The 60948-nt window shown below is 33.0% G+C and overlaps 3 protein-coding genes, 1 long non-coding RNA gene and 1 pseudogene across 13 annotated transcripts in view; 3 read left to right on the plus strand and 2 right to left on the minus strand.

Moving 5' to 3' along the window:
- RFC1 (replication factor C1) overlaps positions 1-10111 on the minus strand; it is a 15523-nt gene extending 5412 nt beyond the window's left edge. Inside the window, exons 1-17 of one of the 3 annotated variants that reach the window (XM_018129730.2) lie at positions 10062-10111; positions 9597-9653; positions 9156-9248; positions 7914-8381; positions 7763-7830; positions 7459-7534; positions 7318-7379; positions 7078-7226; positions 5488-5642; positions 5016-5204; positions 4790-4911; positions 4477-4684; positions 2959-3012; positions 2382-2551; positions 1587-1677; positions 611-792; positions 471-510 (exon numbers count right to left, since the gene is read on the minus strand). In XM_018129730.2, the coding sequence (XP_017985219.2) occupies positions 471-510; positions 611-792; positions 1587-1677; positions 2382-2551; positions 2959-3012; positions 4477-4684; positions 4790-4911; positions 5016-5204; positions 5488-5642; positions 7078-7226; positions 7318-7379; positions 7459-7534; positions 7763-7830; positions 7914-8381; positions 9156-9248; positions 9597-9599 (2130 nt within the window). In that variant the 5' untranslated portion in view covers positions 9600-9653; positions 10062-10111. Of the gene's footprint in view, positions 1-470; positions 511-610; positions 793-1586; positions 1678-2381; positions 2552-2958; positions 3013-4476; positions 4685-4789; positions 4912-5015; positions 5205-5487; positions 5643-7077; positions 7227-7317; positions 7380-7458; positions 7535-7762; positions 7831-7913; positions 8382-9155; positions 9249-9596; positions 9654-9776; positions 9953-10061 lie in introns of those variants that run through there. The other 2 variants (XM_018129729.2, XM_018129728.2) reach the window with 2 other exon arrangements.
- Positions 10112-32040: 21929 nt separating this feature from the next.
- Positions 32041-35677, plus strand: LOC148760425 (putative disease resistance RPP13-like protein 1; annotated as a pseudogene).
- Positions 35678-37023: 1346 nt separating this feature from the next.
- LOC108663850 (uncharacterized) lies at positions 37024-39937 on the plus strand. Of its 6 annotated transcripts, none has more exons than XR_016023156.1 (6): positions 37024-37111; positions 37329-37441; positions 37571-37958; positions 38088-38167; positions 38985-39364; positions 39622-39937. It is a non-coding gene; the product is annotated as an uncharacterized LOC108663850 (long non-coding RNA). The 6 variants fall into 6 exon arrangements; XR_016023154.1 differs by having other exon boundaries at positions 37571-37612; positions 37882-37958; positions 38088-39364; XR_016023155.1 differs by having other exon boundaries at positions 37571-38167.
- Positions 39938-41870: 1933 nt separating this feature from the next.
- LOC18586895 (ubiquitin domain-containing protein 7SL RNA2-like) lies at positions 41871-42962 on the minus strand. 3 transcript variants are annotated; one of them, XM_088802653.1, is made up of 3 exons: positions 42735-42962; positions 42687-42695; positions 41871-42437 (listed from the first exon to the last, which is right to left on the minus strand). In XM_088802653.1, the coding sequence occupies exons 1-3, from the start codon at positions 42960-42962 to the stop codon at positions 41871-41873; spliced, it is 804 nt and encodes a 267-aa protein (XP_088658779.1). The 3 variants fall into 3 exon arrangements, with proteins under 3 accessions (XP_088658779.1, XP_017985216.1, XP_088658777.1); XM_018129727.2 differs by lacking the exon at positions 42687-42695; XM_088802651.1 differs by lacking the exon at positions 42687-42695 and having other exon boundaries at positions 41871-42444; positions 42703-42962.
- Positions 42963-43729: 767 nt separating this feature from the next.
- LOC18586896 (Transducin/WD40 repeat-like superfamily protein) lies at positions 43730-48592 on the plus strand. Its single transcript, XM_007010477.3, has 5 exons — positions 43730-44036; positions 44145-44243; positions 45037-46121; positions 46195-46453; positions 48263-48592. Exons 1-5 carry the CDS (start codon positions 44018-44020, stop codon positions 48457-48459), a joined length of 1659 nt encoding a protein of 552 aa, XP_007010539.3. The 5' UTR covers positions 43730-44017; the 3' UTR covers positions 48460-48592.
- The last annotated feature ends 12356 nt before the right edge of the window (positions 48593-60948 follow it).

Here is a 60948-nt window from a genome sequence, read left to right on the forward strand (position 1 = left end):
TTATACGGAGTCCAGACTGACAAGTTGATGACCGACATCCATTGTTGTTGTGACTAAATAATTGTAAAATTGTAGTAAAAATAGTCATAGTTTAATTAAATATTCTGACAAGATAGGAAAGTTTATTTGACATTTTAGCAAGGCAGTATCAAGCTAGTGAGTTGAACTACGAGAACAAGATAAAGCCTGATAACCATATCAATCACCAAAGCATAAAGAATGAGCTAGCCATGAGCAGGCTTCTAGAAAGGACATAGAATGCTTCAATATTTTGCATGAAAAAATGATGTACGCATAGAATATAAAGGTCAAGAACAGCTTCCATATGGTACTTGCAAACCTTGAAGAAGCATACAGTAAGAAATTGATTTTTAAAAAACAAAAAGACTAATGTCAAGACACAAACAATTACGGAAATGCATGAAGAAGTCATAATAGTATCAAGAAACCTAACTCATAACACTCATTACCTGTTCAAGTGTCTCCCTTTGTCCATGTAACAATGCAGCACTGATTAAACAAAACAATATTGGAAAATATCACTCAGAGAAAAATAAAAATATTTTGACGAGCTCTTGATAGTTTAAGGCCTAAAAAATACAATACATACGGAATGATGCATGATGAGAGGGAACCAGCTTGCGAAAGCTGCCACTGTCGATATCTTCGAATCTGCACATTGATTATATCACCATCACCAATAGACTCAGCAGCTTGGGCAATTAAGTTCATACGTTTCATCCCACTGTCATCTTTACCAATTGAACTCGGCCTATAATTGATATAATTTTCCTGCCATATAATAAAAAACTAGTCACACCTAGAACAATAATTGGCAATTAGTTGTGACATGTGCAATGGATAACTTTGTGCCACCAAATATGCAAGTATCCAACAATAGGAGATGATTCCGGCAAAACAAAGACATAAAAACAATTAATCAAAAAATTGCAGGGCAAAAGAATGCAATTGCACTTGCAAAAAGTACAGTCACAGTAACATAGACAAAGAAAGAGTAAAGTATGCAACTTCCGAGATAAGGACTTCAAATTCAGCTGTTTGGATGCCTTAGCAACATGGTCCATATGATGAAAAGGAATTCTTACAAACCCAATATCATGCATAAGTTGGAAAGCACTTTTGGAAGGTCACCACCTAAAATGTACATAATATCCTCCAGTTGGTAAACAAGGACCTAGGTACTGCCGATGTGAGGGCTATTTTGGTTTTGGGGTGGTGTCTATGGTTGGAGCAAAGCCCACCAAAAAATGAAAAAAAAAAGGAACATTTCTAGAGAAGCTATTGTACCTTTAATTGATTTACTACATCTTCCAATTATTATTTAATAGTCTTCAAAGTTCTAAGAATTACTTCAGCATTACAAATAATCAAATCGTTCGAGCTACATTACATGGAAATGGAGCCAGTTTCCAACTCAGGCACCAAGGTTTTCTAAGTTTTTTCATAGATTTAGAGTCCCAAAATCATTCACATAATGGGTTTGAGGTTTCTAAGAAGATCTAAAAATCTTTCACAATTCAATAATTGCAACCAAACATGGTGAGACAAGCAAGAAAAAGCACAACCTGAATAAGAAGTGGAACTAGATCAGGATCACTCATGCTCAGGTCAATTCGCTGGTCCATTCTCAACTTTCCCCCATAAATGCCAAAAAGCCTACAGTGACAACAAATTCAAATGGGGGCACGGGGAGGGAGAAACAGGTTAATAACAGACAACATATTGTTTACCATGAGCTTCAAGTGAGGTAAAATTCAAATAATCATTAAGTATGCAAGCATAATTGAATATTTACAAATGCCTCATAATTAAGAACTTCCCAATTGACAGGGAAAAAGCTTATTTCAATTCAATCAGAATTTTTTCAGTGATTGACCATAAAAAAACATAAAAAAATTCTGAAACTCCAGAACAAATAATGCTTGAGCCAATAATATCAAACCTAATGGAGGCATAGTCATAAGGCACCCAAACTCTGTACTTTACAATTTACATCACCAAAGCAATAAACCAGACAAAGATGGATTATTTTTTTAAAAGAATTTTTAGACTCATAAAAGCAGAATTTGCACTTGTCAAAACCATTTAGTAACTGGAAATGAGAAGGGTGTGAAAGACTAAGAGAAATATTATCCGAGAAATAGAATAGGTTAATCGATGATTTAGTAACATAGGAACAAAGATAACATGCCGTTCCTCTTCATGATCAAACAAAGAGAGAGAGAGAGAGAGCATAAAGTTCATTTAATAAAAAAAAATGACATGAAGAGAAGCATTTGCAAGAAACATAAATCAAACAGCAACACTCAGCAAAACTTATAATCACTGTATGACTAAACTTATAATCACTGAAGTCATACTTATCAACAGCTGTGAAAGGTGAAATGTCTTCATCCTTGGAACCGCTAAGAAGGCGCTGCCTTATATCATCATACTTAATGACTGACATAGACAGACTCATGTACTGCAGCTGATTAAGGGCCATGCGCATATCTCCATTCACTCTTTCTGCAAGTTCCTGAAGAGCAATCTGGAAAAACAAAAAAGTTTAGTTTTTTTGTGTGTGGGTGTGTGTAGCGGGAAGGGAGGGGGGGAGTCAGGAGAGAATGGAGGGAAAAGATCTTAGTTGACGTTAACAAACGGTATAATTATAAGAACAAAATCAGCAGCTCATAACTAAAAGTGACTGCCGAAGGTTACAAAAAGGGAAAAAAAACATGTCCAGCTTCCAAAAGTAAATTTATCCAACTTAAAAAGTAGTAAAAAACTCCAATTCAATTAGATTACACTTTCTCCAAAAATTAAATGGATGACAAACCAGAAAAAGGAGGGAGAGAGAGAGAGAACTAAAAAGTTCAATGAGCAAGAATTGAATAAGTCCATTCTGAAATCATGATTGCATCATAGTTTAAACCATACACTCCATGTGACTTTTACCTCGTTAACTTGAAGACCTTCTGCATTTGCAACTTGCATCAACCTCTTGGCCATCTGCCATGCACAAAATTCAGGGTTAGAAACTGGCATAATGATGAGAAACTTACATACTGACAGCAGTTTAATTAATTTCCATTTTTGGGAGGGGGGGAGAGGGAGGGATGGAGATACAATATACACAATAGCACTACAAATATTAGTATTTTTTTTTTCACAAACCCATGCCCATAACCATATTGGTATATAAAGGCACATACATTTATGTAACAGAGACTTATGTTTTCTCTTCATTTAACAGATCACAGAACCAACAAAATATAATTGGACTAACAATAGTTGATAAACTGAGATTGTTTAAGTCAATTGACATAAACAGGATACTTAGACTAAATTGCATTTCCTACGCAGTATATGTGAACTCTTTCATATTTCAAAATAGATACCACAATCTGAAGCTTCTGTGAAAATCAAATAACCCATACAGCATCAAGGCCAAATCATGGCCTCAGCATCTTCATTAAAACAGAACATACACCAACATAAAGATGCCAGAGATTAAAATTCATTGAATAAACATCAGCCCAATCTATCTCTCTATCTCTTTCGAGTGAAGCAAGGGTCTCTTTTCCTATTTTAATTAGAGAAAAGAGGATAATTGGAGTCATGGCTACTCTAAACTTGGGATGCTGGTAAATCTCTAGAGTAAGGCTTCACATAATACATTCCTCTTCCTCCAATGCTCATCAAATAAGAAATCTGGGCACTTCAAGATCCCAGACAAAAAATGAAAAAAAAAAAAACAAAAAGAACAGAGCACTCACTCTTGAGCTTCTACAGTTGCATGTTTTCAACTCTGATAATTCACAGCTGTGACTCTTAAAATGACGAGTTTATTTGGATCTAGTGTTGAATCTTCAGGATTATGATGAGATTTTTTTTTTTTTTTTGATATTGGCAGGGGAAAAAGTTTTCAGCTATTGTGGCCAAAACATGCCAGTACGGCTGAACTCTGAGTGTACTGGCCTGATGCTGTGAACAATATAAAAAATAGGCTTAAGTGTACTGGTTTTAGTAAACAAAAAGGCCACATACTGGCCCTAAAATGTGGTACTGAATCAGCTCATTACATCAGGGGAAAAACTCTGAAAGGGCAAGCAAGAAACCATCTCAAACTTTTAAAAGTTTTACTTAAGTATCTTGATCTGTAAAAAAGGCTTGTGATTAATCCCATGCAGTAGATAAAGGTTTTCTTGTTGCTGCTTGTTGTTGTTGTTGTATCATGATTTGTTCGAGGATCAGCAGCAAAAATACAGATATGAAAGCCCTTCATATAATTTGTCTACATCTTACTGCATAAGATAAAAGCCAAGACAATAGCAGGTACAAAAAATTGGATGATGGAAGCCACATGATAGTAAGCACATAGATCTGAGTAACTGCAAGATAGGCAGAAATTTAATAAAAAAAAATCTATAAAAAATATCCAAAAGGAAAAAATAAAAGTTTAATAAACTGTACCTGTTGTTTTGTGGGTTTACGGAAACTGAGAAGCAAGCAATAGTTCACAAGACTCTTCAGTTTCTGACTGTATCGGTCATTACAGATGCAAATGATTGGGATTTTGGAAATTTTTATGCTGGCAATAAGATCAGCTATTCCACCTCTATCACCAGCAGACATGCCATCCACCTCATCCATGATCAGGACAGTCTTTACATGTTTTGAACTGCAATTTCCATTAAAAAATTAACTTGTCTGAGAAAATATTTGAAAAAGGTTTATAAATTTCCTATGTAATGACACAAAGATTCCATAAGAACAGAAAACAAACCGATCCATGTTAACACTCAAGGCTTCATTGCTAACAAGTTCCTTTATTGAATTTGCATTGCTTCCACCAATTCCTTTAGAAATTTTGGCATCAGCCTTCCCACGACTATCACTAGCATTTACCTATATGACACATACAGGATACACATCAGCAGACTTTAGTTTTGGGCAATGTAATCTGAACTTAAACTAATAATCAAGATTGATTTTGGTAAAATAAACTCCACCTCAATGGTCTGGAAACCTAGCATCTGACTAACCAACTTTGCTGATGTAGTTTTCCCAATGCCAGGTGTTCCACTCAATAGGACAGCTTTTTTGGCACCAGGATCATTTTGCTTTTTGCCCTTTCCCTTACTTCCAGTTCCAAGAAATTGCTCATTCCAATGTGCCAACCAATTGTGAAGTTGGTTAACCTGCAGCCATGACAAAAAGAGATTATAATGAGTATGCTTCCAGCATATGTTGCTCAGACTCGGGACTTTTGGACATGGTTTTGATTCCAACATGGATGCATACAATTTTTTCTCCAAATTTTTCCTCATATTTGGAGGTCAATAACCCATATCAATGGCCAATTTGAGGTGCCACATCAGTGGTTTTTTATGAAAAGTGAGCAAGATGACCACTAGCCTTCTGAAAACAGAAATTAATGTTAAAACATATCCTGATAAAGGATGACAGAGTAGAAACTAATACCAATGATTGATTCCCAGTCATTTCATTTGGAACTTTTGGCCTATATTTTTCAGTCCATGTCAGAGATGAATGCTGGATTGGTTGCCCTCTCTGCTTCGTGGATGAGACACTTGTAGTCAAACTTTTACCAGATATCTTTGCTGATGAAGAGTTGCCTATGCAAGAAGCAGCATTAGTTAAAGACAATGGTTTAAACTAAAAATAATGGCAATCAAAGTTCATTAAAAAATGAAACTACATGCACAATTCACAGAAAGTTACATAAGATGACAATCTTCAGCAATATATTAGTAGCATGGAATAATGGAATATAAATCTAGCTATATACAGAAGTGGCCAAAGATTCATATCCAGTTTGAGAGACAAAAAAGATACAAGAGGTGGAAAACAATAGATAGATCAGCCATCAAGTTTGGACACCAGGAGAGTAGAAAGTGATGGCATGACCATAGTAGAGAAAAGGCTACCATTTAAGAACGGGCAAGCAAAGGAAAAGGAGAAGAATTATTGATACAAGTAAAAGAACTCACTAAATGCATTGGATATTCAAGGACTACAATTATAAAGATTCCTTTCTATCCAAAGCTATGAACTGCAGATTTATTATGCTAAAAGTAGCAACAGCAAATAACAGTGTGCTCCATGTGCATGATAATAATAATAATAATAGAGGTAAAATTACACAAGCAGTTCAAAGCATTGTTGGTCAGAACATGAACATTTTTCAAAAAGATGTGAAAAAAGGAAACTGCATATCAACAGAAAAGGGCTTTTATTATTAGTATGAATAGTAACTCTAAATAGTTAAACTAGAAATCGCAATGATATCAGGAACATAACAAACATGGGTATCAGTGGGTTCTTCATCATTGAAAACAAGGAGAACTGACCTCTCAGAGAGCTCCACAATCACAATAAAATAGAAAAAACTAGCTTACAAACTTATAGTTTCATATAGTCATATACTTCTATTCTAGTTGGAAAGCTGGATCTACAAAATTTTTGGCATGTTTCAGTTTTCCTGTGTCAACCATGAAAGAACTTATTCAGCTAAGAACTATGAGATAGTAAGTATGAAAAGCAATAAGGCCTACATTCCAGAATCCATTATACAGCAAAAGTACAGACATATAAAAGAGTACCAAAATAAATGAGAATATCATCTAAACAAGATTAAGTTTAAGGATAAGAGCTGAAACAAAAAGATAGGATTCTTTGGTATCATGGCTGAGCCCCATCAGCAAACAAATGGATGGACACAAAAAAGGAAAACCTATAATAATAACACCAAACTCCAGGTTTGGCACCACCATAAACCCAGTCATAACCTCTAGAATGTATTATACACATTGTAAAATAGTAGTTAACAGTGGCATTTCATCAACCTTCATTGAAAGTTTACACAAACAAGAATGGCAAGAACAAAATCCAGTGGCAAGAATAAAATCCTTTGGCAAGTAAGTAGTCAAAATTTCACCATCTTGCTACTTGTAAGTAAAGGTCATGTCATAACAACTATATATACTATTATGTGGTCAACCACTAAAAAAATGCAGCAGAAGCTAAAGTGCATCATTATTTGGGCCATACTCTTCACTTCCATTTTCTGGGGGCTCTTCTTAGGTAGAGATGCAGCAAAGCTTTCTGCAGATTTTTTTGACTCTTCTTTTGAATGAGCTTTTCCGCAATTTGAAGCACGGATCATGTCAAACAATCCATCCTCAGTGAGAAAAGGAATGCTACAATAAGAAATAAAAACCAAGATTAAACAAAAGAAACAGGGCAATAAGGAATTCAAACTAAAATTTTCCAATAAGAGGGACAACAAACCCAAGCTCTTTGGCTTTAGAGGACTTTCGACCCTCAATATCTTCATCACATAAAAGATAATTCTGCAGATGGACAATGTTAATCACTTGTCAAAATTGGGACCGGAAGTGAAGAGATCTTCAGGTATAAGAATAGAATAACCGTTTTTTTGCTGACGGCTGTAGTAATACGACCACCATGGCGTTTGATCAAGTCCTCTGCTTCCTCTCTTTCTAAACTGTAAGGGAAAAGTTCAATGATTATGATGCCATGAAGGCCCGATCCATCAAGGAAAATCATCCATAAATAAAGATTTAAAAAAAATGTAATTGTAAGTAAAACCCTTTGTAGAAAAATATGGTCTATTGCTCCATGTTGCTGAGAAGAAATGCATCAAGAATAGTTTTACACATGAGAGCAAGAGGAATAAGTACTTGAATGTCAATATCAGTAACAAATAAAATACCTGTCAAGCGTTCCACTAATTACAAAAGTTAGACCAGCTAAGCAATCAGGAGCACCTTCAGGGACTTCCTGACATAACAGAAATTCATTGTTAACCAATATTCATGCTGATCCAATTATGATTAAATCAGACATTTCTAATATAGCTCCACCTTCTCTCCTTTATGAGGAGGATCTTTCCTTTCTCCAAAATTCATAAATCCACCTCGTCCACGGCCTCTGCCCCTTCCACTAGCTGGTGCCACTGATGCACCCGTGCCACCACGACCCCCCCTTCCACCAGACTTTACAGGAGACTCCAAGTCCTTAGCATCATCTTCATCACTTTCATCATTATCTTCAGCTTTTTGTGCAACACCCCTTCCTGAACCACTCTTCCGTTTCTTACTGGGAGTGACATCAACAGTATTCCTTGATTTGGGCAAAACAAAGTCATCATCAATACCAACTTTGCTTGGTTTCTTCGAAGGTGGGGGTTTTTCAACACTTTCATTTTCATTTTGAACTTTTCTCTTGGCTGGAAGTTCCTCCGTTCCTTGTTCACCCTTTGGCTGTTGTTTTCCTGCAGGAAAATACTTGCTAGTTTTCCTTCTGCCAGAATTTTCTCGGCCTCCAGGTACCTTGATAAATTTCAAATGACAAAAATCAGATAGAGAAAGAAACATTTAAGCATAAGTTAGACCAACATTTTAAGAATAATTTTGGCCAAGAACGAGGAAAGAGGGAGATTCATATCTGCCCATTCATGCTTTCTTCATTGTCATTTTCCTCTAGGTACTAAAATTAACATATGCTTCCAGCCAATTATGTATAGATTGAGCCACACATTAGCATTTGGCCCTATAGGGGCCTTCAATTACTCATGCAAACCCCTCCCTTCACTTACTCCTTGATTCAAAGCTTTTCAAGTGACATATAGCATCCCCATGTTGGTGACAAAAATGCTTATTTTCATTTTAAAACAGTAAAACAAAATCTCAGTTACTTTATTGTTGGTTGGTTGCTAAAAAAGCCAGGGAAAACATAAAAGGCTATCATTTTAAACTCTTTTTTATTTGTCTTGCTTTTCTTTAAACTCGGTATATTAAAATTGGTTGTAAAGTTTTTCTCATTCAGGAAAGAAACTAAAGAAACTAAGTACACAACTGGACCTTATAAAACAAAAATACAGTCATATGATATTCCTTTTCCTTTCAGTGTACTCTCAGCAACCAAACAACAAGTCACAGCAATTCTTCACAGAATCATGAAACAACCTAAATAGAATCTTCAGATGGCAATACATGGATATCATTCAATTTTCAATATTATTGCCAAAAACCTAAGCAAAAGAACCGTGCTGAAATCTTACACAGGAAGAAATATACATATGAAATGGCAAAAGATATACTCACAGAATCTGTATTGGTTGGTGCCGGGTTTGCCGGCTTTGAGGCATTGCCTTTGCCTTTATCATGCGCTTTCATAAACCATTTCCTAATATCCGACTGCAATCAACACCAAACCAAGGCCCATTGTATCCAAAATAAAATAAACAGAAAAGCATGCACATAATTAAAGATCACATTTCATATATGAACCGTAATTCCCTACTTAATTGTTGCAGAAGATCAAAAAAATGAAAAAAAAAAAAACTCCCAGTTTTCTAGTGAAAATGTAGGTTTAAAAAGGCTCCTTTCCCCCTTTTATCAAAAAAGAAAAAAAAGAAGTTTTTATTTTCTAAATAACAAAGCAGATTAAAAAAAAAACCCTTATACCCTAATTATCCATAGTTCATGTTTAAGAATTTGAAGGAGAAAAAAAAAACTCTTGGGAGTTCAAAAGCCGAAACTCACCATATCCGATGCTTAAGGAGACTCAATTTCTTCGGGATTTAACCTTCTCAACACAATCTCCACAAGAAATTTCACCAACCGTAAGTGTAACTAAACAATGTACACGCAATTTTGTCAAAGGAAACACTTTAAAATCCAGATTAGTGAAAAGGTACAAGAAAAAAGTAAGGCAGAATTTACGTATAGTGTTTTGTTTCTTTTTGAAACATTTTAATTTTCCCAGCTGTGTTTTCGAAAAGAGGGACAATGAAAGAAAAGGGGGGGGCAAGACTCACGCCATGGCTAGAAGAGCTTGAAACAGAAAAGGGCTCTTTAATTTTTTTTACATTTTCTTTTTCAAATAAAAAGATAAAAAATAATAATTTTAGAAACCCTAAATCTCTATTAAAACCTTTCTAAATAATATTAGTAATAATTAATAAAGAATATTCTGACTTTCTCACTCAAGAATCTTCCATAACTTACCTAAGAGAGGTTCCCTCATTTTGCCATGTCACGTGCAGGCTAAAAGGCTGGCCATGGGAGCTTTCAATTGTCAATAAAAAGAAAAAAGAAAAAAAAAAAAAAAAGAAATCATCATCATTACCGTGGCAGTTACCTCAAAAAATTCATCTAATAATATTAATTTTTTTCAAATTATACAGTTCACTATTGATAGATTAACCATATTATTTATTTTTAAAAAATTTCAAAATATAAAAGTCTTTTGCATTGACTCGAGTCCGTAGCAATATTCCATCATCTACATGTAGTAGTTCTGAACCCACTTAGTCAGGATAAAAAAATTACCTGTCCCTCAATGAGCTATTATAGATAACAGTTTCTTATTATTGTCATCTATTTAATTAATTAATCAAATTGTTATTTTTTATTTTTATTTACTTTCACTTTTATTTCATTTTATTTTTATTTATTTTTTATGAATATGAAGCCCAGATTCGAAAGGGGTTTAAATGGTTTTTGGGTCTTGTTAGGGTTTTCGTTTCAAGAGTCTGGTGAGTTTAGAATTCAAGCCCAAGACTTAGCCATGTTGATTAAACAGATTTCTTGCAATTAATTAAGACAAAAATTAGAGGAAAGTAAAGGTCGGTTAAGTATGGTTTTGGTTCGATTTTTCTTAAAATTGACAAAAAAAAATAACCTTTTCCAACCAATCAAATAGAGTCATGTTAGAGGTCAGTGTTAACTGATTTTGGTTCAATCGATTTCAAGTCGATTTTTATAGTGGGTTGACTTGGGCTATTTGAGATTAAGTTGGGCTTGTTTTTGTTCAAAATGATTCCTTTTTTGTTTGACTTGGGCTTTTTTATGTAACTTCTTATAAATTATTATTTTGGATCTATTTATTTATATATAATTTTTTCATCTATTTATTTATTTTTTAAATAATTAATAATATTAATCTTCATACAATAAATAAATATTAATCTTTATATAATAAATAAACATTAGTTTCAAAAGTTCTATAATTAAATATATGGTCATAAAAGAAATTAACATTAATCTTCATATAATAAATAAATAAATAAGGGTTCAACAACTCAAAGTTTCATAATATAAATTACTAAATTTCAAAAAATGGATCTCCAAGGCTTCAACTTCAATTCAACAATTTTGCAAAGCATACTCCTAAAAAGGTTAAAAGAAAATATATAATTAGTGTAAATTTTTGTGGTAAGATAACCTAAATAAATTATAAATGTAATATAAATATTGCATAATACTTAATGATAACATTACCTGAAAAGTGCTAATGGCCAATAGAAATAACATGTTAGTCCAACTCAGGCTCAGATTCAGCTATTATCTCCAACACAATATTAGTCAAATCTAAAATCAGGCTCAGATTCAGCTATTATCTCCAACACAATATTAGTCAAATCTAAAAAATAAAATAACAAATATGGTAAATTGATCTTTAACAAATCTAATAAATTAAATTATAAATAAAATTACAAAATAATTATCAAAATCAAGCTTATCGAGCTCGTCCAAATCATCTTCAATCAAATCCGAATTACCACGTGCCAATCCATGTAACTAATCTTGAGCACAAATACGTGCTTATATGACCTTATGAGTCAAAGAACTCATACATACATCAAGCACACATCCACCGGTACTAAAAGTGGATTCCAAAGCAACTGTTGATACGAAAACAGCCAAAACATCACGATTAGCGACAAATAAAAGAAATCTAAATTGATTAAGTTTTCTACCACATAAGAACATCAAACTCATCATTATAGAAACCTCTATCATTTACAAGTTCAGATAAATATTTCTCCAATTCCGTTTTCACCTCTTTTGACCCAATGTTTAACCGATGCTTCTTGAACCTATCCAATCTTTTTTTAGTACGTTTTGTGTCCTTACCAATCAAAGTCAAAGCAACACTATCACTACAACCACCACTAGTGCCTTAACCCATGGAAGTTGGACACTCTTGACCACTTTCACTAACATCACGAGCAGTAAGTTGTAACATATTTCTATAACAACGAAACAACTCATCCATTGTTTGTGTCACCAAAGAAAACATCATTGAAGCTTGAGTAAGAGGATACATGTCTAGCAAAGTGAATTCAACATAAGAAAGCTTAGTATAATAGCAATGAATAACACCAAATTCATTTTGTCCACATTCCCCCAATACTTGTCAATTTCTCTTTCATCTTAATTGCCATAGATTGTAAATCAACACTATCATCATCATTTTGCCATTCAATCAAAGTGGTATACACATCAGAAATGGAATCCAAAAAAGAATTAGAAGTTATGTAAGATGTGCTTGAAACACTAAACGTCAAATCATAAAATCCTCTTAAGAAACGAAAAATCCTCCTCACATTTGCCTAATCTCTGTCATCAGGCACCCCATCTCCCAACCTTTTTAGCTCAAGTATGTAGCTATTATCACATAATTCAAATGATGCAAAAGCCTTCTAAAATTTCAAAGCTGTATCCAACATAAAAAAAGTAGAATTTTATCTAGTGCTCACATCCAAACACAATAAACACTTGCTCTCAACTCCTACACTAGCAGCACACTCCTTAAACTTAGCTAATCTAGTATGGGATTGTCTAACATATCTCATTGCCCCTCTAACACAAATAATTGAAGTATTGATTTCCTTCAATCCATCAGAAACCACAAGATTAACAATATGAGCAATGCATCTCACACGAAAAAATCTGCCTCCTAAAATACTAGTTCTAACAACATTAAATTTTTTCTTCAAATGTTCTATTGGAACATCATTTAAACTAGCATTATTAACAGTGATAGAAAAAATCTTTTAGATCCCCCAATCAAAGAAACATTTACTAATTGCCTTACCAATGGCCTCACCTTTGTGACTAGTGATTGAACAAAAATTCAAATTTCTTTTTTGCAACTTCCAATCATTATCAATAAAATGGACAGTTAGACAAATATAATTAATTATTTGTATCAAAGTCCATGTGTCAGTGGTGGGACACATTCTACCAGAACATGATTTTAACAATCTTTTCATTCGAGTTTGTTTATCAGTATAAACCTTATAACAATCCTTAGCAACAGTTCATCGTAACGGTACACAAAATCTAAGACATACTTTGTTTATGTGTTTCCTATATCCTGGATTTTCCATAAACTTCAAAGGCAATTCATCTAAAATGATCATTTCAGCTAGTCTCTTCCTAATTGCCTATTGATCAAACTTTCAACTACCCAACCCATCCTTTCTTGAAGCAAAAACTAATTCCATTTGTTTGTTCTCCTCATTATCACACACCAGTTTCAACTTAGGACAAACTTTAATATGATTGTTCAAAGAAGAAGTTCCATTCTTTTTTGTACTAACACACAATTCTTTACCACAATAAGCACATTTAGCCTTCTTATTACCCCGCTTATCAACAAATTTGGTGAAGTGATCTCCCATAATCGATGTAGATTGAGATGGCTCCCTTTGCTTCCGCACTTTGCTTACAATTGTTTTGTTGACTTTGGTAGAACTACCAATAACATGAGGTGTAGATGTTGATGGTGTTGGTGTTGGTGTCTCATTAGTTGTGAAATTTGTTTCCTCATTAGTTGACATCTACAAAATAAAAGGTAATACCCAAATATTAATTCCAATGTTTAATTTTAGCATATTGCCAAATTAAAAGTTCAAATAATAATTTTAAACATTAATTCCCAAACATAATTTTTAATGTTTAATTCTAGCATTGTCAATAATTTTAATTGAAAATCCAAACAATAATTTTAAGCATTAATTCCCAAACATAATTTTTACTATTTAATTCTAGCATATTGCCAATCATTTTAATTAAAAATCCAAACAATAATTCTAAACATTAATTCCCAAACGTAATTCTTAATGTTTAATTCTAACATCCAAACAATAATTCTAAACATTAATTCCCAAACTAATTCTTGATGTTTAATTCTAACATCCAAACAATAATTCTAAATATTAATTCCCAAACATAATTTTTAATATTTAATTCGAGCATATTACCAATCATTTTAATTAATTATCCAAACGGTAATTCTAAACATTAATTCCCAAACATAATTCTTAATGTTTAATTCTAGCATATTACCAATCATTTTAATTAAAAACCCAAACAATAATTCTAAACATTAATTCTCAAACATAATTCTTACTGTTTAATTCTAGCATCAAATCATTTTAAGTAATTATCCAAACAATAATTCTAAACATAAAACTCTTTGAAATGTTTAATGTCAACTAAGGTTGAAATAATCTATAGTTGAGAAAAAAATTTAATTCCCAAAAATTAAAAAATCAAACCTATCATTTTTCTAATCCCTTGGAATTGTTTTTATTTGCACTAATTTATTTTTTTAAGCAAAAAACAACATATCATATTCATAATCTCTAACATATTTTCTCTCTAGCATGAATTTTAACCAAAAAAAAATATTTATAATCTCTCAAGCTTTCTTTCTCTTGCTATTTTCACAAAATCAATAACAAAAAAAAATTTATGGTTTACCTTGCTAAAATAGGTGGTTGGCAGCAATTTGGAATGATAATGAAGCATCGTTGGAGAATAGAAGAGAGCCAAGTGACTTGGCTACTGGTTTAGGGTTTAGAATGAAAGGGAGAGGTAGAGAACAAAGTGAAAATTAGAAGGGGTCATGAGGGAAAGAATAGTAGATGTGTTGAGGGGGTTTAATGAAGGGTAAGGGTGTCTTTTCCCCTTTAAAAAAAAAAGAAAGAATCCTCGATTAATTGGTTGATTCAGAGGGGAGGGAGTCCCCCCCGACAATCGAGCAAATTAACATAACCGACGGTTACAACAACAACCAACGGTTATGGTCAATTGCCTAGTTGTAACTGACCATTGCACACTCCTAGCAAAAATAGATCAAAAATCAAATACAAATATGATTAAAAGGGAACTCAAAAAATAAGAAAAAGAACCGAAAAGGTAGCTAGCTATACAAACGGAATAAAAAATTGTATATGAAGGACCAATAAGAAAAAGAGAGTGATGAAAACCCTAAACAATAGATATCGTGTTTATTTAGTTCTCGAGTAAGAAACCTTAGCCGACGATTTAGGCTCGAGAGTGGGAAGAGGTAAAAGAATGAGATAAAGGTAGAATGGTTGTTTAGGAGTTCAAAGTGTTTAAGAGTTGATTTTTGCATAGACTGAGAGGGTTTAGGATCGATCTAAGGTGCAATGGTTGCGGCGACGATGAACTGTAAGTAAAGGTGAAAGAGTGAGTGATACACAGTAAAGATACGGAGGCTCTGTAGTGGTTTGAACGATGGTGAGGTTCTGCTATGAAAAGTGACGGTCTGTAGTTGAGAAAAGAAAGAAAAATGAGGCAAGGTGTCACGAACTATGCTCCTTCGATTAAGTATGTGATAGTTCTGCGACGCTTAAGTGGACGCTTCCACACGAGTCAACCAATAACTCGTCTAGATCTGAACAAACATCAACAATAGCCATAAATTAGATTAGAGCAATGTACATCAAAATAATAGGGCATATCGAATGCCACACATGCAACCACTAGAGCCATATAAAGAAAAATGTTTTACTAATATGAGAATGAGTATAAAAGGACCAAGACACACCATTGTCGAGACACCCTAGATGGTTCACTACATACATACCTTTACTAGTAAGGCAGTCTAACAATCAGTCGACTGCTCACCCCTTGTGAAGAATTTATAAGATTTAAAAGTGTTCTACCAATAGCCATTACAATGCTTAAAATAAGAACATTCCATTCCTAAAGGGTTTTTCCTTCTAAAGACTTAACAAGTATTTTTAGAGATGTCACCATGAGCCATTACAATGTTTGAAAGGGTGACATTTTCCTTACAAGTACAAAAGACTCAATCTCTTAAACAACCCTACCCTGTCATAGTCCGATACAAGGTTAGCTCATGACATCCTCCCCCACTCAATTTGTTGTTATCCTCGTTGACTGGTTGGCTTAGAATTCTTCAATCTTCTATTGAAAGGCACGAAGATTGTTTTTCTTCTCTCTAGTGATCTAATCGGTCGTCAGTTGATTATCATCATCCTTCTTGCTAAAATCTCCTCCACTCGACGTTGTGATCGTGGCATAATGCTGATGGCAACTCTTGTGGGTCGACTCTTGCTTGCATCTACTAGATTTGCATGGAATAGTTTCAGGTTGTTGACATGAAACACGAGGCATACCTTTATCCACTTTAGTAGATCAATCCTATATGAAGTCTTTCCTATCTTGGTTATAACTGATATTGGACCTTTATACTTTCATACTAGTCTTCGATCCCTCTTTCTTAGGAATCAAAGTTGTTCGGGGTACCAATTTCACCAACATTAAGTCTCTCACCTTAATGTGTTGCTTCCTTCAACCTTTATCTTCCCATTTCTTCATGTGACTTAAGGTTTTCTCTAAATAGGCTCTAACGATTTCGATGTTTCATCTCCACTCTTTAGTAAAGTTGAATGCTTGGGGACTCTTCCCGTTATATGATTCCACTGAGGTATGGGGAAGTCTAGGTTGTTGCTTGGTGACAACCTTGAAAGGGGTTCTATTAGTGGCTGAGCTCTTCTGTGAATTGAAACATAGTTGAGCCACATCTAATAAGTTGGGCCAATTCTTCTGATTTGCCTATACAAAGTGTCACAAGTATTCTTCTAATAACCCATTAAAGTATTCTATCTGACCATTTATTTTCGGGAGATAATTGGAAGGTATGTTCAGTTCTGACCCCAATAGCTTGAAAAGCTCTTTCCAAAAAAAGCTTGTAAACCTCGGATTTCTGTCGTTGATAATGCTCTTAGGAACACCTTAATATTTTACCACATGTTTAAAAATCGTATGAGCCGTTTCTTCCGCTGAGCCAAACTTATACACAAGAATAAACGTTACGTACTTAGAGAAATAGTCCACCACTACCAAGAGCACTATCATATCTTTAGGAAGTCTTACAATAAAGTCTAAAGAAATACTTTCTCACAATTTGGTCAACACTAATAGAGGTTCGAGCATTCCCATCGATTTTTGTCTGTCTACTTTGTCTTGTTGGCAAATGAGACACGTCTTCATATAATCCATCACATCTTGCCATATAAAAAGCCAATAGTAACCTTGTTTCAGTAATGTAATGGTCTACTGCCAACTTGGATGTTGTAGTCAATGAGTATCATGACATTTCTGCATAAGCTCTCCTGCTCTTGGAACAAATATGTGTGGTCCTTTTATTAGTATGAGTCCATTTTTCACTCAAAAGTATGTCAATTTTCCACTCTCCAGCAACTTCATAATGACCATTGCTTGGGGATCTCGATGCAAGTTTTCCTCAATAAGATTACGAATATCTATAGTCACTTTGTTGGCTATCATTGGTGCGATCACTCTTGGAGCTGTGAATTCAACTTTTCTACTGAGGGCGTCTACCACACTGTTCACCTTTCTAGCTTTATGCTCGAAAGAGAAATCAAACTCGGTTAGGAACTTTTCCCATCTCGTTTGCTTCGCTGTAAGTTTTGGCTGTGTGAGAAAGTGACTTACGACTGTGTTGTTAGTCTTAACCATGAATTGTGATCCTAGTAAGTAGTGTCGCCAAGCTTGTAAATAATGAATCACTGTTAGTAGTTCTTTTTTTGTACTATGTATCTTCTCTCAACTTCATTTAACTTTTGACTTTTGAACCCAATCAGATGTCCTTCTTGTAACAACACTCCTTCAAAGGTAAAGTCTTATGCATTCATCTGTAAATCGAAAGGTCTTGCAATATCAAAGAGTGATAAAATGGGATCCGTCATCATCACGATTTTCAAGCCTTCGAAGTCAACTTTGCACTGTGGTGTCTAACTCCACTTTTGTTCATTTTTCAACAATTTTGTCAGTGCTACTATCCTTCTTGAATATCCTTCCATAAATCTCCGATAATAATTTGCTAGCCCTAAGAACGAATGAAGCTTAGTTGTATCCTTAGAGGTTGCCCATTCTTTGATAGCTTTCACCTTCTACACATCCATCTAAATGTGCCTTTGTTTAATTATGTGGCAAAGGAACTAAATTCAGGTTTGCACAAATGCACATTTCTCCCTTTTCACATAGAACTGGTTGTTGCGTAGCCTTTGAAAGACTTACCGTAAGTGCCGTTGATGTTCCTCTAAGGTTGAATTGTACACCACGATATATTCCAAGTAGATTACCACAAACTTGTCCAGATAATCATGGAACTCTTGATTAATCAATATGCAAAAGGTAGCAAGAGCATTGGTTGTCCAAAAGGCATAACAAGAAATTCAAATGCGCCATACCACGTTACGTAGGTGGTTTTTGATTCATCTCCCTCAGCCACTCTTACTTGATGGTATCTCGATCTCAAATCTGATTTGGAGAAGTACTTTGCACAACTTAACTAATCGAAGAGATTTGCTATAAGAGGGATAGGATATTTATTCTTAACTATGACTTTGTTCAAGGCCTAGTAATCCATGCACAATCGTAAACTTTCATCCTGCTTCTTTGGAAAGAGTACTAGGGCCCGAAAAGGTGCTTTAGATGGTCAGATAAATCTAGCTTGAATTAGCTCGTGTAATTATTTTCTTAGCTCTGCTTAGAGGTGAGCAAAACTGAACCGAATCGAATAATCGAACTGAATTAAACTAAGTTCAGTTAGTTTAGTTCGGTTAGTTCAGAGTTCGATTAGTTCGGTTCGGTTAATTCGGTTAATGAAATTATTTTGGTTCGATTTCGGTTAGAGAAATTGCTAACCGAACTAACCGAACCTAAAAAGGGTAGTTTGGAAATTTTCCCTTAAAAATTACTAAACCTAAATACCTAATTCTTTTGGCCCTTAGTTTCTGCCTACTGTTACTGCCCGTCACTACTGCCATCCCTTGCCTTCCATCTCCATTCTCACCGTTTCACCCTTTTTGATTTTTGCTTTTGCCGAATACCTATTGATCATTGCCCTTCCAAGCACTTTTAGTCTTCCATCTCCACTTTCATCGTCTCACGGTCTCACCCTTTTTGATTTTTGCTTCTGCCGACTGTCGATCGATCACTGCCTTTCCAAGCACTTTTAGTCTTCCATCTCCACTCTCATCGTCTCACGGTCTCACCCTTTCTACTTTCAACTTCTATCGATTGCCAGTCACTGCCATCTCCACTATCACGATCTCACTGTTTCTGGTTTCTACTTCTGCCGCTGCCGATCACTGCCATTCTTGCTTCAGCTTATCGGGCCTTCCCACATCAAGTTATTGGTAAGTTTTTTTTGGGTTTATACAAATATTATTCATTGAATTTAAGCTAGCTATTGTATTAGAAAATGTTTAGTTACCTGCTTATCCAAAAAAAAAATATTTAAATGTTTTATGAAATTTCCTACATGAGTAACCAACCACCATAACATTTAAAATCTTAAACTTAAGTTGGCATAAAACGTCTGATTTGTGCAAAAAGTAGAGTAAATACAATTGCAGTAGGAAACTACTTAACTAAGTTTAGTGGCAATTTCCTTCCCTAATATGAGCTTAACAGACAAAAGAAAGCTCTCTAGCCTTTCCCTAAAGGCCTGTGCTGTACAAAGGAAAACAGAGACTCAAGATTTCATCAAGCACATCTTTTTCTAACCCAAAATGCTTTCCCTAATTTTGCATGGTTGTCTTTAAAAACAAAAGAAACAGCCCCATTCTTAACCAAAGAAGCCCCCAACACAACCAACACTAAAACACAACCAATGTAAATATTTAAATATTTAAACACAGCTAATGGTAACTAAACATTTAAATAGTTTTATTGGTTCATTGCCTGATATACATGAGCTTTTGACAGAATCTTCTTTACTCTTTTGTGTGGAACCATATGACTTTTCCAATTAAAATTAAACGAGATGAAATTGATTTTTCCTTTTATAGTTTTATACTACTGCATGAAATTTGAGAGCAATCATTGGTAATTTAATCTCACTCATACAATTTTAGGAAATGTTGTGAAACCAGAACAGCCTCTCAAGCTTGATTTGTCGACTCGGTAAGTACAAAAATTTATTATTTATAAATGTGACTTGAAATTATGGAATATGAATAATCCAAAGATAATTAAGATCAATCTTTTGAGTGAGCTAGCTTTTGTAGATAATATAATGAGACAGATCAAGCTGGCTTGTTGAGCATGTTTAGGATATGAAATTGATTCCTCTTGCCAACTTTCTAAATTGATACTATCTAATTCTATTAACCAAAAGAGTGGAACATATATTAAATGATTATATTTGCTCATGTATTTTTAATATGTGCTATTAGTGATAGATTCTTTAATAGATTTTTCATTCTTGAATAACATATTTGCTAATTAATTAATTCTTTTTGAGTGATAGGTTGAAGATTTAAATGGCAAGTGAAAGTGATAATCCAACTCCTACTCCTAGTGATGCTACTACACAATCTGCTCCTCCTATTGGCATGTCGTAATCCTTACCAACACCAACTACACAACAAACTATAATCACCACTAATGAGAGTAATGTTGTCAATTCTAAGAAACGGAAAGCACTTCCACCAAGGTCAGAAGTTTGGAAACACTTCACCAGATTTTTCAATGATCAAGGTGAACAAAAAGCTAGATGTAATTATTGTGATAGGGTACTTTCTGCTAATACTAAATATAATGGCACAACTTCATTGAAGAAGCACATGAATTCTTGCAAAAAGTTTCCTAGTTCTACTAATGATTCTGCTCAAACTAAGTTAGCTTTTCATTCGGGGGATGGGTCAGTAGGAACTTGGAAATTTAGTCAAGAAGCCATTAGAAAGTCTCTAGCTAAGATGATCATTCGAGATGAGTTACCTTTCATATTTGTAGAAGGGGAAGGATTTAAAGAATTTGTAGCAACTTCATGTCCTAGGTTTATTGTGCCATCACGATGGACTGTTGCTAAAAATTGCTTTAACCTTTTTGTTAATGGAAAGAACCATTTCAAGCATATATTAAGAACATCTTCTTGTAGAGTTTCTCTGACCACAAACACATGGACATCAATTCAAAGAGAGAATTATTTGTGTCTTACGGCTCACTTTATAGACAATGATTGGAAATTACACAAAAGAATTTTAAACTTTTGTCCCATTTATAGTCACAAAGGTGAGGCCATTGGGAAAATAATTGATAAATGTTTGCGTGATTGGGGGATTGGTAAGGTTTTCACTATTACTGTTGATAATGCTAGTTCCAATGATGTTGCAATAGCATATTTGAAGAAAAAATTTAACTTAACAGGAAATGGCTTGTTAGAAAACAAATTTCTACATATGAGATGCATTGCACATATCATTAACCTCATTGTCACTGATGGATTGGAGGAAATGAATCATTCAATTGCTTGTATTAAAGGGGCAGTTAGATATGTGAGACAGTCACCTGCTAGGTTAGCAAAGTTCAAAGAATGTGTTGAGTCTGCAAATATTTAATCAAAAAATTTGTTGTCTTTAGATGATAGTACTCGATGGAACTCCACTTACTTGATGTTAGAAATAGCTCAAAAGTTTGAAGAAGCCTTTACTTTATTTGAGGAAGCTGATTCTCAGTATAGAACTGATTTGTTGATGGGAGATGGGATACCAAAACATGAAGATTGGGAAAATGTGAGGAGGTTGAATATTTTTTTAAAATATTTTTACACACTCACAGTAAAAGTTTCAAGTACTTCTTATACCACTATTAATACTTTTCTTAATGATATTTGTGGTGTTTATTGCATTTTGAGAGATAGACAAAGACATGTTGATGTTGAGTTGCAAACAATGGCAAAGAAAATGCAAGAGAAATTTGATAAGTATTGGGGAAATATAGAGAAAATGAATAAGCTACTTTACATTGCCTCTATTCTTGATCTAAGGAAGAAACTTGTGTTTGTGGAGTTTTGTTTGAGGAAAATGTTTTCGAATGAGCAGGCTTCATCAATTTGTGTGAGTTTGAAAAAAACAACGGAAGAGTTGCTTGTTGAATACCAAAAAAATGTACAACGTCCTCTTGAGAAAGTTGGTGATAGTAGCCAATCCCAAGTGAGCCAAAATTCTGAAGTGGATAATGATATTGACTCTAGTGCTAGTGTTGCTCTTCTGAATGAATTTAAAAGATATAAGATTGCAATTGGTAGGGAAGAGGATAATGGAGAAGTATTTGAGTTTAAATAAGCTTGATGCAACTGATAGTGATGACTTTGATGTTCTCATTTGGTGGAAACTCAATAGTCATAGGTATCCTACTCTTGCCCTACTAGCTCGTGATGTATTAGCGATTCTTCCATCCACAGTTGCTTCGGAATCAGGTTTTAGCACCGATGGTCATGTGCTTGATGCATATAGGAGTTCTTTAATACCTAAGATGGTGCAAGCCCTTATTTGTGCTCAAGATTGGCTACGTGGACCTTCTTATTATCTTTATGACACTAAGAATGATTTGGCAGAGCTTGAGAAAGTTGATGAAGGTGAGTATTTTATTTATATCATCCTTTCATTTTTGTTGTTTTAATTGTTAATATGTAATTGCTTTATTTCTTACTTTCTTGTTTGTGTATTGTAGAGTTGTCAAAGATTGCAGTGGACAATGTACTAGATAATCTTCAAAGTAATCAAATAATGTTTAATACTTGATAAATATACTCTTTAATATATATCAAATTAACAATTTTATATTATCTGATTCTTGAAAAAGTTTAGTCTTTATTGATGATAATTTGTTTAGTTTTCATATTTCCTTTTGCAGTGCATTAAATAACTTGGTCTAACTCATACTTCCTATTTAATGCATGAAATTACTACAAAATTCCTCCCCTAGGAAGCTATTAGAAATATATAGGAGTATAAGGAAATTCTGCATGTATACAGTTACTTCTGCAATACTATTTTACATGGCAGCAAGCAAAAGCAACCGCTTATTAATTGACACAAACTATTTATTCAAGAAAACCGTCTTTGAGAGTAGATTAAGGTTTGAGTAATGAAGCCACATTTTATAACTTAAGAAGCATCAATAGCAATCTTCAAGCCCCTATCACAATGACCTGGGATGCTGCAAATGAAATAGTTTCGTCCCTTTGATAGTTTGATTGCATCATTTCCAATGCTGTAAACCTTAAAGGTTGGAGAAGCAAAGCAGCTCTTGTAGCCTTGGATGTCAACTACTGCCGCATTGTGCATCGATGGATCATAATTGAAAACTGCATAAAAATAAGCCCAAGTCAGTTACGTAAAATGAACTGAAAAAATTTACAGTGCATTAATAATTAGTACGTACTATAGATAATAATAATTAATCACTTAAGCTCTATCACTTAGATTTCTTTTTTTCGTATACTTTTGTTAATTGGACAAGATTGTGACATTCATTTATTTAAATTTTTTTTAACATTCAGAAGAAAAGATGGGGGTGCTGCTGCAGCATATATTGGTTCTTACTTCTGAAATGAGTGCTTCTGGTGGCTAATGCTAATGTTAGTAATGTCTATTTTTGCTAGTATGTCTTTTTGTTAGTAATGTCTTGTGTCATCTCAATGGTTAAAGTTGATAGACAATTTCTTTTTGGAATGCTATTATTAATTTAATCTAGGCTACTTCATTTTATGCCTAGTTTGCTGACCCCTTTACATTACTTATTCTGTTGCAGGCATATGTGGAAAAGTTTCAGAAGAACTAAAAGAAACATGGGAACCTTTTCATTTCTGTATCCAGTTTCCTGTAGCTTCTAGGAATGCTTACCTTTTCATTTCTGTTTGTGTTTTATTCCTTGGAAGTTAATATATAAATATTTTGTTATCTCTATATTAGAAGTTTATATACGATGCTGGCACTTGCTTGTCATATGTGGGTGTTTTGTGCCAGTTGTGTTGTGATATTTTTAAATCTAGTGTTTGACAGTGATTGTTGCTCTCTAGGCATCTTGTTTTTATCTATGGTTTTAAGTCAAAGTTACTTCCCTCTGCAAAATGTGCCTAAAAATTCAAAAGGCAAACAAGAATTAGAAAAAAAATGATTAAGTTCGGTTTTCAGTAACCGAATCGAACTAATCGAGTTAGTTCGATTTCGATTAGTTCGGTTAGCTTTTTACTCCGATTAGTTTCATAGATGAGTTCGATTAGTTCGGTTACTGGATATCCAGTAACCGAACTAACCGAACTACCCGTTTGCACAGCCTTAGCTCTACTAATTTTGGGAGAGCTATCCTATATGGCCTTTTTGCAAGCGTTTTGACTTTTGGGAGTAATTCTATCTCGTGATCGACAGCTCGTCTAGGTGGTAGGACCTTAGGTAGTTTTTCTGGCATCATTTCTTGAAATTATTCCAAAAATAGTTTCACTTCTTCAGGTATTGGATTCATGTTATCTTCGTCTTTGTAGATCGGTATGGCCATGTAAGAGTGCTCACATTTCTTAATCCCCTTCTTAAACTACATAACTGATATAATCATCTTCCCACTTTTGGGTAAAATTATAGTTGGTACCACACATAGTTGTTCTAAAAAAAAACAATTGGACAACTTGCAGTAGGGAAAGGAATGGCTAATTTATTCTTGATTGAGATGAGTCTCTAGTAGATGGTCTCTTATAGCCTTCCCCACTCGAGGGTCTACTAACTTTCTAAAATTTTGCCCCACTGTTTGAGTTAGAGCTACTTGTCTTGGATGGAGGGTTTTTCTTTTTATTGAAGTTTTCACTATAATTAGTAAGGCGCTTAGTAGCCGCCATTGTCGAAGTCACATCCTATACCTTTTATCATTTTAACTCCATCCTCACCCATGGTTTTAGACCCTCGAGGAAATAGAACAATCTATCTTTTTCAGTTATATCCCCAATATCTAGCATTAAAGTAAAGAAGTTCCTCACGAACTTTCGCATCGATCCCGTTTATGACAACTCCCATAACTTTTGTCACGTCATATGCTCAACATTCTCAAGGAAAAACTACTTCTTTAGTTCTTACTTGAAATCTTCCCGAGTGTTGATATGGTATTCACCATCAATGAATTTCGAACACCACCATAACTTCATGTCCCCAACAAGATACATTAAAGCCATTACCTCTTTGTCCTCCTCCGACTCTGTGTGCACAACTCAAAAATACATCTCCATATCAAAGAAGAAGTTCGCTAACTCCTTAGCATATTTGGCCTCTTCATATAGCTTGGGCTTTGGCACTTTGGACCTTTTACTTCGATTTCTTGAGTTTGCACTAACATTACCAGTAGCAATAACCAAAATGTTTACTTGAGCTTTCAATTCTCCAATCTTATCCTGGAGAATGCTTAATACATCCCTGGTCTGATCACTCAAGGTATTAATCATCTCGGACAGTTCTCGCTGGACTGTCTCAATTTCATCTATTCACTCACACAGGACCATATGAGCTTTTACTCCAGCCATCGCAGCCTTTAGCTTATCAATCCTTCGATGGTCCTCTACTAAACTCCGCGTGGTCACCATGTTTACTTTTTAGCTCAACACGTCTCACCCATGCTCTAATACCAACTGTCATGGACTATACTTCTTCGCTTAAGTATACGATAATCCTGTGGTGCTTAAGTGGATGCTTCCACATGAGTCAGCCAATAACTTGTCTAGATCTTAACAAACATCAACAATAGCCGTAAATTAGATTAAACCAATGTACATCGAAATAATAAGGCATACCAAATGCCATACATGCAACCATTGGAACAAATAAAGAAAAATATTTTATTAATATGAAAATGAGTATAAAGAGACCAAGACACGCCATTGTCAAGACATAAAGGCAACCCTAAATGGTTTGCTCAATACATACCTTTACTAGTGAGGCAGTCCAACAATCCACCAATTGCTCACACCTTATAAAGAGTTTACGAGATTTTACAAATATTCTACCAATAGCCATTGCAATGCTTGAAATGAGGACATTCCTTCCCTAAAAGGTTTTTCCCCTAAGAACTTAATAAGTATTCTAAAGATGTCACCACGAGCCATTACAATATCTGAAAGGAGGACATTTCCCTTACAAGTACAAAAGACTCAATCTCCTAGACAAGTCTACCCGATCATAGTCTGATACAAGGTTGGCTCATGATATAGGGGAAAGAAAATGATGTTTTTGCCGACTCGGTTTAAAAGGGGAAGAACGAAACAACATTGTTTTGAAAGATTAGTTCTTCGACTCATTATTGTCTTCAAGCTAGGCCTATTAAAAAGCTGCCATGAAAGCCCGCTTACACTATTTTAGGCTTTGACCAGGCATTGGCTTCTCATCTTGGGTTAGTTAGGAACAAATTATATGTTACTTAGGCCTTTCGTTTTACATTTTTGTCCTATTGGGTTATAGGATGTTGATTGGCATGTTTTTTGGAATTATTTTTATTTTTATTTTGTTAGTCATTTTAACTATTAAATAATATGATAATAAATTCTAAAAATTATAAATTTAATATATATGTATGAATAATACAGTGGATAGATATATAAAAAATATATATGAAATATATGTAGGTTGGAAGGATGTTAAAAATATATATGTAATAGAAAAATATGATGATAAGAGTAAAATATATAAATCACTAGGGTTTAAAATATATCAGTAGAATTTATTTATTTATTTTAAATTTAAGTTAATCTGTACGAAATTAAATGTAATAATTTTAAGATTAGATAACAATAATAATAATATAAAATGAAGGTATAATGATAATGAAAAATATAGTATATAAACATTCTAACCATTTTTTTATCATAGGTACATACACATAAATATTCATGTCATACATTTTTGGTAAATATTATTGCATAACAAACGACTACTTTGATGATGAGACTCTCTCAAGAGGCTTGTAAGGATAAATCACCCAGAAAACTCTCTAGGTAGGAGAACGTTCTTGGATTTAACTAAAAAGATAAAAGAATATAGGTTACGCTTTCAATAAAAAGTCGTCATTCATATTAAATAAACTAAATTTTGCATTATGATGTATATATTTTAAAACAAACGATGTCTCCAATGTTGATACCTTCCCAAGGAGTTTGTAAGGATAAACTTTCCTGAAAAATTCTCTAAGTGAAGATTTGTTCTCAAATTTTACAATAAAGATGGAAGGATCTGAGAAATGCTCTCAGTAAAAGGCTTTGATTCATATTAAGGGTCTATTTGGAAAGCATGAAAATATTTTCTAAAAAATATTTTCAGTAATTTAAGTGTTTGGTTGAGTGCAAAAGTATTCAAACAGTAAAACCTTTTACAAAGTCAACGAAAAATAAGCCATTGACCCCATAAAGGCGTAACACAATTTCCAAAACACAAGCTCTTTCTCTGTCCCAGTCTTCTTCTTGCTCTTCCCACTCTGTCCCAACCCATTTTCTCTCTCACTTGATCTACTACTTTTCCTTCCTCCTTCCACTATTGTTGGCAACATCGCAAGTCTTCTTGACCAGTAACCTTTCCTTTGTTTCCTCCCTTTCTTTTTTTCTTTCTCTTCTTTTGCTATCAAAATTGTGTTTCTCTTTTTCCTATTGCAATGGCCTACACCTCCCACTCTCCTTGTTTTCCTCTTTTTCTTTTCTTTTTTCAAAAGAAAACTCCTTTTTCTTTCAATAACCTTCCTCTTTCAAGATCTATTGTCGATTTGAAGAGCTTGGTACAAAAACTCAAAGTCAACCATGGATACTTCAATAAACAATACTATCTACCAAAAGAGAAGATCTCTAAATTTTAGATTTCAAGATTCATCATATCAGTTTGAAGCTTATTACAGACCATGAAAGAATTGGGACATAACTTGCCTTTTAAGGATTGGATACATGTATCTATTTATTTTAAAGGTTGTTTTTTTGTTTGTCTTATCTACAATGATTTGTTGCTTTCCTAGATGTGTATTATGTAGCTTGTAGGCTTGTTATATAGGTATTCAATGCAAGTTTGTAAAATGGGGGATTTTATGCAAACTTAGGATTTCTTAGGTGAATGGTTGAGCTAGTTTTGTTCCTTTTGGGCGAATGGGTTTTTGTTTCTAGATTTGTACTTCAATCTCAAATGTTTGATTGAAATATGGATGTTGTGTCAACTCTAAAGTCTATTGTTTGAGAAAAAAAATAAAAGATAGAATGAACTCTAACCAACCACTTTATCTTCAAAATATCTTTCAAAAGTCTTTATTGAAGCTAATGAAGAATGAGGTAAAACTGATTTTCTTAAAATTAGTTAACTATAGTTAATCCCTTAAAAATAAGTTTTCTTCAACATGTATGTAATTTGAGTAATCTTTTCTCTCTTTTCTATTGTTTTTGGATAATATTTGTTGAGTTTAACTAAATTGGTACGATATTACTTTTTTAGATTATAATGTTACTAAATGTGGTTTTGAAGAAAACTTTTGAAGATAATTTTTTTTTAAAAAATGAATACTAAAAAATATTTTTCATAAGATAATCCAAATAATAAAAAAATTTTTCGACAATTTATCTAAATAACAAAAAATATTAGATTTTCTAGTAATATATTTTACACGAAAAAAAATTAAAAGTTATTTTATGGTTACCAAACAAACCTTAAATAAATTGTAATTTGCATCTTATCATGCGACACTTCTTCTAGGCATAATTGTCAACTTCAATAATGGGATTTACTCAAAGCGCTTGAAATGATTAGTTTCCTCGAGGAATTATCTAAGTAAGAGGATATTTACAGATTTTACTATAGTGATGAAAGGGTTTAGGAAATCTTTTCTATAAAAGGTTGTTGATAGTAATAAATAATTGAAAGTTTACAATTTATTGGCACACACACCTATATCTAATGTACAAACAATGATCCCGATAATGAGATTTCCTTGTGAAACTCGAAAAGATAAGTGTCTTAAGAAATTCTCTAGGTGAAAGAACATTCTTGGATTTTACCAAAAAGATGAGAAAATGTAGGAAATGCCTTTAATAAATAATCTTACTTCGCATTTAATAAATTGAAATTCATAAACATTTACCCTGCCTTTATTACATATTCATTGCATGCATATTTAAAATTTGAAATGAAGCTCGACCGATAATCCTAATGATGAGATTTCTCCAGAAGCTTGTAAGGATAAGCTTTCTGAAAGATTATCTATGTGAGAAGACATTTTCAAATTTTACCAAAAGATAGGACGACTTGAGAAATGTCTTCAATTAAAAAATAATCATTCATAATCAAATAAAGTTAAATATTAAATATTAAGGTTAAAATAGGATAACAAGTGATTATTTGGTATCATTCATTGAACGAGCGTGACGAAGGTGTAATTCTTCCCCGTGTGTAACCATATTCTCGAATCTAATTAAAAAAAATATACACTAAGTTTTGTGTAGGTGTGCACATGAAAATGGCTTAAATTGATAAAGAAGAGTGCATAAAAGGTCTATGTTTCTCCTGCATATCTTCTAGTATTTTGACCATAACTCTCATTCTAAAATTTCAACTAACATGATTCTTGAGGCAATGGAAATCTATGAGACAAGGCTACAATTTTCATGTTTACCACTTTGTCCAGTTCAACCTGAAAGAAGGAGAAAATTATGTCACAAGTTGAAGGAGTGCAACAAAGCAAAGAAGAGAAGATAGAACCTTGGGAGTTGTGGCCTTGGATGATTGGGCAATTAAGTCAATTAAGTAAACATGAGAAATTTAACATAAAAAGTCAATTAAGTCAAATAAGCATAATTTTTTGAAAAATTAAACATTTAATTTTATATACTCGAGTTTAAACCTGTAAGAATTAACATTAAAACTTATAAAGGAGAAGTAAGCAACGTTCAGATATTGACGTAAATGTATGAGATTTAATGTAATAAATCAATTAAGTCAAATAAACATAATTTTTTTGAAAATTAAACATTGAAATTTATATTCTCAAGTTTGAAGTGCTTAACTATTTACAAATTTTAATTTGTAAACCAATGATAGTAAGGATAAATATAATTATAGAAAAAATTAGTAGTTGAAAAACTTTCACTACTTGTAAGAATTAACGTAAAAACTTATAAATGTGGAATAAGTAATGTCAAAATATTAACGTAAATATGTGAGATTTAAGATAACAAGTTAATTAAGTTAAATAAACATAATTTTTTAAAAAATTAAACATTTGAATTTATATTCTTGAGTTTAAAGTGTACAACGGTTTACAAATTTTAATTTATAAATGAATAATAGAATTATAAAAATAATTATAGTGAAAATTAATAATTTTTTTTTATAATTTGGGGAGGGGGGATTTGAACCCTACTCTTTAGACAAGGAGATTATGCAGCAACTAATGAGCTAAATACTCAAGTGCTAATGAAAATTAGTAGGTGAAAAACCTTGACATAAACTTGTAAGAATTAAAGTAAAAACTTATAAAGATAGAACAAGCAATGTTAAAATATTACAGAAACATGTGAGATTTAACCTAACAAATCAATTAAGTCAAATAAACATAATTTTTTTGAAAATTAAATATTTAAATTTATATTCTTGAATTTAAACTATTTAACGGTTTACAAATTTTAATTTATAAATGAATAATAGTAAAGATAAAGATAATTATAGTGAAAATTAGTAGTAGTTGAAAAACTTTGACGTAAACATATAAGAATTAACGTAAAATCTTATAAAGGTAGAATAAGTAATATCAAAATATTGACCAAAACTTGTGAGATTTAACGTAACAAGTCAACAAAGATATGTTTTTAGGAAATTAAATGTTTAAATTTATATTCTTGAGTTTAAAGTGTTTTATGGTTTACAAATTTTTAATTTTTAAACGAATAATAGTAAATATAAAAAGAATTATAGCGAAAATTAGTAGTTGAAAAATCTTAACATAAACTTGTAAAATTTAACGTAAAAACTTATAAAGGTGGAACAAGTAACGTCAAAATATTGACGTAGACTTGTGAGATTTAACATAACAAGTTAATTAAGTCAAATAAACATAATTTTTAGACAAATTAAACATTTAAATTATATTCTCATGTTTAAAATGTTTAACGGTTTACAAATTTTTAACTTATAAACGAATAGTTGTAAAGACAAAAATAATTATAGTGAAAATTAGTAGTTGAAAAACTTTGACTTAAACATGTAAAAATTAATATAAAAACTTATAAAAGTAGAATAATCAATATCAAAATATTGATGTAGACCTACGGAATTTAATGTAACAAGCTAATTAAGTCAAATAAACATAGTTTTTTGAGAAATTAAATATTTACATTTATATTCTCGAATTTAAAATATTTAATGATTTACAAATTTTAATTTATAAACGAATAATAGTAAGTATAAAAATAATTATAGTGAAAATAGGTAATTGAAAAACCTTGATTTAAACCTATAAGAATTAATGTGAAAAGTTATAAAGGTGAAACAAGCAATATCAAAATATTGATGTAACCCCGTGAGATTCAATGTAACAAGTTATGATAATAAATTTAATTGAATTAAATTAGTTAGATTCAACCTACGGCATTGCAGGAGATTCATGCAGTGCTTGATGATGCTGAGGAAAGGCAGCTGAAAGATCAGTCTATGAAAATCTAGTTGTCCAACCTCCAAAACTTGGCCTACGATGTGGATGCATTTTGGATGAGTTTGAAACTGAAACTTTGAGACGCACTTTGATGGTGAAACGTCGAGGTAGCTCAAGTAAGAAGCCCAAGCTCATGATTTCTGATTCATACAATGCTGTTTTGTTTAACAGGGACATGGCGTCCAAGATAAATGATGTCACTGCCAGATTGAAAGATTTAGAACCACAAAAAGATCAGTTATAGTTGAGAATGATTGACTGCCATAAATCCAAAAGGATAGAAGAACGGCAGCAGCCCATTTCTGTGGAGATTGAAACTCATGTGTCTGGTCGAGACAAAGACAAAGAGGTTTTACTTGAATTGCTCCTCAAGAGTGATGATGAAGGAAATTTTGTGATTCCCATCATTGGTATGGCAGGGATTGGTAAGACAACCTTGGCCCAACTAGTTTACAATGATACTTGTGTTCAACATCATTTTGACCTTAAAGCATGGGTTTGTGTTTCTGATGATTTTGATATCACAAGAATAACGAAAGCAATTTTACAATCAGTCAGTTTTGAGCCAAGTAATGAAAATAACATGACTTCACTTGAAGAAAAATTAAAGAAAAATTTATCTGAGAAAAAATTTCTGACTGTTTTGGATGATGTTTGGAATGAGAATTATCATAATTGGACCATTCTACAATCTCCTTTTCTAACAAGGATTCCAGGAAGCAAAGTTGTTGTGACAACACGAAATCTTGATGTTTCAGCTACAATGGGTGCTTCTCATGCTCATTCTTTAAAAGTTTTATCAGAGGATGATTGTTTATCTGTATTTGCTCAACATGCATTAGGATCAACAAATTTTGGAGGACATCCCAACCAAGAAAAAGTTGCTAAGAAAATAGTGAGAAAGTGCAACGGTTTGCCTTTGGCTGCTAAAACCCTTAAAGGCTTGTTACGTACTAATGTTGACCACGATGCTTGGAAAGAGATATTAGAGAGTGAGATATGGCAACTATCAGAACATCGCTGTGGTATAATTCCGGCTTTACAATTAAGTTACCATCATCTTCCTCTACATTTTAAGCGATGCTTCACCTACTGCTCCATCCTTCCTAAGGATTATGAATTTAAAGAATATATAAGAGATAATCCTGTTATGGAGCGCAGAAGGCTTTCTACAGGAAGCACGAGATAAACAACACATTAAAGATTTGGGTCACAAGTACTTTAGAGATCTACTATCAAGGTCTCTTTCGCAAATATCCAACAAAGATAATTCTCGGTTTGTTATGCATGACCTCATTAATGATCTGGCTCAATCAGTTGCTGGAGAAATATGTTTTAGAATAGAAGGTGATAAGAAAATTTCGAAGCAAGCTCGCCACTTATCTTACATAGGTAGCAAGTATGATGCCATCAAAAAATTTAAGGGGATTTGTGAAGCCAAGCATTGTCGAACCTTTTTGCCTTTGAGGTTGTCAAATAATAGATGTTGCTATGTAACCAACAATGTTCTAACATATTTGTTGCCAGATTTAAGGTGCTTGAGGGTCCTTTCTTTGAGAGGGTATCAGATCACAATGTTGCCAGATTTTATCAAAGATTTAAAACACTTATGGTATTTAGATTTTTCTGAAACTTTTATTAAAAGCTTGCCCGAGTCCGTAAGTACCTTCTATAATTTAGAAACCCTTTTATTAATGAGGTGTGAGAAGCTTGAGAAGCTACCTACAGAGATGGAACACCTGGTCAACTTATGTCATCTTAATATCATCTGTGCGCATAGATTAGAAGGCGTGCCAAGTAATTTTGGTACGTTAACTGATCTTCAAACACTATCCAATTTTGTTGTGGGTAAAGGTGAGGGATATCAAATAAGGGAGCTAAAGAAATCATCCAATCTCAAAGGTCAACTTTGTATTTCTGGGTTAAAGAATGTTACTGAAACTCAAGATGCATGGAAGGTTAAGTTACAAGATAAGGCAGGACTGGATGAGTTAGAATTGGAGTGGAGTGGAGACTTTGATAATAGAACGGAAGAAGTTGAGAAAAAGGTGTTGGATTTGCTGCAACCTTCTAAAAAGCTTAAGAAGCTTGCCATAAAAAACTATTGTGGTGCAACATTGGCAAAATGGGTTGGAGATTCATCATTCAATAACTTACTTTCATTTTGCCTCAAGGATTGTCCAAATTGCATGTCACTGCCATCAATTGGGAAACTGCCATTGTTGAAAGAGGTACGTATCAAAGGATTGGATAGTGTAAGTGATGTGGGAGTTGAGTTTTTCGGAGAAAACAAGCCAAATGCATTTCCATCATTGGAGATTTTACAATTTGAAGACATGCCTAAATGGGAGAAGTGGAGTTTTTGTGAAGTTGATGAGGAAGCTAGGAGATTTCCAAGACTTCGTGAGCTCCGTATCACGAATTGTCCTCAACTGTTGGGGACTATGCCGAAATGTCTTCCTTCGTTGGAGATGCTTGTGATTCATGTTTGTGAGAAACTAGTAATTTCAGTTTCAAGCCTTCCAATGCTTTCAGTTTTAGAAATTGAAGGGTGTGACAAGGTATTGTACAAAGGGTTCGCAGATCAAACTTCATTGAAAAGAGTTTCTTTTTCAAAACTTTCCAAATTTATTTGTGTAGCAGAATGGTTGGTGTTAGGGTCAGTAAGAGTGAAATCCCTTGAGTTGTGCTCTTTGCGAGAGAATAATTGGGGATTGCTAACCCAATCAATGTCCTTGTGTAATATGACAATTCAAAACTGGCCCCAACTTTTCTCCATAGGGGCAGATGAGGAAAGAGAACAGCTGATGCAATTGAAGATCCCTTGCAGAGTTGAACAAATGAAAATATGGAAATGTGAAGGGTTAAAAAAGCTATCAGCAACCTTTCAATCCATCACATCGCTTAGGGTGCTAGAGCTTTGGTCTTACCCGAAACTGATTCTCTTTCAAAGAGCAGTTTGCCTTTGAATCTGAAAACGTTGGTGATTGGTAAATGAAAAAACTTGCGATGCTTGTTGGAGGAGGGGGAAGAGTATCAACATCAGTAGTGCATGGCCTCTTGAGTACTTGCCTATTGTAAATTGTCCATCTCTTGTATCTTTATCATCCAGAGGTGAGTTACCCATGGGGCTTAAAGAATTGAGCATCTATAATTGTCCGATGCTAGAATCAATGGCTCAAGAAATTCAACATGATGCTCCTCTTGAATATATTAGTATCTTTGGGTGTGATAATATTAATTATTTAGCTCAAGCATTAAGCAAGCTCACCTATCTCCGGAATATTTACTTAACCAATGTTTCAAATTTGGTTTCCTTTCTTGAAACTGGTTTGCCCACCGCAAACCTCAGAGTGCTCCGTTTCTATAATTGTACAAATCTCCAAGCTCTGCCCGATGATAAGCACAACCTCAACTATCTAGAAGACTTAAGAATAATGAATTGTTCAAGTGTGACATCCATCTCGGAGCAGGGCATCCCTACGACTCTCAGAAAACTTGACATCGAAGGACCCAATATTTGTAAGCCACTGATTGAGTGGGGATTGCATAAACTCACTTCTCTCGGATCTCCCTCCATAACAAATGGGTGTCCAGATGCAGTGTTGTTTCCACAATAGGAGTTAGGAATTATGCTGCCAGGCTCTCTCACCTCTCTTGACATCTTTGATTTTCCAAAGCTAGAGATCCTGCCCTCCAATGGCTTTCAGAACCTTACTTCCCTGGAAACGTTGTGTGTCGGGTCCTGCCCAAACCTCAGATCTCTACCGGAAAAGGACATGCTTTCTTCGCTTTTGCGGTTAGAAATTTGGGGATGTGAAGTGCTAAAGGAACAGTGTAAAAAGGACAAAGGACCAGAGTGGTCCAATATGGAACACATACCTTATGTGCAAATTCATGGCAGTATATCTATGATTTTAGATGGTCCTGATTCAGGGGATGGTTCTGGCTCAGATGATTATGATTCAAAGGAAAAGGATCAAAGTTTCAGGTATTACAATTTGGAATGGGGTATTTTTAAAAATAACCCTTAAAGATAATATGTTTTCAAAAATAACTTTTTTTATAATTTTAATTATTTTTAATTAAATTAAATAAAATTACTCTTAATGAAATTACACGTTATGATGTTACACGCCATATACAAAAATATGTTACACGTCATGATTAGATTGTTACATGCCATGTGTAAAAACATATGACACGTCATGGTTAGATTGTTACACACCATGTACAGAAACATGTGACACTCCATGTATAGAAACATGTGACACGCTATGTACAAAAACATGTGACACGTTATGGTTAAATTGTTACACGTCATGTTAAAAAAATACTGTTGTTACACGCCATATGCAAAAACATATTACACGCCATGATTAAAAAAGGTTGTTACACACCATGTTGAAAAAAAAATACTGTATTACATGTCATATTGAAAAAATATTATTGTTACACATTATATTCAGAAACATTTTGTTACATTTTAATGTCTAAAATATTGTTGTTACTTACGAACCAAAACTTCAAATCTCCTCAACTCTCTTCATTTTTTTTTTGACAATTTGGCACCGATTAAAGTGTTTATAATATATTTTCATAAATCAAAACATAAATTTCCTTATCTAAAACACCTATTTCAACTAAAAAAAATTCTTTTGAAAACCTAAGTTTATAAATTTCAATTTTTTGAGTTTATTGGTGTCTAGATCCCGAATTGATTCAATTAAAAGTTATTTCAATCATCTGTGATCATTTCTACCGTTTTAATTTTACCCAAAATACCTAAAAATTAAATTTCTCAAATAGCCACCTACCCAAATCCATCAAAACCATTGCTTGGTGTCTTGAAAGCGTAAGAAAAAGAAATCTGAAAATACGGAAGAGAAAAATCGAAAGCATAGCAGACGAATGCCAAAAAGAAAAATCGATAAAATTTGAGAGACTAGGATGATGAGAGAGAGAAATCAGAAATACAAATGGAGAGAAATTGTGATGAATGATTTAATTTATTTGAAATAGTTTTAAGGATATTTTTGTCAAGTTATGACTAAATATAGCTAAAAACCGTTAAACTTATTTTGATGATTATTTTTAAAATGTCCTTATCAAAAAAGACTATTTCTCATAATTTCCTCATTTGGAATTGATTATAACCAATACAATATTTTTATTATAATTGTAGTGTTGAGTACATCTTCAAATGTATAAACTAAAGAGAAAGGAAAAACACTTTCGATTTATATCATCTTTTACCTTTTTGATCTTCGGACCATTAATTTTGCAAGGATTGTGGTTGTCTTGCTTTTGGCATTAATTGAAAAAGGTTAGATTTTTCTCTGTTATTTGCAGGATATGATGATAACCATGGTCTTATGAACAAAATGCTCATTATATGCTTAGCGTAATGCTTGAAGTAGCAAAAAGGGAGTTGACATTGGCCTTCTCGGTGCCAGTTGCTTGTGTTTGTGAGTTTTCATTTTATGGTTCGATCGATTGATTAAGATCCATCAAAATTTGATACAACGAGAGAGAAGTTAAATGTTGGTTGAGATATGCATATTAGAGTATTTAATTCTTGCCTTATGTGTGTCTGTTGTCTAAAACTTTTTGTCATATCTATCTATCTGTTTTCAGTTATTTGCTTGTAGCATGAATACTGAGATTTATATATTCATTATTTAGGTACAGATATTTCAACTCCTAGCAAACCTTCAATACTCTGGCTTAACATTGATACTATTGATGCAAAAGCTTGCTAAGCAATTGGATCAATGTTTCCTCATCTAATAGCACAAGTATGGCTCTTTCATTGTTCATTATAAACATTATATTTGGGTAGAATGAGTTAATAATATCAAATGTTTATGATGTTATCTTTTATATACATGGATATTAATTTGATTAGTAATTAATGTTGGTTGCAGTTCTAAGTTGCAGAAGCTTTTGTCTAAAAGAGTTATGTAAAGGTCAGTTCTTGCTTCATGACCTTTTGATCATCTACACTATTGCTTGAATGGCCTTACACGGCCATATAGGAACCGAGATAAGACTCATGACCCAAAATGGCTAACTCAAAAGTTAACAGACCCACCTGATTGCGACCTATAATCTTTATAATCATACGTATGAAATCCAATGTTAGAAAAGAAAAAGACATTACCGATCACCAAGGTTGAGTCTATTTAGTTGTAAAATTCAAAAACTGAAATTGATGGTGTACTCATCTATGATCCAGAGAGCTGTTTGATCTCTGAAAATTAAAGGGAAGATAGAGGGATTAGAAATTTATATCATCCTCTGCTCATACTCAAGGTTAGGTATTTCAATTTGGAAAAGCATTTCCATTTTTCTTCTTAACAGATTTTGAATTTCAAAAGGCAATGCTGTTCATCTTACTTTCACATTGAAACTTATATGATATTTTCATTATACATTTTTCAGGCTTACCAGGATTATCTGTCATGTGGAAATTTGTGTGGTTGCTGTCTTTCCTGCCAATTTGATTTTATCTTTTTTAGATGGTAAGAGGGTAGTTTAATTTAGTGTTAAGGTGTTTTTGCCTCTCTTTCATTCTTCAGTTTGGGTACAGTTGGATCTTAAGGAAGTTCTAAATGCCAGTTCAATACTGAAACTGGGTGTGAAATTTTAAAGATTTGCTAATTAGGAAAACTTTGATAAGGACTTATTTGCTAGTTAGGAAAACTTTAATGGATAGATATTCAATATTTTTTCTTGGTTTTCTTATCGTTTCATTATGTATCAAAGAAAGAGCATTTGTTCTTTGGTGGTTGCATATTGTTGAACCTATAGATTGCAATTTCTATGGAAATTGACATGAACCTTTAATTTTTCAATTTTATATTCCTCAGTATTATCATAAAACTTGAACGAGGGAATTTAAAAAATAAAAAATAAAAAATGGTAAGTGGCACTGTAGCGTAGATTTTGTTTTTTACCATAACAATTGTATGGATGCATTAAGCTTATGCTTTATGGAGAAGTTTCCCTATCACTTACCATTTTTTACCAACAGTGAAATTGAACCCAGGCATCAGTGACACCGCTGTTGCAACAATTAAAACCAACACCCAAGCTTTTGCTCTTCCCTTTTGCCCTAAATCGTCTTACCTACTTGAGCTTTACTTTGTAGTCAATCCATGCCGTAGTTCAAAGCTGTCCATAACTCATGTCCTTTTGAAGACCTTCAGATGGTTTTTCATCTTGATGAATGGACTGGATACCTTTTCAGAGACAGAATATATATCCATAGTTGCAAGCATATTATAGAAGATTGCCAAGTAACTAAATACTGGTATCTGTCTTTGTGATTTTTTGTAGAATGGAGATGCCAATAATTATGACTAGCATCCGAAATTTGAGTTTCAGAAAAGATATCTAAATTAATCTTGATGTTTTGGAATTGATTTTGTGGGTGGTGTGCAAGGTTCACCAACTACAATTTATGAGACAGAGATCATAGTAGCAGGCTAACTCAAGTTAGAGATCAGGTTTCAATTCTAAACAATATTTATACTTCTTATTCCACTTGATTTGAACTTGAGTAAATCAAAATACCAAACTATTAATTCCTGCTTCTGGAAATGCAAGCATGTTGAAAGCTCCTTTCACCTAAAAAGATGAGCTAACATTTTTTCTCTCGGATCTCTACTTGGATTTCGCTTTTTGCCCCATAAAAGGACTAAGAGATTCATGAAGAGGTTAGTTCTTTCTCCAAGACTCTTAAATGTTATCTATATTTACAGATATTGAAAGGGAAATGGTCTATACCAAGCTTTGATTGATTTGGCGAGTTGTGATTCTTGCCTATAGCTTATTTCTTTGGTTTGATGTCTTTTTGCTGTTATTATCTTTTGGCTACAGCAATTGGCCATGCACAACCCTCATCTTCATATATACATGGTGCATGCCCTCTTTGGATTTCATATTTATAACCCAAACTCTACTTTGGATTCAGTTTTAGCATGGCTCCATCTCTCACTAACCATGATGGAATGGAAGTTTGGTCCATGTTTCATTTAAAGCTGAAGAAATATTGTTGCACTCGGAACAATGGGTTGAAGCTGGTTATGTCAGTATGGCAGTCAATTTACAGAATTCCAGTTGTCTGCCAAACGAGATTCTGTATTATCAACGTTGAAACTGCAATTCAAAGTTGAAGTAGATAAATCTCAGCTTTAGAATTTATGGCTGATAAATATTACCATCTGAATCTATTGTAGAATAAATATGAATGCAATATAATGTCAGGGTGTGTGTCTTAGCTTCCAAGTTCGATTGCTATCAAAACTTGTTATGGTACCTTGATGCTGTATTGATGGTAATAACTGTAAACGTCAATGTTACATGATGGAATAATGTTTCTGATTATTATTTCATAATTGTACAAATTTTAATTTTTAAAATTTTTTTCATCTCATTACTTTTTTTATTATAACACTATAAAAATATTAATATTCACCATTTGTGTAAACAACGATCATTAAAATACTTTTTATTATAATTATTAGTAAGATTTATTTAATTTATAAATAAAAATTTTAATTGTGATGAATGATTTCATTAAAAAATATTTTAAAATTTTAATAGTATTAAATAATTTAAAAGTTAATATTTTAATTTAAAATTTTTTAAATTAAATATAAATTCTTTTAATATTTTAAACTAAATGTTAATATTCATCAAATCTATACTTCTAAGTTTGGTATAATTTTTTTTTTGTTTTCTTAAAAATATATTACGTCCTGTAATTTTTTGTGATCAATGGGTATTTTTCTCGTTAACTCGTAAAATTTTTTACCTTTAAAATAAAATTTACATCTTCGAAACAAGTATAAGTATTAAAAATATTTTATGTCAAAATAAATAGACCCATAATCTTACATTATGTTGAGTTTTTTTTACAATGTAACTTAATTAATGACATTGTATGGAATGGTGGTGCACATCCCTTTCACCAATTCGATCTTCGTGGAAGCTCTTGCGTTGTTAATGAAAATAGGCCATTGACTTTTGATTCATCCCCATTCTGTTGGTGTATGGGTTGGGCTTTGAACCAGCCTGCTTCAGTGTAATATTCTTGAATGACAGACCAAGCTCTGCACGAACCATCTGCTTGAAATTCCGCAGTCTTGATGTATCATTGATGCAGGGACAAAACTGTTTGCTTCCTGAGATAATCCGAATGCCAATCTTTATAAACAGGACAATTTCAGCCCCATCATGAATCTGATAAACTCGAAGCTGGATATCATTGTCTTCGTAGGGAAGGTCTTGCTTGTCAACTTCGACCCCAAGCGGCTCCTCCACTCGCATTTTCAAGTCATCGACAGTTGCATCAAGCGGGTGCCTCCCGCATTACCTCCATCTTCATGTCACCAAATTGATCACCAAGCCTATAATCCGTCGCGTGGAACAAAAGCCAAGTCAGTATGTCATACTAAGTTTTAAGTTTGTATGCATGCATGCATGCATCTTCCTTTGTATATGCTGGAACCAAACCGGCAATGCTCCAACTGACTGCAAGCCAAATCTTTCTTCAGTTTAATCTCATCATGTACAAGAACCTTGGGATTCTCATTGACGGGCCAATCAAACTCCATTAAGAATCAGATTCCCCAATCCACAACCCATATCAGACTCATGTGCTTTAATCCAAAACAACCCCAATGATCAGTCTCTTTTCCTGGATCCGGGCTGGATCAAACAAGTTTGAAAGTGCCATTGACAATAAGGATTTTGCAGGGTGATGGAAAGAGCAAAACAAAATTCTCATTATTCTTATGAGTTATGGGCTTAACCTAGCCGGTGATGTCAATTCTTACTTCTGTACACTTCTGGTTTTTAAATAAATCAGAGTAGAGAGACTTTTTAATTTCGGAAAATAAGAGAAAAAACCAAACCTGTTGGAAAATATGTAATTACTTATTAGGTCAATGATGCCTTAGTGATAACTGTGTTCTTGGTTGATATCTGGTTTGATTGGAAATTTTATCTTTATCAAGCAATAGAGACTTAAAAAAGAAAGTAATATCAAAAAAGGGGATTAAACTTTTGGTAATGTCTTGCCTCATCTGCCCTATAGAAAGGAAAATGTCAGCAAAGAGATGAACTAAACAGGCATTACCTACTGCAAAATGTTGAAACTAGCATGAGGTTAGAGTAGCAACGAAAATTCTAAGACTAAACAAAGAAAATGAAAAAGGTTCATGATCCGTTGGTAACCCTTCCGCGAAAGATTTCAATGGTATCACCATTGGCAACATCTTGCCACCTAAACGATTTATCATCGTCCAGTATACTCTGTTTATGTATGAAGAAGTAACCTTCTACAGGGAGATTGATCTGACTTCTTTGCTGCAACTTTTCCAGTTCTTTTCTCAGCTCTTTCACATTGTCCGACGGATTGACTTCCACCGGTATCTTCACGGTCCCCCGCCAGGGCAACACCATCACCTTCAGCCGTTTGGTCCCCTTCTTGGCCCTCTTCGACGACCCTGCCCCTGAACGTATGGCCGTCGGCTTGATAAATACGTCAATCTCAGCATTGTCCGTGAGCTCACAGTCGCGTAAAGATCGATGGTCTTGCAACTCCTCCCTGTTTGACAGGAGCACCAACCTGTTGACAGGGATAGGTTCCATCTCATGAATCTTTTCTTTTAACCGTAGGACGGTGTCGTCCACGTCCATCTCAAGAGGAACGGAGGCCCTGGAGGATGGTATCTTGATCTTGAGTTGGATTTTCTTGGACGGGGAAGATTCTTCTTCATTAATCTCGACTCTCCCTGAACGAATGGCCGTCGGCTTGACAAATACGTTAATCTCAGTATCATCCGTGAACCCACAGTCGCGTAAAGATTGATGGTCTTGCAACTCCTCCCCGTTTGACTTGAGTACGAACCTGTTGACAACGGTAGGGATAGGTTCCATCTCATGAATCTTTTCTTTTAACTGTAGGATAGTGTCGTCCTCGTCGATCTCAAGAGGAACGTAGTCGTCAGAGGATGGTCTCTTGACCTTGACTTGGATTTTCTTGGACGGGGAAGATTCTTGTTCATTAATCTCCATCACTTGAGGTTCATCGGCGATGAGGAGTTGAACTCGACAGTCCTGGAAGAGTACACAATACTCGACATCCCGCTCATCCTCGAGAACTTGGCCATTGAATACAAGAATTTGTCTAGCCACAGGAATTCCCTGGTACTTCTGCACCTTTTCTTTGATTTCCAGGACAGTGTCAAAGAAGCCGATTTCAATGGAGAAAGCTCTGCCTTCCGGAGTCTCAAAGATGATATCCATTTCAAAAGATTAAAAGACTTGGGATACAAAGCTAGATCCTAGAGATGAATGAATGGAGAGACTTCTCTTAAGTTTTTGTGCTTGAGAGTGTAACTATAGAGGGGGAAAAGATCCTTTAAATCATTATATATGAAATTAATAAATTAAAAAGGTTCAATCGAAATAAATTATTATATATGTACTAAATTCATACAAAGGCTAATTACATAATTTTATATTTTTTTTCAATTTTTAAGTTGACTTGATATTAACTTAGGCGATTAAATTAATTTTAATCGAGGTTCGCCTATATTCAAATAGATTATATTAGAGTAAAACCACTTAATTGTAATTAATAGAATTTTAATAGTGGTTTCAATAAAGACATAATGCTTTATAATGATCAAATTAGATACTATGTTTATATTTATATATATTCTTAAAATATATTATTTAACTATATAAATACATTTTATATAACTTTTAAATTAAAAAATTATATATGCAATTTAACTCTTAATTACACAAATTGTTATATATATACTAAATGTATATACTTTATTAATTGTAATTAATAGAATTTGAATCTTGATTTTAAAAAAGACATGATACTTTATAATGATCAAATTGGATATTATGTTTATATATATTCATAAAATATATATGATTTAACTATATAATAACTAAATTCTAAAAATTATATATATAAACATATTATGCAATTTAATTGTTAATAATTAATAATAAGGGTTAATAACCATGCTCCAATGTCTCTCTCTTGCATGTGGCTCTGTGGAAAAAACATGAGAAAAAGACAAAAGGCTACATAAGAACCGGGAAGGTTTCAACTTTGTAAGGGAATTTCCCTCTCTAATGCCTTTATTTCCCTAAGTTAAATAGTTCAAATATTGGTGCGTATATTCTTTCCTCGGATTTTTCTGTTCTTCTTTCAGTAGAAGTCCAAGTCGAAGGATTTATTGGGTTTTGTGTTTTGCTGTTTACCTCTTCGAAAATTGCTTTCCTCTGTCTCTCTGGGTCTCTCACTGGCGCCCTAAGCACAGCAACGACAAGGGAAGATGAATGCCCCAATTATTGGTAAGACGTCTTCTCTCCTTCTGGCTTTCGGTGGTTTTTTTTTTCTTATATATATTTGGGGTTTTTTGCTGATTAATGTGAAAATAAAATTGGGTCTTTTGGTGGAAGATCCGCTGCAAGGAGATTTTCCAGAGGTTATAGAAGAGTATTTGGAGCATGGGGTTATGAAATGCATTGCCTTTAATCGCCGTGGTACCCTTCTCGCCGGTAACTCTCTCTCTTCTACTTTTTAATTTGTTAAAAAGAATGTGGCTATGATGGGTGCCTTAGGAGAATTGGGTTAAACACTATTTGGGGGAGTTTTTCCTTGAGAATTCAGCTACTTTGAGTTGCAAAATATATATATTTTTTGCCCTTTGGGTTAAGAATTACTGGACTGTTTCTTCACAAAAAAAAAGAAAAAAGAATTACTGGAAGTTTTAGTAGTATGAAATTTGAAGAAGAATAAGAGAAAGAAAACCCCATGTATATTTGTCAATAACTTCACACAATCTGAAGAAGAAAAGAAGAAAATCCCATAAAATATCACATCTTTTCGTCATGTACAATTTTGTTTAAACAGTATTGGCTTATTTTCTCTGTTTTAATGTGTTTTCTGTCACCTTTTTAATCTGTTTTCTAAATTTAAGTTGATAAGTTTATTTATTGTTGCAGAGTAGGCTATTTAGTTCGTTAGAATAAGTCTGATGAATTCCATACTAGATAATTTTAAAGTAATTGTTATTTGCAATCTACCAATTGTTTTAATAATAATAAAAGAATTAAGGATAACTAATAACTACTTTAATCCTTCTACAAAGATTTTCTTTTCCTTTGTTTTTTGTTATCAAGTTTACAAAATTATTCACAGTTCCGACTACGTTTCTGTTGAAGCTGCTATTTTGTTATTTTTTTTGTACTCTCTTTCATAGATTAAGACAATCCTGTAAGTAAATCATGAGGTCTTTTCAAATTTATTTCCCAACTGATAGTTGGTTTTGGTTTCCACATTCTATGCCAGCTGGATGCTCTGATGGAAGTTGTGTTATTTGGGATTTCGAGACTAGGGGCATTGCAAAGGAGCTTAGAGACAGAGACTGTACTGCTGCTATAACAAGTGTTTGCTGGTCAAAGTATGGTCATCGTATTCTGGTGTCTGCTGCTGACAAGTCATTAACGCTTTGGGATGTTGTCAGTGGTGAGAAGGTGACACGTATAGTTCTGCAGCAAACCCCTCTACAAGCTCGTCTACATCCTGGTTCTTCAATTCCATCTGTCTGCTTAGCTTGCCCCCTATCATCTGCTCCAATGATAGTTGACTTAAGTACTGGAAGTACAACTGCACTCCCAGTCATTGTTCCTGATATGGGCAATGGTGTTACTCCTCCTTCACGCAATAAGAACTCTGATACGACCCCTTTCACACTAACTGCTGCATGCTTTAACAAGAATGGGGATCTGGTATATGTGGGGAACTCCAAAGGTGAAATACTTATAATAGATCACAATAACGTTAAAGTACTTGCTATAATTCCCATTTCTGGTGGTGCTGTAATCAAGAACATTGTTTTCAGCAGAAATGGGCAGTATCTCCTGACAAATTCAAATGATCGAATTATCAGGATTTATGAAAATCTTCTGCCTCTGAAAGATGGTCTCAAAGCTCTTGATGACCTTAACGAGACCATTGAAGAGGAAGATACTGTTGAGAAGATGAAGGCTGTTGGATCCAAATGCTTAGTTCTTTTTCGGGAGTTTCAAGATTTAATCACGAAGATGCATTGGAAAGCACCTTGTTTCAGTGGTGATGGTGAGTGGGTAATAGCGGCTTCTGCTAGCAAAGGAGAGCACAAGATCTACATATGGGACAGCGTTGGTCATCTTGTAAAAATACTTGAAGGTCCCAAGGAAGCAGTGTTTGATTTAGCGTGGCATCCTGTCCACCCTATTATCGTTTCTGTTTCCTTGACTGGCTTGGTTTATATATGGGCTAAAGACTACACTGAAAACTGGAGTGCGTTTGCTCCGGATTTCAAAGAGCTCGAGGAAAATGAGGAGTATGTAGAACAAGAAGATGAATTTGATCTGGTGCCTGAAACTGAAAAGGTGACAGAAAAAAGACTATGTGAATGAATCATTTGACTCTCCTTGGGTTTCTAAAATATTCTTATTGTTGCAGGTGAAAGAGTCAGATGTGAATGAAGACGATGAAGTTGATATTGTGACAGTGGATAAGGATCCATTCAGTGATTCAGATATGTCACAAGAAGAATTATGCTTCTTGCCAGCCATTCCTTGTCCTGATGTTCCTGAGCAGCAAGACAAGTGTGTGGGAAGTTCTTCAAAGTTGATAGATAGTAATCATTCTGGATCCCCTCTTTCGGAAGAGAATGGACAGAATGGGCAAGCAGCCAACAATGCATCAAGTCCACTTGAAGGTAAATTCGTGCCCCTCAAAAGTATTGCAAATGTTTTACATTTCTTTCAATCCAGTTTACAAGGAATAACATGCTAGCTGCATAAATCAGTGAAGTTTGTTGGTCCCTATTTTTTAAAATAGGTTCAACATAAGTGAGTTTAGAACCCACATGAGTTGTAGGGCAATCTTTCTTGTTACTGTTACTGGTAGCAGTGGTTATGCCAACTTCATAGAAAATGGGAATTCTGAACTTTGGGTTTTGATATGTAATTATTATGTGTGGATTATGCTTACTGCCATTATTATAGCCTACAGTATCTAATTCTGTATGATGTATAAAAGTTTCTTTTAAGCCACTTGGGCTTAATTTGTGTTATTGGGATGGATAGAGGGATCTGGTAGAGTTCTTAATTAAAATTTTAGAGTTATTATCTTATACAAGAAGAGAAAATGTTATTTTTTTGTTTTACTTATATTCTCTATGTAATGAACTTTAAAAAAAAAAAAAACTGTGTAATCTATTATTACGAATTTTTAGTTCTTCTTATATGATTTCTTAATTTAACTACATGTTTTGTTTGATTATAGTTGAAAATGACTAAAAGTTTAAATCAAATTTTAGTAACAATTAATTATACTTTGTAGGGAAACATCGTGCACGTAAGCATTAATTGCAGTAATTGCTGGAAAATTTTGAGTTTATACACATGCATATTCGCTATAAATCTGGACTCTACACATTTGATGATTTTTTTTCTAGTTCATTTAAATTTTGGAACAGTATTATTATTTTGTAAATAGAATCAATGCCTCTACACCAAAGTTTTCATTGATTTCAGGTGTGATATCACTATTGCAGTTTCACACGTTAGTAGTAGAAGCTAGTCATGATTAATGTAAATGTTCACAATTTCCAAGGGGAATTCAAGTATGTAACTTTGTCATTGAGTTGGGTCAGGATGCGGGTATTTTGTCATAACTTAGATTTACTTGGTCTGGTGTCACCCATTGACAATCTCAAGTTGATTATTATCAAATGCAACCAATTTAAGTAACCAAACCTTTAATGGATTGGTGGGCTGGCATGGTTCTGACGGAATGTTTGGCCTGGCTAAATTTTCAACCTGATCGTATTTAGTGTTGAAATCTCCAGTATTATGGAAATAATGAGTGAACTAAAATGGATGTTTATGAAGACAAAAAAAAGTAAAGTGGAAGAATCTTAAGGAATTTGATGCATTCTGAGTCAGTTGCATTTGAATCAGACTTTATTTTAATTGAATCTTTACCTTCAAGCTAATAGAAAGGGGGCTTGGTGAGCGTGTGTGGAAAATAGATCAAGTTCACTTGTGTGACTGCTAATGAATTGAGTTTTGCTGGATGGCTATGATTGTTTTGTATGTAAGATGTAGGAAGAGTCAAAATTGCTTTGGTTGTCTTATCTAGGAGATTTTGTCAATATGTTTTATAATTAAAGAGCAACCAAACAATTTTTAGTTTTTTTTTTCTGGATTTCTTAGTTTGAAGTACTGTTTTATCTTTCTGATGTTAAGGAAAGTTGAGAATGTTATTGCAGATGATGACATGAATTGAAAAATATATTTCTTTAGATTTTCATAAGATAATGTAAAAGCAGATCATTGCAGTTTGGAAGAAAAAATGCTTAGCCTAGTGTCTGTATATTGAGAACAGAGCTAGATACCATTGAGTGGAAATTTAAGGATCCACATAAACTTTTAGTCTCTTAGTCTTATGTCAGATTGTTGCTGTTCTATGTTGGCTTCCCAAATGGACCATGGCTTATGTGTTTAAATTGTTTCTGTTTCAGAGGACACGGGAGGAACACGGTTGAAACGGAAAAGGAAGCCTTCAGAGAAGGGGTTAGAGTTACAGGCAGAGAAGGTCAGGAAGCCCTTGAAACCCTTGAAATCTTCTGGTAGGTTGTCAAAAACAAAAAATAAATCTGTTGTCGATCAGGATTATGGCAACGGTGTATATGCAGATGATGGCTCTGATGATTACTAGTAGATCAAAATTGTAATATATTTGTCATTTGGACTGGCGAAGGAAAAAAAAAGTGAGTGGGAGGAAGGGAAAACCTGTAGCTGGACAGCTTAGAGCTATTTATCAATTTTCTTTTCGAGGGATTGGCAAACAAGGATTATCTATAGATGCATATCTCACCTAGTTAGATGACTAAATTCTGCACAGAACAAGAATAACTTTTGTTTAGGCAAATACTGGACAAGGTCAGGGTAAAAGGTCAACTGAATATCTTAAACACCAGCGTGTATGGTGGTGGCTATTTTTCTTGTCAACTTTTTTTTTGGGCTGGAGTTTTTTTTTTTTTTTTTTTTTTTTATAATTGAGGGTGGGGGATTCAAATTTTATTTTTTAAGTAGGAGATTATGCACCAACCAATAAATCAAATGCTTTGGTGTTGGATCGAAATCCTGTTACTTGTTTAGTATATATAACTTTTAATAGCCAGTCTGGATGAAATTTTAGTAATTTGAAATAGGAATTCACTTGGTTCCACAGTGAGTGTGACATTGATTCTTTGTGGTATTCTGGAAGAAGATGAAAAAGATTTAATCTCAAAAGACTCATTTTGGAACAGAGGAATATTTTGGAAAAAAGGTTATGATAATGTTGCGTACTGTCAGTTTATAAAAAAATTTGATTCAACTTATCTTGTTGTCTGTTATTGAATCTTCTCTTAATTTACGGGATCTTTTTGTTTTAAAAAACTAAAAATATCTAAATAATAATATTAGAAACTACTTTCTAAAAATCAAGAACTAATTCTTTGCCTTGACTTTGGTAACCAGTCAGGCTAATTCTCCGAACTATCCAACACTTCCCCTCAAGTTGTACATAGATGTCTATCATGCCTAGCTTGTTGATAAGAAACTCATAATTAGGTATCAGCAAACCCTTTGTAAGAATATCAGCTATTTGTTGTGAAGTTGGAACAAATGGATTACAAATAGCTCCTCCTTCAATTTTCTCCTTTATCAAGTGGCTGTCATTCTTGACTAGCACATTTGATTTGTGGAATGAAATAGCTATTTTGTAAGAATAAAATAAAATGTAAATAAAATAAAATAGTTATTACGTAGTTTGGTATGACGAATGAAATATGATAAAAATAATTATTATGATTTATTGTAACATTTAATTCGTAACAATAATTTTGAAATAAGAAAAGAATAAACAATAAAAAGATAAAAATATCTTTTATTATATATATGATTATTTTATTTTATTTTATTTTTTAAAATATTAATATTTTATTTATAATCTAATCATTTACATTATCAAATACTAATATTTTATTTATAATTTAAATGTTATTATGATTATTTATTTTTAAATTATTTTACTTTTAAATATTAATAATTTATAATTTATTTAAAAATATTAAAAATTGATAGTTTAAATATTAATATTTTATTTTTACTTTAATCATTAATATTAAAATAATAATATTTAATTTGTACTTTAAATGTTATTATGATTATTTATTTTTATTTTATTTTATTTTATTTTTTAAATATTAATAATTTATAATTGATTTAAAATATTAATAATCTGTCATTTAAATATTAATATTCTATTTATAGTTTAATTATTAATTTTTAAAAATATTAATATTTTATCTATAATTTAAATGTTATTATGATTATTTATTTTTATTTAATTTTATCTTTTAAATATTAGTAATTTATATTTTTATTTAAAATATTAATAATTGATTATTTAAATATTAATATTTTATTTATAATTTAATCATTAATATTATAAAATACTAATATTTATTTATAATTTAAATTTTATTATGATTATTTGTTTTTATTTTATTTTTTAAATATTAATAATTTATAATTGATTTAAAATATTAATAGTTGGTCATTTAAATATTAATATTTTATTTATAATTTAAATATTATTATGATTAAAATATTAATACTTTTAATTAATTTTTAAATTTAAACTATTTTATAATATATAATTAATAACTTAAACTTTTTATTATAATAAGATTTATTTTCTCTATTTGCATTTTTTATTTTTTAATTTATATTTTTACTTAATAATTTTAAATATTAATATTTTCTATATAATTTAAATATATTGCAATTAAAATATGAAAATATTAATAATTTTTTTATTTATAATTAATATTAATTTTATAAGTTTAGGTTTGTAACTTTTGAAAGTAAATAAATACATTTTAGTCCAAAATGTTTGGACTTTATTCACATGGGTGTGGAATAGCTAATACCATAGGGGTAAGTGGTATTAGCTATTCCAAGCTATCGTAACATGCAGATTCGGGAATCCGACCGTTAGACGTGGGGCAAAAAAAACAAGTTAGGAGACGCCACCAATCATCTTTTCTAGGTGCGATTGGTCACTTATTAACTCGATTCTAATCGACGAAATCCTAAATTAATTTTAGGTCCGTTGAAAGAACGAGAACTGATTTACGATTTTTAGAGATGGGTTTGGGAGTGCGGTTACGCATGAAGAAGGGTAAGCACCTCCATGGCATCCGTTCCACAAACGGTACCATTTAATCTTAAGCTATCTTATTGTAACCTACCCTTGATTTTATTTCTATATTTTCTTAATCCTTGCTTATTAATTAATTCTTTATCATATTAGCTGATTGAGTCTTTTATTCAGTTTCACAAATGCACATGATACAGTCATAAAATGATGTTATAATTCGTTCAATTTTAAATGATGAGGTCAGTAATCTTTTATCGAGAAATTGTTTGTAGACCATCCCAACGCTTTGGTGAAGTCTTGAAGTTTTCCTCACCTAGGGATATCTCGGGAAGAACTCGTTTCTACGAGCTATTCGAGGAAATCCCATCATTGGAATTCCCGCTCCATTTAAAAGATAAACGTAGCATACTATGACAAGATAAAATGATGATATCTATATGAATGTATTTATTAATTTAGTTGGTTTATTATTCATGCAATAATTTGTTTAATAATTTAGATGCTTTATTACCTTGTTCATATATTTATTATTATTTTTTAATTATTTATTATTTTTTAGAGTTTTCTATTTAAATCTATATTCCTTAATTAACATTATGGATTAATATTTTTTACTTAACTATATATTTTATCAAACAAACAATTAATTAACTTTATTTAATGATGTTTGTTTAAGTTAATTAACTAACTACATTAATTTAGATTTAAATGCAACATTATGTAAATTTATTTTTCCTAATATATATTATTTTCTAGCAACGATTATTTGAGTTAATGGGTATTAGAGTATAGAGTTCGGATTTATCCTAATGTTTTAATGAAAATCAATCTCGAACTCCGTACTAAGAAATCCGTCCGAAAGAGGCAACTCTTTGCCCCTTTTTAAGTGAAATTCTAGCATCGAATCATTCAAAATAATCATTTCATATTTTATAATAATTATATTTACATCATGTATTTTTCTTTATTCATTATTTTTTTGTTGATTTTTTTTGTTTATTTTGATGTTCTAACACTAAAACGGACCTACTTGTTTAAATATATAATCTTTCCCTAGGAAAGTCTAAAATTATACCAAAATTACATTTTAATTAAGTAAAATGAGCTAGACCCAAAATTAATTAAAATAGGCTAGACCCAAAATTAATTAAAATAGGCCTACAAGCAAAAAGGTAAGAGTTATACCTTTCTAGGTCAAGATTGGCCAAGCTCGAAGGCCCACAGAAAGCTTAAGCCTATTGCACCGGATTTGCCTCTTGAAGCCCACAAGACTGAGCTTAAAACACACCGTTTTAGATGTTTATTTGGCAGCCTGTAATCTTCCAAAATGGCGTCGTTTTGAAAACCCTAAACCTAAGTATTAAACTTTTTTCCCTTCTCTTCTCATTTTCTGCCATCTTTTTCTCTTTTTAGCCGCAACCCTCTCTACCTTCTCTTTAAAAAATTTTCCCCCCTTCTCTTTCTCTTTTGGCTAACAAAAGCTTTTCTTATTCTCTACTTCTCACCGACGTCTCTCCTTTCCCTCTCTCTTTCTTTTTTCTTTCCCTTCCTTCTCTCCTTTTTCTCTTTTCTTTCCTTTTCTTTCTTCCCCGCTGGCCAACATCTTTTTCCTATCCCTCTCTTCTTTTTTTTTTCTTTCTTTTACCTTATTTGTTGGCATCACTTCTTTCCCTTTTTCCTTCCCTCTCTCTCCGTCGCAGATTGATAGATTTAGCCCCAAAAATCTCCCTTTCTTTGCCTAAATTGGACCTCCCCTTCTGTGCCTAGGGCTGTGTAAACAATTAGTTCGGTTAGTATGGTTATTGGATATCCAATAACCGAACTAACAGAATTCCTATATAAAAATAACCGAAACCGAGCCGAACTAAACGAAATTGAACTAATTCGGTTAGTTTGGTTCAGTTTCCAAAAACTGAACTTAATAATTTTTTTGTTTGTTTGTATATATCTTAAATATTACTTGTATTTGTCAAAAGGAAATGAAGAAAAGCAGAAACCTGAGGAAAGACAAAAAGCAAGAAAGCAAACCATGGGAACAAGATTTAATAGTTAATTGTAGGGGTTTTATATGGGTGTCTGTAGTCTCCAATTTGTGGAACAGGCCATGTTATGAAGATAGGTTGAAAGGATAGTGGAGAACACGTGTAAGCCATATAACAAAAATACTGCTCTAATTTCAACTTTATTTGACCGGCTTAGACTTGCGATTTGAGCCAAGAATATACTATTGAAAATAAACTACATAAAATCATTAAGGTTTCATCAGTTTCTGGTACTTCTCTTTTTTGGTTAAATAAGGATTTGCATTACCAAAAACAGAGACAGCTACAAAGTTTCCACATCTTGGTACAAAGTACCAAAGAAACAAAGGTTGGTTCATAATGGTACAAGATAAACTCAAATTTTGAAGCAGTACTTGTTCTAGCCAGTGCATCTGTTGCATTATTAGCTTCCCTAAAGATAATATGATCTTTGAGTCGACCCTCTTGAGAAGGTTTTTGTAATCACCAACAAATTGGGTTCAAGAATCTGTTTTTATTAAAGAGTCATTCATAAGCAATGGTTTTAACATACCAAAAAAAAAAGAGTAGGGGGAGTGAAAGTGGGGGGTGGGGGAAGCCATGCTTAAGTTGATATCTTGAAGGAACCTTGAGCGTACAACTATGGTTTTTTTTTTTTTTTAAAGCAACCAGAAATCACATTCATTGCTTACACAACAGCTTGCATAATATAAAATTTTAATTATATAGACATAATTGATGTTATGTCCCTCCAATTACAAACATCTAAATTGCAAATGACATGATAGGAATGCCACGACAAGATCTGTCACCATTCATGATTAAAAAACTCAAGCTAGAAAGTACAAACAAGTTGCAAATAGATTTTGAACACAATAAACTTGACAGTGGATGAAACCTAAACCCTAAACCAAAAGAAAGAAAAGAAATATTTACCTATGAAAAGGTCAAAACTTTGATTGCTTTGATTTGGCTAAAGTTCGATTTTCCTACAATAAAAGTAAAAAAAGAATAGATAAAGTATAATAAGTAACTCTTGAAAAGCTTAATTTGTTAAATCAAGAATAATATAACTACAATTAACAAAAAACCAAAAATAATTAATGAATATTGATTATTAACATGTAAATAATGTTGTAAAATTTTCAAATATTAACATTTTGCCCTGCAGCAAGGTGCGAGAAAATTTATAGTTAAAACTATAGCATTATTATTTAAAGTAAACTCCTACAACCTGCAATATCCTAGTTAAAATAATTAAAACGTTAGATCTACATGTGCAAAATGCGTCTTTTCAGAATGGGCAAAAATCTCCAGATTAATAGCATAAATATTTAAACGTTACAAGAAACCACCACCAAAAAAAAATAATAAGCAAAAAGTCAAAAACCAATATAAAAAAACTCATCAACCATACCCACAAAATTTCAAGCAAAGAAAACATAGAACAAAAGGAAGAGAAGAGGAACTAAAAACCCATAAAAACTTGATGTGGGAAGGGTGAAGGATGGCAGCAACTTGCTAAAGATGAGAGAAGGGGAAGAGAAGAAGGTAGAAACTGGAGACTGGAGAGTAGAAATAGGACGGATGAGAGAATGGGAAGAGAAGACGGTGGAGATTGGAGAGTTTGAAGAGTGGAGATGGGACGGCAAAAGAGGAACCAAACAAAGAGATGAGATTAGCATTTAGGTTTAGGATTTTTTTTCATGTACAATGTCTATAATGCCCTTCGGTTAGTTCGGTTAATTCAATTAGAAATTTTTCTAACCGAAATCGAACTGAAATAATGTTACTAATCGAACTATTTTAATCGAATTAATCGAAAAATTGAACTAACCGAACCGAAAAAATCGAACTCATTTTGGTTTGATTCGGTTATTCGGTTCAGTTGATATTTGCTCACCCCTATTTGTGCCATTGGCCACCCAACCCTCAAAACCCACTACAAACCTCACAAATCTCCCTCACCTAAATACCTCCAAACATGAAATCCTAAGCCACCACCATCCCTCCCATTTTTTTTATATATTTTATTGTATTTTTTGATTGTTGTTGATTGTGGTTAGGGTAGTCTTTTGGTAGTTTAGGATTTTGGTGGCTGATTTGTTTTTTTTTTTTTTTTTTTTTTGCTTTAGAAAAATCTCCCCCGGTTGTCTGTTTGAGACCCCCTTTTAAGAGCTAGATTGTCCAAAATTTTGGACAATCTAGAGATGAATCATACTCTTCTGAGCATGATTTCACAAGGCTTTGGCACAAAGGGGGAGTTGGTAGCCGGAGGTGACCATTCCTCCCCAAATATGGCTGCCTCATAGGGACATTAAACGCCTTGTAATGATGAATTGGAGAAGGATTGAGGACATGCTCAATGTTTTCCCTGTTTTCTCATTTTTTAATCTAAATTTAATTCTTATTTCTATTTTTTAGTTTTTATTATATTATATTATTATTTATTTTTATTTTTGGTTGATTTTTAGATGGGTGTCTACACAAGCTTTTGCCAAATTTTGAGGAATAGTCATTCCTTTTAGAATGAATATTCTTTCCCCAAAAACAAACCAAATGAAAGGAGAAAATTTTTTAAGGAATGGAAAAGGAAAGGCTACCAACATGATGTGAATGTTTTGTTTTGTCATGTTGAATTGGATTGTGTGCAATGCTAATGGTTGCCTTGTTGTTGCAATACAACTTTTAGGCATGGTTGCAAGTCTTCTAATCTCTTCCGAAACCCATTCTAGCCACATCATTTCAAAAACTCCATGACCATTGATCTGTATTCTAGCTCAACACTACTTCGAGCAACCACACTTCTCCATGTCATTAAGTTCCTTTACACAAATGTACAATAACCTGATGTTGATTTTCTATTTATGATAGATCTTGCCCAATCTACATTAGTATAGGCCTCAATGCTCTGTTGTTCATTTTTCTTGAAAAATATACCTTTTCTAGGAGAACTCTTCAAATATCTTAAGATTCGATACACAGCTTCAAGATGTTCTTCATGAGGGGAATACATGAATTGACTTACAAGGCTTATTTCAAATGCAATATCAGGCCATGTGTATGACAAGTAAATAAGCTTCCTAACTAGTTTATGGTATTGTAGTGTATTCATCAAATTGCCTTTGCTGTCTCCGAGCTTCTGATTAGGATCAATTGGAGTCTCAGCAGGACGACAACCACTCATACCTGTTTCTTTGAGTAGATCAATGACGTATTTCATTTGTGAAACTGCAATTCCTTTCTTTGATCGAGCTACCTCCATTCCAAGAAAATAATTTAGTGATCTCGAATCTTTAATCTTGAACTCAGATGCTAAATACTGTTGTAATCTCTCAATCTCAGTTGTGTCATCCCCAATCAAAATGATATCATCCACATACATTATGAGAATAGCTATCTTCCCATTAGTTGAATATTTTGTGAACATGGTGTGATCTGTTTATCCCTGAATGTATCCTTTGCCTTTTACAAACTGGGTGAACCTTTCGAATCAAGCTCTTAGTGATTGTTTTGACCTATGTAAATACCTTTTTAGTTTGCATAGTTTTGACCTAAACTTCCTTTCAAAGCCCGGTGGTGGATCCATGTAAACTTCCTCCTCTAAGTCACCATTAAGAAATGCATTCTTGACATCTAACGATTGTAGAAGCCAATCAAGATTGGCTGCAATGGATAGAAGTACTCTTATTATGTTTAACTTCGCCACTAGTGCAAAAGTTTTGAGGTAGTCAATACCATATGTTTGAGTGAAACTTTTAGCCACTAAGCATGCTTAATATCACTCAAGGGATTTATTGGACTTGTATTTAGTCGTGAACACCCATTTGCAGCCAATTGTGTTTTTCACTTTTAATAGACCGATTACCTCATATGTTTTGTTCTTCTCAAGAGCCCGCATTTCTTTAAGAATAGCCATTTTCCATTTAGAGACTTTTAACGTATTTTGCACAATCTTTGGAATCTCCACACAAGACAATTGTGAGGTAAACATAAAAAAGGTAGGTGACATATTTTTGTAAGACACAAAGTTTGCAATAGGATACTTAGTACAAGTTCTGATGCCTTTGCAATTAGCAATGGGAATATCAAGGTCGGACATACTAAACTCGAAGTGAGCTAACTTGGAATTAGCTAAAGTATTAAGGTTACTTGGATTTTCAGTGGAGTTTTAATTAGTTTGTGGTTTTAGCTCTTGACATTATTGACAGGTATTGATCTCATTGCTTTGAGTTTGTTTTCTTCATAAATAACAAGAAGTTCTTTCGTTCTTGTTGTTTCTCCATTCTTATTCCTATCAAAATTATGAGATGACCCTATAAAATTTGGACTTCAGTTTTCATTAGTTAAAACACTAGGTTTTGTGTTTATAAAAAAATTTAGCCCATCAAATGTGGTGTTTATGGATTGAATGGCATTTTTGGGTTGAAAATATCAAAACATTCCGAATCTCCAATATATGTTTCCCTTGAAAATGAGTATAAAATAACAGTTTAGACTCAAAAAAAGTGACACCTATTATGACAAACATTTTTTTGGATCTAGGATCATAACATTTGTATCCTTTATGAGTTGGAGCATAACCTACAAAACCACATTTCCTTACTAGTGGATTTAATTTCCCCACGGTTTTGAGCATTAACATGACCAAAGGCAATACATCCAAACACTTTTAAAGGCAAGTCAAAAGACCATTTAGATATGAGAAAACTCTTTTTAAGAATACTTAGAGGTGTTTGAAAACTTACGATCTTTGTAGGCATGTGATTTATAAGGTATGTAGTAGTTAAAATAACTTCACCTTAAAGATTATTAGGAACTTTATTTGTATACAACAATACTTTAGTAATCTCCAAAAAATGTTTGTTTTTTCTTTCAGCTATGCCATTTTATTGAGGAGTGTCATTACAAGAACTTAGGTGTATTATGCCTATTTTTAAGAAAAAATCAACTAAGACTTTTTCAAAATATTCTGTGCCATTGTCAGTTCTAAAAAATTTTATTTTTTCTTGAAACTATGTTTCCACCAAGGCATAAAAGATTTTGAAAACCTTTTCTACTTCAGATTTTTCCTTTAGCAAATACACCCAACTTACACTCGTGTGATCATCAATAAAGCTAACAAACCATTTTTTTTCATAAGGTGTTGAAACCCTAGATGGTTCGTAAACATCATTGTGGATTAACAAATGGTTTTGATGCCTGATATGGTTTTGGAGGAAAATGTAAACGATGATGCTTGGTTAATTCACAAATCTCATATTGAAATGAAGATGGACTTTTATTTTTAATAAACTAGCAAACAAGTGTTTTAAATAATAAAAACTTGGATGTCCTAATCTACAATTCCATTGCATAACATCACTAGGAACATAAATAGATTGAAACGTTGTACTATGGACTTGTTTTCCTGAATCAGTTTCCAATTTAAACAAATAAAGACATTCGCTTTCTTTAGCACTATCAATTGTCTTCCTTGAGACCATTTCTTAAAACTCACACCGAAAGGGATAGAAATTAGTTTGACACTTGAGATCTTTAGTTAACTTACTGATGGATAACAGATTAAAAGACAATTTAAGTACATGAAGAACTTTATGCAGAGTTATGGATGGAGATATACCAATGGATCCTGTCCTAACTACTCCCGAGATAGACTTATTAGCAATCTTGATACTTTTGTTCCTTACACAAGGAGTGTAAGTGCAAAAAAGATTGGAGCAACTTGTTATCTAATCAGTTGCTCCATAATTTACGATCCAAAAGGTGGTTTGTCTAGAAGAATAAACACTAAGAAGGGTAGTAACAAATTTAAGTTTTTGAGCCACAGAACAAAAGGAATTTAAGAATTGTGGAGATTGAAAAAGCTTGTGCAAGTGCTCTAGTTGTTCTTTTGTGAATAAAGACGCTTTTAGGGTGACTTGTTGTCCCCAATTTTCTTCATTGTAAGGTTTAAATGCTTGGTTTTTGCCCAAGTTTTCTTTTTCCAGTTTGAAGGTTTCTCATGAATCTTTTAGTAGGTTTCCTTCGTATGCCATGGCTTCTTGTTGTGATCGCACTAAGGTTTTTTCTTTTTGTTATTGCTAAATCCAGTATCCCTTGAAAACAGGGCTCAATTTTCAATATTTGCCCTAGTTTTTGCTTCTTGGTTGTTCAACATAACCTTCTTTCTTGTCTTTTCTCTTTTAATCTCAAAAAAAGCTTCATGAAGTGATGATAGAGGTTTTTTTTCCAAGGATCCTAAACCTCACTTCATCAAAATCAAGATTGAGACCTGCGAAAACAAATACATATGGTCATTCGCCTCTTTCTTCATGATTTTCACACTATCAGTAGAATAATCCCATTCATTATTATAACATTGATCCAATTTTTGCCATAAGGAAATCATCTCATTATAATATATAGTAACTTACGTTTTTCTTGTTTAGATTTTCACAATTTTGTTTTCAAATCAAACATCTGAGATGAATTTTTTACATTGGAATAGGTTTCACGCACTGCTTCCCATACATCTTTTGCAGTAGGTAAAAAGAGATAAGGTTTACCAATAACTTGCTCTATTAAGTTGATTAGCCAAACAATGATTAATGAATTTTCTTATCTCCATCTACTCATATTTGGATCTCCGATTTCTGATTGCTTTTCATCTTTAGTTAGATCCCCAAGCTTTCCCCTGCCATCAATTACCAGCTTCACAGACTAAGCTCATTCTAGGTAGTTTTTGTTGTTTAGTTTGTAGGAAGTTAACTAGAAAGAATGCTAAGAAAAATAGTTTGCTCCATTTGTCATGGTAGTTTCGATTGTTGAGCTTTCTACCTCAGAAGAATCTGTGGTTCTTCTTGCCCCAGTCATGGTTGTTTTGACCATAAAAAAAAAAGAGCCTTGCTTTGATACCATGTAAGTTTATGAAAAAACTTAATTCAACTTATTTCATTTTACTAAATAACAACTACAATATATAGGGAAAAACATAACAATAGAATCTGTTATTGGATCCCTTTATTCTAAGCACTAGAAAAGATCCCTTAATTTAAAGAATCTCTTTATTTTGAAAAATTGAAAATATCTAAGTAATAAAATTAAAAACTAATTCTTAAAAATCAGGAACCAATTCCTTGACTTGACTTTGCTAACCATCCGACCTAATTCTCTTAACTATCCGACATGTACTCACAACTTTATAGCCCAAATTATACATTAAAAATTACATTTGAAAATCACTTGGAAAATCAATGCATGTTTCAGTATCATGCAGATAATGGCTTATTTGTTAATCAAATTTGACACATTTATACTATTAATCTGTGAACATGGTATAAGACTGAGCAATGTGAATAGACAACTATATTGTCCAACTATTTTTAAATTTTGGATAGATTTTTATAAAATATTTTAGATAAAAAAATATTTTAGTTAGACAATAGTGAGTGAATTCAAGTTATGTGATCTATGGCCAAAGGTGTCTATGTGGTTTAGATACTAATTTCTACTAATAACATTTTTTCAAGTAGCAGAGAGGCAAAATTAGAAAATTATTTCACCCCAATATAGAGGTCAATAATTGGTATTCTTCTTGATCTACATAATTGTAAGATGTAGTACTATTTGAACATTCATGTACATATGGCAAAGCCTTGTTTATCTTGTTCTTTATTCTTAGGTGATTAGAATAGGGGTCTTTTCTATTTTAGGAGATAAATCCTGATAATCATGTAAGGTCAGAAAGTACAATAATTATTCATCGAAAAGATTTGACTTAGGTTGGGGGTTAGGGAAGAAGCAGAGTAAGCCCAAATGGGTATTTTTGAAAGATAAATCTAACTTTGATTGGTAGCTCAATATTCTCAAATAGTCTTTTAATCTTCGATATCCCTTTAGTCCTTCCTATTTGTCTACATCATAGTTGTGTGGTGCATAACTCCTATTGGTTTTGAAATTAAATTACTTTGGTTGATTGTTGTGTGTTTGTGCT

This window comes from Theobroma cacao, chromosome 10 (genome assembly GCF_053813885.1).
Source record: "Theobroma cacao isolate CCN51 chromosome 10, ASM5381388v1, whole genome shotgun sequence".
NCBI lineage: Eukaryota > Viridiplantae > Streptophyta > Magnoliopsida > Malvales > Malvaceae > Theobroma > Theobroma cacao.

Coding starts and splice junctions, on each gene's coding strand:
- LOC18586895 (XM_088802651.1), bottom strand. CDS start 42,962: ATGGATATCATCTTTGAGACTCCGGAAGGCAGAGCTTTCTCCATTGAA. Junction 42,445..42,702: donor AATGAACAAGAATCTTCCCC/GTCCAAGAAAAT, acceptor TCGTTCAGGGAG/AGTCGAGATTAATGAAGAAG.
- LOC18586896 (XM_007010477.3), top strand. Junction 44,244..45,036: donor CCGTGGTACCCTTCTCGCCG/GTAACTCTCTCT, acceptor ATTCTATGCCAG/CTGGATGCTCTGATGGAAGT. Junction 46,122..46,194: donor TGGTGCCTGAAACTGAAAAG/GTGACAGAAAAA, acceptor TTATTGTTGCAG/GTGAAAGAGTCAGATGTGAA.